This window comes from Salmo trutta, chromosome 1 (assembly GCF_901001165.1).
Source record: "Salmo trutta chromosome 1, fSalTru1.1, whole genome shotgun sequence".
NCBI classification, from domain to species: Eukaryota; Metazoa; Chordata; class Actinopteri; order Salmoniformes; family Salmonidae; genus Salmo; species Salmo trutta.
The window spans coordinates 3,173,121-3,245,209 of record NC_042957.1 but is presented as its reverse complement, the minus strand read 5'-3'; the positions used below and the strand labels follow the sequence as shown (position 1 = coordinate 3,245,209).

Genomic DNA, 72,089 nt, shown 5'->3' with positions numbered 1-72,089 from the left:
GCTCGAGACACTATTCTTGGGTAACAGGGCTCGAGACAGTATTCTTGGTTAACAGGGATCGAGACAGTATTCTTGGGTAACAGGGCTCGAGACAGTATTCTTGGTTAACAGGGCTCGAGACAGTATTCTTGGGTAACAGGGCTCGAGACAGTATTCTTGGTTAACAGGGCTCGAGACAGTATTCTTGGGTAACAGGGCTCGAGACAGTATTCTTGGTTAACAGGGCTCGAGACAGTATTCTTGGTTAACAGGGCTCGAGACAGTATTCTTGGTTAACAGGGCTCGAGACAGTATTCTTGGTTAACAGGGCTCGAGACAGTATTCTTGGTTAACAGGGCTCGAGACAGTATTCTTGGGTAACAGGGCTCGAGACAGTATTCTTGGTTAACAGGGCTCGAGACAGTATTCTTGGGTAACAGGGATCGAGACAGTATTCTTGGGTAACAGGGCTCGAGACAGTATTCTTGGGTAACAGGGCTCGAGACAGTATTCTTGGTTAACAGGGCTCGAGACAGTATTCTTGGTTAACAGGGCTCGAGACAGTATTCTTGGTTAACAGGGCTCGAGACACTATTCTTGGTTAACAGGGCTCGAGACAGTATTCTTGGTTAACAGGGCTCGAGACAGTATTCTTGGGTAACAGGGCTCGAGACAGTATTCTTGGTTAACAGGGCTCGAGACACTATTCTTGGTTAACAGGGCTCGAGACAGTATTCTTGGTTAACAGGGCTCGAGACAGTATTCTTGGTTAACAGGGCTCGAGACAGTATTCTTGGGTAACAGGGCTCGAGACAGTATTCTTGGTTAACAGGGCTCGAGACAGTATTCTTGGTTAACAGGGCTCGAGACAGTATTCTTGGTTAACAGGGCTCGAGACAGTATTCTTGGGTAACAGGGCTCGAGACAGTATTCTTGGTTAACAGGGCTCGAGACAGTATTCTTGGGTAACAGGGCTCGAGACAGTATTCTTGGTTAACAGGGCTCGAGACAGTATTCTTGGGTAACAGGGCTCGAGACACTATTCTTGGGTAACAGGGCTCGAGACAGTTTATATTTATAAATAGGTCAGTTAGACTTGGTTGGCGTCCGTCACTGCAGTACTGTCCAGCCAATCACCATTCATGAGGTCTGTGACCTTAGTTATCAATGAACCTTTCAGAACACATCCACTTCCTGGTGACCTGTACAAGAAGCTTTTCACAGAGATCAATATCACAAATCAAATTGTATTTGTTTTATTATTATTGTATTTGTCATATGCGCCGAATACAACAGTGAAATGCTTACTTACAAGCCCTTAACCAACAACTAACTGAATCATTCCTTATTTTACCTACGGACACTGCAGATGTCTTTTATATTTCAGAATATTTCAGAGTTTATATTATCCTGAAAGAATGAACGGATGTAATTCAGCCAAAAGGGAATCAAGTTTTCTTCCTGGTTGCACCGAGGTCATTTATCCTGCTTGTGAGTTGATCAGACGAGTATTTACGTAGTCCGGTGAATGTCAACAACCTAGTCTGACGTCAACCCAGTATGATGTAAATACAGCCAGAGCGGTAGATAGATAAAACCAGTCTACTTCAGTAACACAGCAGTAAACCAGGTGGCTCAGAGCAGTAGATAGATAAAACCAGTCTACTTCAGTAACACAGCAGTAAACCAGAGCAGTAGATAGATAAAACCAGTCTACTTCAATAACACAGCATTAAACCAGGTGGCTCAGAGCAGTAGATAGATAAAACCAGTCTACTTCAGTAACACAGCAGTAAACCAGGTGGCTCAGAGCGGTAGATAGATAAAACCAGTCTACTTCAATAACACAGCAGTAAACCAGAGCAGTAGATAGATAAAACCAGTCTACTTCAATAACACAGCAGTAAACCAGGTGGCTCAGAGCAGTAGATAGATAAAACCAGTCTACTGCATACAGCCTGTAGTCTCACCTCATATTCAGAACAGACCAATGGAGTAACTCTAAAGAGCATAGGATGGAGGGAACATTCTGGAAAACTCAGGACCTGGAGCCGTATGTGTCAAGTAGAGTTGAATGGCGGGAACCCGGTTACCGAGATTTACCGCCCAAAACCACTCGCTCCCCCCCCCCGTTGATAAATAACTGCGAGAAACCGGTGAATTATAATAAATTATTTAAATGAACAGCGTGGTGTGAAATGGAAAGCGATGTCTAAATCTGGATTCTCTACAGCCTCTGAATCACCCCAAGGTGGGGGACAGACGGCCCAGCCCAGGGTGGGGGACAGACGGCCCAGCCCAGGGTGGGGGACAGACGGCCCAGCCCAGGGTGGGGGACAGACGGCCCAGCCCAGGGTGGGGGACAGACGGCCCAGTCCAGGGTGGGGGGACAGACGGCCCAGCCCAAGGTGGGGGACAGACGGCCCAGCCCAGGGTGGGGGACAGACGGCCCAGCCCAAGGTGGGGGGGATATGGCCCAGCCCAGGGTGGGGGACAGGCGGCTCACCTCAGGGTGGGGGGACAGACGGCCCAGCCCAGGGTGGGGGACAGACGGCCCAGCCCAGGGTGGGGGACAGACGGCCCAGCCCAGGGTGGGGGACAGACGGCCCAGCCCAGGGTGGGGGGACAGACGGCCCAGCCCAGGGTGGGGGACAGACGGCCCAGCCCAGGGTGGGGGACAGACGGCCCAGCCCAGGGTGGGGGGACAGACGGCCCAGCCCAGGGTGGGGGACAGACGGCCCAGCCCAGGGTGGGGGACAGACGGCCCAGCCCAGGGTGGGGGACAGACGGCCCAGCCCAGGGTGGGGGACAGACGGCCCAGCCCAGGGTGGGGGACAGACGGCCCAGCCCAGGGTGGGGGGACAGACGGCCCAGCCCAGGGTGGGGGACAGACGGCCCAGCCCAGGGTGGGGGACAGACGGCCCAGCCCAGGGTGGGGGACAGACGGCCCAGCCCAGGGTGGGGGACAGACGGCCCAGCCCAGGTGGGGGACAGACGGCCCAGCCCAGGGTGGGGGACAGACGGCCCAGCCCAGGGTGGGGGACAGACGGCCCAGCCCAGGTGGGGGACAGACGGCCCAGCCCAAGGTGGGGGGGATATGGCCCAGCCCAGGGTGGGGGACAGGCGGCTCACCTCAGGGTGGGGGGACAGACGGCCCAGCCCAGGGTGGGGGACAGACGGCCCAGCCCAGGGTGGGGGACAGACAGCCCACCCCAGGGCGGGGGGACAGACGGCCCAGCCCAGGGTGGGGGGACAGACCTGGGGGACAGACGGCCCACCCCAGGGTGGGGGGACAGACTTATTTTTTGTTGTGACAGGGTAGGACTACCATTCATTGCAGCATAGCCTATCCTACAGTAATATAAAGACTAAATGCGAGGTCTAATTTACACTTCTCCAATCTGGCTTTCAGGGGTCATCTTGTTTTTTTTTTTATTATAAAGATTATGATTTTTTTAATTTATTTTAATTGCAGCTGCAGAGTTTTAAGACAACCTATCACTCGAATATAGATGCTTTAAATCAGTGCACGCACGAGCACTCTCTCGCAGTCTCTCTCCATCAACTACATTCAAATTGCATCCACAATAGAGAATCCTGTTCTAGATTGATATAGATGTCCTAGCCTACCCCTTTCAGGTAATACATTCAATGCAGTATTAGCTTTATATTTAGCTAAATAATGATGGGTTATGCATAATACGTTTCACTGATATCCTCTGTCTCTTGCGCAATACCCCCCTAACACCTGTGCTCCGCTGGCCTCTCTCCTAAAAAACCCTCCTCAGCACTTGGGAGTCCCATGCAGGAAATACTAGACGAGATAATTTGTTGTTGTTGTTGCATTTCTTAAACCAATCGACTATTCAAAGCTTTTTTTTTTTTCTCTTCTTCTGAAGGTTAAATACAGGAGCCAATAGAACTCCTGGGTAGTTTGAAAGAAGAGCAATTGATCAAATCCAGACATGTTTATATTTTAGTCATTTAACAGACGCTCTTATCCAGAGCAATTTACAGTAGTGAATGCATACATTTCATACATTTTTTTTCTCCGTACTGGTCCCCCCGTGTGAATCGAACCCACAACCCTGGCGTTGCAAACACCATGCTCTACCAACTGAGCCACAGGTCCCCCCCTGGGTCTATGTTATATGCTTTCTAATGACACTTCCGGATTTCACGGGAAATATCGGATTACCCGGGAGACAAGCGACATTCTTGGGATGGAACATTTATAAAGGTACTGGGAAAATATTCAACCCTAGTGTCAAGTGTGTTAGAGTAGAAGTGCTGATCTAGGATCAGGTACCCCCTGTCCATGTAATCTGATTCATTATAATCTAGGATCAGGTCCCCTCCTCTCCATGTAATCTGATTCATTATAATCTAGGATCAGGTCCCCCCCTCTGTCCATGTAATCTGATTCATTATAATCTAGGATCAGGTCCCCCCCCGTCCATGTAATCTGATTCATTATAATCTAAGATCAGGTCCCCCCGTCCATGTAATCTGATTCATTATAATCTAGGATCAGTTCCCCCCTGTCCATGTAATCTGATTCATTATAATCTAGGATCAGTTCCCCCCTGTCCATGTAATCTGATTCATTATAATCTAGGATCAGGTCCCCCCCGTCCATGCAATCTGATTCATTATAATCTAGGATCAGGTCCCCCCCCGTCCATGTAATCTGATTCATTATAATCTAGGATCAGGTCCCCCCCCTTCCGTCCATGTAATCTGATTCATTATAATCTAAAAGACTAAATTGATCCTAAAGTCACTCCTATGCTGAGATGCGAGATACATGGGCCAATGGCCTTGTGGTCAGGACAGAGATGTTAATTTGTGTCTACATGTTTTGTATCACTCACCGCTGTGAAAGACGTGGCTTGGAGGCTTCCTGATATCCGACAGGATCACGTTGTTGTTTCCGAACCGCTTCCTGTGAAACAGGATGTTACATTTAAACACAAGAAGATGAAGCTTGACTAAAACCACCCCCCCCCCCCCAACCCCAAAAGGATACATTTCAATGGTTGGTTGTTGATTACAGGGTTACCACAAGTGCTATGAACAATGTTCCCTCCTTTTTGGCACAGAGCCAAAAAGAGTGCAAATTTGCAAACTTGAATGTTGTTAAAATTCAGTGTAACTTCCAGCGTGCCTTTAATGTGAACACCGAGGCTGTAGCCGCTTTAAGTTACAGTTTTAATGTTTTTCAAATTTAGACCTGGTAACCCAAAATAATATATATGCTACGGACACGTCCCCACCTTTAATGTGAACACCGAGGCTGTAGCCGCTTTAAGTTACAGTTTTAACTAGGGATGCACGATACAAATCGGTGAACATATCGGAATCGGCCGATATTAGCCAAAAATGCGAACATCGGTATCGGCCCGATGTTTAGTTTAACGCCAATGTGAAAAACCGTTGTCAAAGCTATGTAACGTAGGTACATGACGTAATGACGGCACGTAAAAGTTTGCGCTACACGTGTGAACACAGCATTCCTAACCTAGCCCACAATGTCTGCTGTGTGGATCGAGCAGTCAATTGAAAGAGTAAGAAAATTTCAGCGAGACGACAACTCAAAAGGCGAAATCCATTAATGCCAAGATAATGGAATTCATTGCCCTTGACAATCAACCGTTATCTGTCGTGGTTGAAGCTGTACAAAAAAAAAGTCTGCAAACAAGCAAACACTGGCCACGAACGATGCGTTTACAATACAGCGTTGGTCAATAAAGCAGTAATTGTTCGACAGCAACTTCTGGGGTAGCTAGCTTTAGCTTGGTACCTAGCTAGCACCAATACAACCAGCCTGAAATCAATGACCAGTAGAAACTGCAGTCATTTTCAATATTCTTAGCAATGATTTAGGAATCCTTGTGAGTAAGTATTAGCTAGGTAGCCACTTGTTGTTCACCTATTGAAATTGAACTTCAGTTCATGAAAATAAATAGCTAGCCAGCTACTTAGCCCTGTTGCCCACAGCTAGCGTTATAAGCAGCCAGATAGCTTCATCTGGCTAGTGAGGCTCGACCTGACCGGGTTGTGTTGTGAAGCTAGCCACAATAAGGATTAGGCACAATTGTGGAATTTGTGGTTTGCCTTCAAAATAAAAGTACCTCTGAAAGTGATGCAGAAGGTTACAAATTGGTGGAATCATGCCATATTTAGACTTGATAAAGTTAAACAAGGTTGGAATGTGAAGCAATGAAATGCGTTATCAGTCTACTCGGTGACACCCACAGAACACAATTGTGAAGAGTTTACGCAAATATTAGCATTGTAGCTCTTATCGCGGGACTGTGACTGTGTGAAATCCCCTCCCCAGTCAGCCTATTGTGTGTGTTGACATTCATATTGCACTGTACAGCTTTACCTAATGATTGGGGATCAATGAAATGGGGTATGAGTCTACTCAATACCCAAGATATTTTTTCCCCAACGTCCTCCTCAGAGTTATCAGACTCCAAAACATCCACGCAGTGTTGTTTTTCCTCTGGAATAGTGTTCAGTACACATAGGTTGACAATAAATGTGGCTCAATTCAAAGTTGTTTCAGAGTCCCGCAATAAGAGCTACGATGCTAATGTTCTCTGGGTGTCACTGAGTAGACTGATACCCCATGTGATTGATCCACAATCCATAGGTAAGGCTGTACAGTGAAATAAGTATGGCCCCCAATGCAATTCTAAAGTATGATACACCCAGTGTGATTTCAACAGATTTTTGTTAAATTAACAAATGATGGGCCTCCCGGGTGGCGCAGTGTTCTAAGGTACTGCATCGCAGTGCTAGCTGTGCCACCAGAGATTCTGGGTTCGAGTCCAGGCTCTGTCGCAGCCGGCCGCGACCGGGAGGCCCAGTGTTAACTAGCAGGGGAAAATCTCAAGAACAGTTGAATGATGCTCAATCTCCTGATTTTCTCCTTGGGCTGATAGTGCCTCTGTGCAGCAGCCTCGGCGACTGCGCGCCCACGTGCAGCTTAGAGGGAACAATGGCACTGAAGACTTTCTGTATGCTATATAAAGCTTTTGTAAATTGTTGTTTGTTTTAAGTGGGACCTAGATTATATAGTGTTGGGGATGCTACTCTTAAAATATAGTTTACCAAGCTACCAATTACTTCACACTGGAAGAAGTTAAGCTACACTTAAGAAAAATATAGTTTTCTTTACAGAAGTTACTTTGAAAAAGTAGTTCGCTACACCCAAAGTACTTAATGAAAACGTATCATATGTACATGTGAAATATCAGACTACAAATTGCTAGAACAGATCACTCTGGAGTCAGATGTCGACAGATTTGTAATTTCAAACTCAAAAAGTGAGAATTAGGCAGCTATGATGCTGAAACAGAAAGGATATTCTAGCCTACTTATTTTAGCAAAAACAGTAGTGTGTAGTTCCAGTAGTTAGCTACACCGCTACATGGTAAAACAGTAGTGTGTAGTTCCAGTAGTTAGCTACACCGCTACATGGTTAAACAGTAGTGTGTAGTTCCAGTAGTTAGCTACACCGCTACATGGTTAAACAGTATTGTGTAGTTCCAGTAGTTAGCTACACCGCTACATGGTAAAACAGTAGAGTGTAGTTCCAGTAGTTAGCTACACCGCTACATGGTTAAACAGTAGTGTGTAGTTCCAGTAGTTAGCTACACCGCTACATGGTAAAACAGTAGTGTGTAGTTAGCTACACCGCTACATGGTTAAACAGTAGTGTGTAGTTCCAGTAGTTAGCTACACCTCTACATGGTAAAACAGTAGTGTGTAGTTCCAGTAGTTAGCTACACCGCTACATGGTAAAACAGTAGTGTGTAGTTCCAGTAGTTAGCTACACCGCTACATGGTTAAACAGTAGTGTGTAGGTCCAGTAGTTAGCTACACCGCTACATGGTAAAACAGTATAGTTCCAGTAGTTAGCTACACCGCTACATGGTAAAACAGTAGTGTGTAGTTCCAGTAGTTAGCCACACCGCTACATGGTAAAACAGTAGTGTGTAGTTCCTGTAGTTAGCTACACCGCTACATGGTAAAACAGTAGTGTGTAGTTCCAGTAGTTAGCTACACCGCTACATGGTAAAACAGTAGTGTGTAGTTCCAGTAGTTAGCTACATCGCTACATGGTTAAACAGTAGTGTGTAGTTCCAGCAGTTAGCTACACCGCTACATGGTTAAACAGTAGTGTGTAGTTCCAGCAGTTAGCTACACCGCTACATGGTTAAACAGTAGTGTGTAGTTCCAGTAGTTAGCTACACCGCTACATGGTAAAACAGTAGTGTGTAGTTCCAGTAGTTAGCTACACCGCTACATGGTAAAACAGTAGTGTGTAGTTCCAGTAGTTAGCTACATCGCTACATGGTAAAACAGTAGTGTGTAGTTCCAGTAGTTAGCTACACCTCTACATGGCAAAACAGTAATTAAATACTGAAAAAAAACTACATAAATAACAATTTAGTTTAACTACCACCAAGCTACTGCAAAATGTAGTTAAATTACTAATTGAATACATATAGTTCACTACTCCCCAGCACTGATTATGTCCTAATAATAAACATCCAAAAATGGTCCTAAATGAATGTATTCCATTCTATTTAATGTTAGGCAGCAACACTTGTAGAAAGACAAGCATTTCTTCTCTATAACAGAACACACTGCTCTTACCTCAACATTGTAGCCAGCCCAACCCCCAACTGTCCAAGGCCGCCTGAGAGTGAGAGTGAAAGAGAAGAGAAAACATACAGTGCAATATTAAGAGGTGAAAAAAAAACATTAAACAGCGCATTCGAAAAGTATTCAGACCCATTGACTTTTTCCACATTTTGTTACGGTACAGCCTTTTTCTAAAATGGATGAAATTGTTTTCCCCCCCCTCGTCAATCTACACACAATACCCCATAATGACAAAGCAATAACAGGTTTAGAAATTTTTGCAAATGTATAAAACCAAAAAAACTTATATATTACATTTACCTAAGTTTTCAGACCCTTTACTCAGTACTTTGTTGAAGCACCTTTGGCAGCGATTACATCCTCGAGTCTTCTTGGGTATGACGCTACAAGCTTGGCACACCTGTATTTGGGGAGTTTCTCCCATTCTTCTCTGCAGATCCTCTCAAGCTCTGACAGGTTGGATGGGGAGTGTTACTGCACAGCTATTTTCAAGTCTCTCTAGAGATGTTCGGGCTCTGGCTGGGCCACATAAGGACATTCAGAGACTTGTCCCGAAGCCACTTCTACATTGTTTTGGCTGTGTGCTTAGGGTCGTTGTCCTGTTGGAAGGTGAACCTTCTCCTCAGTCTGAGGTCCTGAGTGCTCTGGAGCAGGTTTTCATCAAGGATCTCTCTGTACTTTGCTCCGTTCATCTTTCCCTCGATCCTGACTAGTCTCCCAGTCCCTGCCGCTGAAAAACATCCCCACAGCATGATGCTGCCACCACCATGCTTCACCGTAGGGATGGTGCCAGGTTTCCTTCAGATGTGACGCTTGGGATTCAGGCCAAAGAGTTCAATCTTGGTTTCATCCGACCAGAGATTCTTGTTTCTCATGGTCTGAGAGTCTTTAGGTGCCTTTTGGCAAACTCCAAGTGGGCTGTCATGTGCCTTTTACTGAGGAGTGGCTTTCATCTGGTCACTCTACCATAAAGGCCTGATTGGTGAAGTGCTGCAGAGATGGTTGTCCTTCTGGAAGTTTCTCCCATCTCCACAGAGGAACTGAGTTCATGGTCACCTCCCTGACCAAAGCCCTTCTTCCCCGATTGCTGAGTTTGGCCAGGCGGCCAGCTCTAGGAAGACTCTCGCTGGTTCCAAACTTCTTTCATTTAAGAGTGATGGAGGACACTGTGTTCTTGGGGACCTTCAATGCTGCAGAAATGTTTTGGTACCTTTCCCCAGATCTGTGCCTCGACCCAATCCTGACCCGGAGCTCTATGAACAATTCCTTCGACCTCATGGCTTGGTTTTTGCTCTGACATGCACTGTCAACTGTGGGACCTTATATAGACAGGTGTGTGCCTTTCCAAATCATGTTCAATCAATTGAATTTACCAAAGGTGGACTCCAATCAAGTTGTAGAAACATCTCAAGGATGATCAATGGAAACACGGGGCACCTGAGCTCAACTTTGAGTCTCATAGCAAAGGGTCTGAATACTTACGTAAATAATTAAAAAAACATTTTTTGCAAAAAATGTGCAAAAAATGTGTGAAGCAGAGTAGCAGAGGAGAGGAGAGGGTCAGGGCTACAGTGGTTCTATCCTATTGATCCTGCTTGTAAACACTGTGATGTTCCCTTCACACAACAGACCAAGCGCTTTATAAATCCAGCTATCTGTTGCTTGGGAGCCACGTTTAGGTTCACAAAGCTTCTTTACCTTAGATAGACCATAGATAGAGGTCCTATTGTGTGGTACTGAGGTTGTGAGGTTAAGGTTCACTTCCCATAAATAGAGTTATTCCTACTGTGTCTGTTGCTTGAGAATCCTTGTTAATGTTCAGTTAGACAAAGTTAATCGTCTTCACAGAGAGAGATTGTGTTATTGAGGTTCGTCCCACAGAATTACAGCGAGCTGGAGAGTCGATAGAGAAAGGTTTGTTTCTTCAGATCATTGTGAATAGATCCCATTGTGGTAAGCTGTACCTGGGATTCCTCCCCCCAAGGTGATGATGCCTCTCTGAGCTTTTAACCTGATTGAGTCATTCATTGATTGGTCTTACCTGTGATGAGCACCTTGGGGTGGTCCGTCTCGGAGAAGGACACGGAGTGGAAGCTGGCGTCCGAGGTGACCTGGCGGGGGGAGAAGCTGATGGTCCGTACGGCCACTGTGATTGGCTGACAGCCACATCCTGGGCTCAGGAGGGCCTGCTTAGCCACCTTGCTGAATGTTCTGATAAAAGGCATCTTCACAGTCACCTAAAGGAGGAGGAAGAGGACAGTGTAAGGACCCTTCACCTGAATACTTTACAAATAGGTAGAATGATTTTGTTGTCAAGGACTCAAACTTATGGTTCTGTATACATGACCTATAATAATGTCACTACAAGGTTGGTCATGCCAGCTTGACTACGTCTAGGCCCAGGACAGGAAGCCTTGAGACTTTCTGTCGTCATTCTTTGGCGACTAAGTGTCAATTATGTAGCAGCTGTGTCTCATGGCAGAGACACAGTGTACAGTAGGCATCCCCGAGGGACTCAAGAGGTTCCAAGAAATGAGACGTGAAAAGAAAAAAAACGGGACCACTAACGAGATTGGAATGAATGACGGAGCGCCTCGCTTGCTCAGCAGTCGTGACATTGTTTCGTTTTGTCTGCGAAACACAGTCTCTCTCTCTCTCTCAAATTGTAATTTATTCCCTTTGTAGAACACTTATTATTTATCTTTACCAGAGCCTGGTCAAAAGTATTGCATTATGGGAATTGGGTGCCATTTTGGGACGAAGCGACAGCCTGACAACATAAATTACAGACCTGTCCTCAAATTACTGTAGCCTAGACTACCATTCTTGGCACGGTTTACTCCTGCGTCTCCGACGTTGCCTAGGCTAACAGTAATTTGAGTAACTTGGAGAATGGGGGGAATTATAGAATGGATCTCTTCCTAGATTTGATTATTCCTTCATTCTCTCAGTAAAAATAGTATTTGTCATTAAAGAGTTGTCATTCTACACGAATTAAACTTGCTATACATTGTAACGCGCATTCATTTAAAAAAAATTAATTAACATCGACGATTGAACTTGTGTTCCAAGCCGGTTTACTTCCGTGTGCTGTCAATGTGTAACTACACAAGTGAGACAAAGCACATTTTCAAACTAAAAAAAAAAAGAGTTAAAAAGACACCCATCCATCCATGACTAGTCCTCCTACAACGTCACGCCTATCGTGAGTAACTTTATACCACCCCACGCCCTTCGCTCTCTTACCCAATCACGGGACCAGAGGAGTTGATATGAGGGTGGATGAAAATAGTGCCAGACGAGACAGACTGTAGCTGGATGGTGACATTAGCTACAAGCTGTTACAAGGTCTGCCAGAAGCAGCAGATAGACATAAATGAAATGATTTTAGGGCACTGGGTTTAAATGTTCCTCCCTCTCAGAACTGACTTGTATGTGAACTGTGCAATATGAACAGATTTAGGCTGGCGTAGGCCTATTCTATAGGCCTGTAGTCACAAAAGTGATGCAACTACAGTACTGTAGGTACTGTAATATCACAGCAATAGGCTAGGCCTGTTCAGTAGTAGACTATACTCCAGGTCAACAGTACTGTTCAGTAGTAGACTATACTGTTCAGTAGTAAACTATACTCCAGGTCTACTGTACTGTTCAGTAGTAGACTATACTCCAGGCCTACTGTACTGTTCAGTAGTAGACTATACTGTTCAGTAGTAAACTATACTCCAGGTCTACTGTACTGTTCAGTAGTAGACTATACTCCAGGCCTACTGTACTATTCAGTAGTAAACTATACTCCAGGCCTACTGTACTGTTCAGTAGTAGACTATACTCCAGGTCTACAGTACTGTTCAGTAGTAAACTATACTCCAGGTCTACTGTACTGTTCAGTAGTAGACTATACTGTTCAGTAGTAAACTATACTCCAGATCTACTGTACTGTTCAGTAGTAAACTATACTCCAGGTCTACTGTACTGTTCAGTAGTAGACTATACTCCAGGTCTACAGTACTGTTCAGTAGTAAACTATACTCCAGGTCTACTGTACTGTTCAGTAGTAGACTATACTGTTCAGTAGTAAACTATACTCCAAGTCTACTGTACTGTTCAGTAGTAGACTATACTGTTCAGTAGTAGACTATACTCCAGGTCTACTGTACTGTTCAGTAGTAGACTATACTGTTCAGTAGTAGACTATACTCCAGGTCTACTGTACTGTTCAGTAGTAGACTATACTGTTCAGTAGTAGACTATACTCCAGGTCTACAGTACTGTTCAGTAGTAAACTATACTCCAGGTCTACTGTACTGTTCAGTAGTAAACTATACTCCAGGTCTACAGTACTGTTCAGTAGTAGACTATACTCCAGGTCTACTGTACTGTTCAGTAGTAAACTATACTCCAGGTCTACTGTACTGTTCAGTAGTAGACTATACTCCAGGCCTACTGTAGTAGACTATACTCCAGGTCTACTGTACTGTTCAGTAGTAAACTATACTCCAGGCCCACTGTACTGTTCAGTAGTAAACTATACTGTTCAGTAGTAAACTATACTCCAGGCCTACTGTACTGTTCAGTAGTAGACTATACTCCAGGTCTACAGTAGTAGACTATACTCCAGGTCTACAGTAGTAGACTATACTCGAGGTCTACTGTACTGTTCAGTAGTAGACTATACTCGAGGTCTACTGAATTGTTCAGTAGTAGACTATACTGTTCAGTAGTAGACTATACTGTTCAGTAGTAGACTATACTCCAGGTCTACTGTACTGTTCAGTAGTAGACTGTACTCCAGGCCTACTGTAGTAGACTATACTCCAAGTCTACTGTCAGATAAATATAATCACGGGCAGTTGTTCATTTATTATTAGCTTAGTAATTGTTCTAAGCTTATCCAAGTCACTTTTCAAATGTATCGAAGGCTGTTTGTTCATTTGGTATGTGTCTGCAATAAATCTTCAAACAGATAGCCATACAGTCATTGGCCTCAGAGTGATTTTTTACGACAGTTACTAAACGTATAAAACGGTTACCGATTTTATACACACTGACCGAATTCCTCTTTTTAAAAATGAGCGCACTCATCAATCACCATGTGTTGAGCCAAAACCAAGATGATACATTTACATTTTAGTCATTTAGCAGACACTCTTATCCAGAGCAACTAACAGTAGTGAATTCATACATTTGTTTTCTGTGCTGGCCCCCCGTGGGAATTGAACCCACAACCCTGGCGTTGCAAACACCATGCTCTACCAACTGAACCACAGGAAAGGCTGATGATGAGCCAACATCGTTTGACTCTCGCATCATGTCGTCCTAAACCGGTTACATGATTTCCTTGGGCTCCGTTTAAAATGTTTGTTTTAATTTGGCTAGCCCAGGCAGTGGCCTATTTAATGTGGGTGTTCATGAAATATCCAATTTTAAAAAAAAGTCAGATTCTGTCATATATATATGGATAACTGGATAATTCATTTTTTAAACAGGTTGTTGCCCTATCATGCGGCTATTTTAGTACATCTGCTACGTTATATTACTGTTTTAGTACGTCTGCTACGTTATATTACTGTTTTAGTACGTCTGCTACGTTATATTACTGTTTTAGTACGTCTGCTACGTTATATTACTGTTTTAGTACGTCTGCTACGTTATATTACTGTTTTAGTACGTCTGCTACGTTATATTACTGTTTTAGTACGTCTGCTACGTTATATTACTGTTTTAGTACGTTTGCTACGTTATATTACTGTTTTAGTACGTCTGCTACGTTATATTACTGTTTTAGTACGTCTGCTACGTTATATTACTGTTTTAGCAATCTTGTTTTGGCTCTATTCCCAGGAAGATGACCGCTTTCTCGCTCATCCTCAATCCCTATGCTGATCCTCATCATATAACAAGGTTTGTAAACGCAGCATGTCTCTATAGATTAAGGCTCAGACAAATTATTTTTTCATTTTTTTTTTTTGTTGCAGAATCACGATGATGTTCCATTTCTGTCCTCTTCCTTAATCAATCGAGCTTCCGGTCCTGTGCCCTAATGTTTCAATTGACCGTATTGCCTCTTTTATGATGTAATAATTAAATCTCCGTCTCGACACAGTTCATTTTAAATGTACACGGTGACCTGGGACCAATTAGGAGTGTACATAGTAATAGTTTATGGCATGGCAAAACCCATCCAACCTCTGGTATACCAAACAAAGGCCAGGAGCATTGCCACATAATGGATATAGAATAAAACACATGGGAATGTACCGTTCTCGTAGCAGCAGGATATTATGCCGGCAGTAGGATTGCGGATTCTTTCTTTTTGTTGCCACCCTGCGAAGACATGCTAAACTTTGCATTCTAGTAAAGTACAACTGTTTTTTCACAGCATTGCAACCACCTTTGAATTAGCTGTTATATCTCCTGTATGTTTTCCTATTTGTTTAAAATACATGTTGGTCAAAGGATAGGTGTGCCAACAGTACAACCAATCTGAGTGTATAGGCTATATAACTAGATTGGCGACAGTCTTTCAAATACATCCCGATTTGCGTCTGTATAAACAACTCAATTCTCACATTAGATCATTCTCCATTCTGCTTTAAGAAATTTAAGTAAAAATCCTGATTCACTTTACACAAAATATTAGCTTCTTTAACTCAACGAATTCCAATGAATACTGATTTACTCACCAGATAAATAGCTGGGGGGATCTTTCTAAAAGTCGGACCCTTGGTTAGTGATAGAAAAGGGGTGTTTAATAGCTGGTGTAGCTGACGACACGTTGTGCCTTCTTCATGTATTGCATCAGCCCCAGACATGAGGGTTATATATCACCAGCAGGAGCCATCTGGGTTCAACACAACCCGGCTTCCTCTCTGATTGGCTGGGCCTCGGAGGTGTGCTCCCTCTGTCGCATACACGTGGTAACCTCTCTTTTTCTTTTTTCTTTACATTTTCATTTAACCTTTATTTAACCAGGCAAGTCAGTTAACAACAAATTCTTATTTACAATGATGGCCTAGCAAAAGACAAAAGGCCTCCTGCGGGGACGGGGGCTCGGATTAAACATCAAAAAATATAATACAAATATAAGACAAAAACACACATCATGACAAAAGAGACACCACAGCATTACATAAAGAGAGACCTAAGACAACATAGCATAGCAGAAACACATGAAAACACAGCATGGCAGCAGCACAAAACATGGTACACACATTATTGGGCACAGACAACAGTACATGCGGCGGGTATATAGAGATGACCAGTTCACAGAGTATAGAGTGACAAATCTGATGGCCGAATGGTAAAGAACATCTAGCCGCTCGAGAGCACCCTTACCTGCCCATCTATAATTTAAAAAAAATATATATATATATTATTTCACCTTTATTTAACAGTGTTTTGTTGACTCTGAGAACGGAATGTATATGTTTTTAAATAACATTCTTAGAATATTTACTACTATTTTCTCGTGGTTCTTATGGAACGTTTTCCTAATGTTCTAAGAACACGATTTGGGGTGTTGTTCGTAAATTCAATCTGGAGTGCCAGAGTGCAATGAGAGAGAACATTCCCAATGTCAAACCACTTGGAGAACGTTCCTTAAACATTACCAACATTTTAACTAAACGTAACCATGTTTGTACTTTTAGGAAACATTCCGTTAAAGCAATGAAATAACAAGAAAATAAAGTTTTTCTGTCAAGTTCCTTAAAATGTGCTGAGAATATTCCAAAGCAACTATCCTGCACCGTTCCCAGAAAGTTGTGGGAAGGTTGTATACAAATACTGTGTGCCAGTGGTACAGTAGTAGGGAGGTATGCAAGAGGTCTTGGTGAGGAGGGGAGGAGGTGGGAGAAGGTTGGGGGGAAACGATGCCTTGTGGGCTTTGAGATTCACGTCCTGAAGCAACTTGATTTATCTTTTATTATACAGTTAATGACTAATCTGACGTCAGAAGTAGGCTACCTGGATCTGTTTCTGCTCTTCCTGTGGAAAATGGAGTATGCAGAATGGCATCTCGGGGAACGCACAACTCGTCAGACCTTGTCACGGATTGGGTTATTGCGGCAGACGACCACACCGGGTTCCACTCCTATCAGCTAAAAACAAGAAGAAGAAGCATCTCATAGTGGGCACGCCATCACCATCGCCTGATCCTGTTGCGTCAGGATTTGGTGTAAACATCATGAGTCCATGGACCCATCCTGCCTGCTTTCAACGGTACAGGCTGGTGGTGTAATGGTTTGGGGAATGTTTTCTTGGCACACGTCATGTCCTTTGATACTAATTGAGCAATGTTTCTATGCGCTGAAGAATTCAGGCTGTTCATTTTTAATTGTATTTTAGTAATTTAGCAATCTTATCCGGAGCGACTTACAGTTTAGTGAGCCCATACATTTTCATACTGGTCCCCTTGTGGGAATTGAACCCACAACCCTTGCATTGCAAATGCTTAACTGAGCCACACGGGCAAAAGGCGGGTAGGGGTTGAACCCGGTTCTAGATGGGTGTACCTAATATACTGGCCACTGAGTGTCGAGAGACCAAACAAAAATCTGTCGTTCAGCCCCTGAACAAGGCAGTTAACCCACTGTTCCTAGGCCGTCATTGTAAAATAAGAATTTGTTCTTAACTGACTTGCCTAGTTAAATAAAAAAAAATATTGTCCATATACATGGAAATTCATTTTGTGAAGTCTGCATACAAATACACCAAAACAATACAACATGCTGTACGGTAAACACTGGAAAGTTACTAGTTAATGTACAAGTATTCACAGTCTCTGCTGTCTACTGTCTGACTGTGTATTAGGCCTACATCTATCCTCTGTCCCGCTGTTCAGCAGCCTGATAATAATAGTTTGCTTCACTTATCAATAGTTGTCCTCCATGTCCTCCTAACTTTCAACATCCAATCCATTCCCATCCTGTTATTAGGCCTACAGAGGGAACTACATCCTGTTATTAGGCCTACAGGGTGAACTACATCCTGTTATTAGGTCTACAGAGAGAACTACATCCTGTTATTAGGTCTACAGAGAGAACTACATCCTGTTATTAGGTCTACAGAAAGAACTACATCCTGTTATTAGGCCTACGGAGAGAACTACATCCTGTTATTAGGTCTACAGAGAGAACTACATCCTGTTATTAGGCCTACAGAGTGAACTACATCCTGTTATTAGGCCTACAGAGTGAACTACATCCTGTTATTAGGCCTGCAGAGAGAACTACATCCTGTTATTAGGCCTACAGAGTGAACTACATCCTGTTATTAGGCCTGCAGAGAGAACTACATCCTGTTATTAGGCCTACAGAGAGAACTACATCCTGTTATTAGGCCTACAGAGTGAACTACATCCTGTTATTAGGCCTACAGAGAGAACTACATCCTGTTATTAGGCCTACAGAGAGAACTACATCCTGTTATTAGGCCTACAGAGAGAACTACATCCTGTTATTAGGCCTACAGAGTGAACTACATCCTGTTATTAGGCCTACAGAGAGAACTACATCCTGTTATTAGGCCTACAGAGAGAACTACATCCGGTTATTAGGTTCTACAGAGAGAACTACATCCTGTTATTAGGCCTACAGAGAGAACTACATCCTGTTATTAGGTCTACAGAGAGAACTACATCCTGTTATTAGGCCTGCAGAGAGAACTACATCCTGTTATTAGGTCTACAGAGAGAACTACATCCTGTTATTAGGCCTACAGAGAGAACTACATCCTGTTATTAGGCCTACAGAGAGAACTACATCCTGTTATTAGGCCTACAGAGTGAACTACATCCTGTTATTAGGCCTACAGAGTGAACTACATCCTGTTATTAGGCCTACAGAGAGAACTACATCCTGTTATTAGGTCTACAGAGTGAACTACATCCTGTGAACTACATCCTGAACTACATCCTGCAGAGTGAACCTTCGTTTGACTTTGAGGTGTGTTTGTATTAGAGGAGAGGCGGGCAGGGCCAAACAGGAATTGATCAGAGGGCAGGGCCAAACAGGGAGCGTCCAGAGGGGTGGACCAAACAGGGAGAGACCAGAAGGCACCTCCCTAAGGTAACTCTATTCCCTACGAAAATCAAATCAAATCTTATGTGTCTCATCACATATTTAGCAGATGTTATTGCGGGTGTAGCAAAATGTTTGTTTTCCTAGCTCCAACAGTGTGGTAGTATCTAACAATTCACAACAATACACACAAATCTAAAAGTAAAAGAATGTAATATATATTAATATTAGATCGAACAATGTCGGAGGGGCATTGACTAAAATACAGTAGAATAGAATAGGGTATAAACATGAAATTAGTAAAGCAGTATGTAAACATTATTAAAGTGACCAGTGTTCCATTATTAAAGTAACCAGTGTTCCATTATTATAGTGACCAGTGTTCCATTATTATAGTGACCAGTGTTCCATTATTATAGTGACCAGTGTTCCATTATTATAGTGACCAGTGTTCCATTATTATAGTGACCAGTGTTCCATTATTAAAGTAACCAGTGTTCCATTATTAAAGGGACCAGTGTTCCATTATTAAAGTAACCAGTGTTCCATTATTAAACTGACCAGTGTTCCATTATTAAAGTGACCAGTGTTCCATTATTATAGTGACCAGTGTTCCAGTATTAAAGTAACCAGTGTTCCATTATTAAAGTGACCAGTGTTCCATTATTAAAGTAACCAGTAACTCCATGTCTATGTATACTACCGATCAAAAGTTTGGGTCACTTAGAAATGTCCTTGTTTTTGAAAGAAAAGCAAATTTTTTGTCCATTAAAATAACATAAAATGTATCAAAAATACAGTGCTGACATTGTTAATGTTGTAAGTGACTATTGTAGCTGGAAACGGCTGATTTTTAATGGAATATCTACATTGGCGTACAGAGGCCCATTATCAGCAACCATCACTCCTGTGTTCCAATGGCACGTTGTGTTAGCTAATCCAAGTTTATCATTTTAAAATAATAATTGATTATTAGAAAACCCTTTTGCAATCATGTTAGCACAGCTGAAAACTGTTGTTCTGATTAAAGAAGCAATAAAACGGGCCTTCTTTAGACTAGTTGAGTATCTGGAGCATGAGCATTTGTGGGTTCGATTACAGGCTCAAAATGGCCAGAAACAAAGAAATTTCTCCTGAAACTCATCAGTCTTCTCTTGTTCTGAGAAATGAAGGCTATTCCATGTGAGAAATTGCCAAGAAACTGAAGATCTCGTACAACGCTGTTTACTACTCCCTTCACAGAACAGCGCAAACTGTCTCTAACCAGAATAGAAAGAGGAGTGGGAGGCCCCGGTGCACAACTGAGCAAGAGGACAAGTACATTAGAGTGTCTATTTTGAGAAACAGACGCATCACAAGTCCTCAACTGGCAGCTTCATTAAATAGTACCCGCAAAACACCAGTCTCAACGTCAACAGTGAAGAGGCGACTCTGGGATGCTGGCCTTCTAGGCAGAGTTGCAAAGAAAGACATATCTCAGACTGGCCAATAAAAATAAAATATTAAGATGGGCAAAAGAACACAGACACTGGACAAAAGAACGATGCCTGAAAGGAAAACATCCCGGAGCTGAGCTTCCCTCCCAAAAATAAAAAAATAAAAACATAACCACAACTCAATTTTTTGCCTTTTTTTTTTTAAAACATGTATTGAAAGCAGTAACTCCCCTCAATACACTTTGGACATTTCCTGACTCTCATAGGCTAATAACATTTATTCAAAATAGCTTCTTGTCACGGGTGTCGTAGGGATTGGACCAAAACCCAGCGGGAACGTGTAAACTCATCTTCTTATTTTATTAAAGAAGGAAAGCAAAAGAAACACGTATACAAAAACAACAAACGACACTAAACAGTCCTGTCAGGTGCACGAACACAAAACAGGAAATAACTACCCACAAAACCCATAGGAAAACACCCCTACTAAATAGGACCTTCAATTAGAGGCAACGAGGAACAGCTGCCTCCAATTGAAGATCAAAACAATAAACTAGACATAGAAATAGAAAAACTAGAAAATAGAACATAGAAATACAAAACATAGAACACTACCCAAAAACCCCGACAACACAAAACAAACACACCCCTGCCATGTCCTGACCAAACTACAATAACAAATAACCCCTACTGGTCAGGATGTGACACTTCTGAAGTTTCTTAATTATACGTTCGTTAATAGTTAAATGGTCGTTTTCGTTTTGGAGATGCAGAGTTTTATTTCAATAGAGATAATATGTTTTATTTGTTCGACATTTCATTCTTCAATTCTTCCGATTTTTTTGTAATGTAATAAATCATAAGTTAGTGTAATCAACATCGCACTGATTGCATAAATCCTATTAAACGTTGTGTTCACAACTAAACCTACAATACAAAGTGGTCAGTGTGTGACCATGGCTACTAGTCTTTGATCACTGTGTGTGTGTGTGTGTGTGTGTGCGTGCGTGCGTGCGTGCGTGTGTGTGTGTGTGTGTGTGTGAGAGAGAGAGAGAGAGAGAGTGTGAGAGAGTGTGTGTGTGTGTGTGTGTGTGTGTGTGTGTGTGTGAGAGAGTGTGTGTGTGTTTACTAAAATGGTATTTCGTTCAGTCAGTGTGTGTACATAGCGCAGCTACTGGCACGTGTTGCCATGGTTACTCAGACCAACGCTATAAGAGTCTCCTTATATCCAGCAATAAGAACCCCATTCATAATCTGTTTTAGGTGTGTGTGTGTGTTCATATTTGTGAATGTGTGTGTGTGTGTGTGTGTGTCTATTTGTTTTAAAACATGTGGGGTTACTAAGGTTACACAGGTTTGGTCGCTGCTGGCTGTACAGGCAGGTGACTAGGTGTAGCATAAGGAACATATAGGTAACTTGCCAAAATAATGGAAACACTTGAGTAAATGAGGAATACAACGTTTATTGGAATGTAGGTGCTTCCACACAGGTGTGGTTCCTGAGTTAATTAAGAAATTAACATCCCATCATGCTTAGGGGTCATGTATAAAAATGCTGGGCAGGCTGTTATTTTGGTTACCATGGCTATGCCCCCCCATAGGATAGATAATGTTACCATCCGCACAGTACGAGTGGTCACTGAATGGTTTGATGAGCATGTAAACCAACACGTCATGGCCGTCTCAGTCAACAGATCTCAACCCAGTTGAACACCTATTTGAGATTATTTTTGGAGATTCTGGAGACAGCGTTTTTCCACCACAAAACACCAAATGATGGAATTTCTCGGAGAAGAATGGTGTCGCATCCCTTCAGTAGAGTTCAAGACACGTGTAGAATCTATGCCAAGGTGCATTGAAGGTGTTCTGGCTCGTGATGCTCTATTAAGTCACTGTTGGTGTTTCCATTATTTTTTTGGTCAGTTACCTGTATCTATACATATAAATATAGATGTATGCAGACTGGCTGGGGGAGGGGGCGGTGGGCTTTAGAGCAACTCTTGTTTCTTTGTCTTTCTTTCTGTGTCCCTTTCTCTCTTTCCTCCCATTCCTTGTCCAGAAATGTTTTATTTTGAGGTTGTTTCTGGACAAGGACATAGTGTAGAATGATATTGATCACCGTTTACCCACTAATTTTATCGCTATATCACTGGTTACCACTCCACTGTTTCTCCTCTATGGTGTCTGTAGTAGAGGGTCCTCCGTTTCCAGTTGGGCCAGCTTTCTCCTGAGGTTGTGGACTTTAATCTGCAGTTTTTTGTTGTACTCTTTGAGAGAGACAGAGATACAGAGAGGGAGAGAGAGAGAGAGAGAGAGAGAGAGAGAGAGAGAGAGACAGACAGACAGACAGACAGACAGACAGACAGACAGACAGACAGACAGACAGACAGACAGACAGACAGACAGACAGACAGACAGACAGACAGACAGACAGACAGACAGACAGAGACAGAGACAGAGAGACAGAGAGGGACAGCGAGATAGAGAGGGACAGAGAGACAGAGAGACAGACAGACAGACAGACAGACAGACAGACAGACAGACAGACAGACAGACAGACAGACAGACAGACAGACAGACAGACAGACAGACAGACAGACAGACAGACAGAGAGACAGAGAGACAGAGGGACAGCGAGATAGAGAGGGACAGAGAGATAGAGAGACAGACAGACAGACAGACAGACAGACAGACAGACAGACAGACAGACAGACACAGAGTGAGAGACAGACAGAAAGAGAGAGAGAGTGAGACAGAGAGACAGAGAGGGACAGAGAGATAGAGAGGGACAGAGAGACAGAGAGACAGAGAGACAGAGAGGGACAGAGAGATAGAGAGGGACAGAGAGAGAGAGAGAGGGACAGAGAGACAGAGAGACAGAGAGGGACAGAGATAGAGAGAGGGACAGAGAGACAGAGAGACAGAGAGACAGAGAGGGACAGAGAGATAGAGAGGGACAGAGAGACAGCATGAGAGACAGAGTGATAGACAGACAGAGGGGTTAGTTGACACTGAAGGGTTGATCCCGTGAGCTCCCTGTGAAACATAACACCTAGAGAGTGAGAGTGAGAGAGGGAAAGGGAATATATCACTAGAGGCTCCATCCTAAAAATAGTGAAACATAAAAAAGTTATCCTTTTTAGATAAAACTATACTAACTATATTCACGTCAACAAATAACTGATTAAAACACACTGTTTTGCAATGAAGATCTTCAGTAGCCTCAACAGCACTCTGTAGGGTAGCACCGCGGTGTAGCTGGAGGACAGCTAGCTTCCATCCTCCTCTGGGTACAATAACTCATTATTTCTAGTACTGACTTTGACGTTAGCTAATATGGTGATAACGATGTAGGCTGTGTGTAGCGGTTAGCGGTTTTAATATGAAGGTTTGACTTGGAGAGGTTTTTTTGGCCAGGTCACATACAGCTGTTGTGTTCTGCATTGAAGTCCACAAGCGAAGGGAAAAGGTGAGAGGAAGAGAGCGCTTAGACGTGAGAAGGAATACAACGTGGCTGCTATGAAAGTGAACTGTGTTTCACTGATCAGAGGTGTATTCATTCTGCCAATACTTTCGAAAAACTTTTCTTAAACGGAAGCGAACAGAACGAAACAGGGATAAACATACCTGAATTTGTCCAATAGAAACGCTTGTTTGCAACTGTTGGACTAGTTATTACACCCTAGATCAGCTAGAACACATGCAAGACTTGGCAAGGTGGTATTGAATGTGTCACTGTCTGTCACCTCAAAGTTTTCTCTCCACCTGTTTGCACCTACATTATAAACTTTCATTCATAGGCCAGGGTTGTAGCAACCTCATGATGGGTATAGGGAACATTCTAGTATCATGTAGTATCCTAAACCCATCACTGTTACATTGAACTGGGTGAATATGAATGACAGTCATCCCAAAATGCTGTAATAGAAATAAGGCCATGCTCATAATAAATGAAAACGTCCTCCCTAATCTTAAACGACACCAACCGCCACTGGAATATATATCCTGGTTACTCACGGTCCTGTCTTACGGTGTGGATGGAATGTACCATACAATAAGGAGGTACTGGCCACTTCAGATGGCACATTTTTCCAATAATATTTAATCCAATAATATTTAATCTGGCACTAAGTAGCTGTCATATTCGGTAACAACAGACTCTCTTTTCATTTGTCATTGAAAATTAGGGTCCTGTCAATTTTATTCCAGAATTATACACACGGGATACGCGAGAAGTTAGGATTATTCCTTTCCTGTGAAAAGTTTATTTAATTGTCATCTAACTGTCCTGTCTTGTATGAGTCTGAACGGCAGTAAAATAACTCAGGGTTATTAAGATTAGTGGTTGCCAACAGCTGTCCATCAATGTGCATGACTAGCACGTTAGCATGCTAGCCTGTGGCCTTCTGTGGAGGTCTGGGGGCAGCATGGCTACTCAGGTGACAGTCAGTGAGGGCACCTAGAGTGCATTATTAACTCCTATAATAAGCCAGCCATGCAGGACACTTTGGAGGGGCCAGAGAAAGTCAACATGCCGAAGGTAGCTACCATCACATCTATGGAGAGAATGTGTGGGCTGGAATTCAGTGATATCTGGTAACCCATATGAGTATCGTAATTCAGTGATATCTGGTAACCCATATGAGTATCGTAATTCAGTGATATCTGGTAACCCATATGAGTATCGTAATTCAGTGATATCTGGTAACCCATATGAGTATCGTAATTCAGTGATATCTGGTAACCCATATGAGTATCGTAATTCAGTGATATCTGGTAACCCATATGAGTATCGTAATTCAGTGATATCTGGTAACCCATATGAGTAAGACAGTCATATGAATATAAGAACATAGTAACCTGGTCAAGTGGTCAAATGTGCTCGTAAGCCAGAGTATTTTTTTAGCCAGTCATAAGAGCACCGTAACATGGTCACATGGGCTTCCTAAGCCAATCATATGAGCTTCGTAACCTGGTCACATGGGCTTCCTAAGCTAATCATATGAGCTTCGTAACCTGGTCACATGGGCTTCCTAAGCCAATCATATGAGCTTCGTAACCTGGTCACATGGGCTTCCTAAGCCAATCATATGAGCTTCGTAACCTGGTCACATGGGATTCCTAAGCCAATCATATGAGCTTCGTATGTGTTTGTAACTATAGGTTGACGCTGGTACTAGTGATGGGCATTCCGTCTCTTTTCAGTGATCCGGCTCTTTTGGCTCCCAAACCTCTCTTTAAAAAAAACATGTTTTGTATTTTTTCAAGTCAAACAGTTTGCGATAGTTTGACTCTGATTGGTGTTAAAACAATTCTAAATAAATTATTAAATGAAATCATACTCCCTACCTTAACCACAATGTATTTAAAAATGCATTGGCTTGTTATGAAAAAGAATGCTATTCAACATTTGCATTTAAAGTATAACTTTTTAATGTATATAAACAAAGTGCATATAAATGTAACCATTCAAAACGAATACAATCTGAACAGCATAATAGAATATTGCTCCATATCAAAGAAAAATAAATAACAATGTGCAAAACTGCAGCATCCGACTTAAAACATTAAACTAGTCCCTCTTATCACTCTCTTCTTTATTGCCATGTTATAATCAGCACCACTGACCATATTTTGCTTTTATAAGAGATTTTCATTCAGAAATGCAAGTTGCCTCACTTTGCTGATGCGGTTTCTTCTCTCAGTAATTATTTGTCCTGTTTTTCAAGAAGACCCTCTCAGAGGGAACAGATGTGGCCACTATGCAAAGTCTCCCTGTCGTGACTTTAGTAAGCCGTGTGTAGACAGAGGCCTTGTTCTTCCACCAGCTCAGAGGATCTGCAGATCTTTGGAAGACAGGCTCTGCTTAGGAATTCCTTAATGCTGCATCCCCAGTTGCTCTCTCGTCAAACAGCATCTATTAGTTCATTGAATTACATTTTAGTCATTTAGCAGACACTCTTATCCAGAGCGACTTACAGTGAATGCATTTCATTTTTTATCCTGTGCTGGTCCCCCATGGGAATCAAACCCACAACCCTGGTGTTGCAAACACCATGCTCTACCAACTGAGCCACAGGGAAGTTAATTCTATTAATTTAAATCTTTTGATTATTAATATCTTAATATTTTAAATGTTTTTTATAAATAGATTCGTCTCTTCTGATATGCGAGCCGACTCGTTCGCGATCTAGCTGGTACACAACAAGACACATGGAGGTGTTGATTAGGTGTTGTTTGTGAACATTTCTGTAAACATATATATTTTTTATGTTATGCCTCAGAGTGAAGTAAGATTTGACAGGCTCTGGTCATAGGTAGTGCACTAAATAGAGAATAGGATGTCATTTGGGACATAGTTTAGTGTGTTCGTCCATTCATCCGATTCAGTGGTTTCAAAACGCAGAGCTGCTCTTCAGACAACCGCTGTATCGTTCCACATGAACTACACTGCCCCCTCCTGGTGAAGATATGTAACGGACACACTGTGGTGGAGTGGTGAAATACTGGGAGAAGACATGGAGGAAGAGACAAAGAGGAAAAACGAGGAACAAAAAAAGATGGTAACCAGAGAGAGGTGGAGGAAACGGAGAAGAAGAAGGAGGAGGAGAAATAGAGTGAACACTAAGAGAGAGAGAGAAAGGGCAAGAGAGGGAAGGAGAGGAGTGCAAGACAAGAGGAAAGGGAGTGCCTTTACTGGAATAGAGGTTAGGATATGTTTCAAGTTTTATTAGTTGTATCTACGGGATACGTATTGTATACGTTGTCAAACACAAATGCTTACTGGCAGGTTCCTTCTCGACAACAACAATAACAAACAATAAAAGATAAGATTACGAACACAAAGTAAATTAGCAGTAGAATACGATACATTTTTTAGCATAAGTATAATACAGGAAAGAACTATTTATAGTCCAATATTTACACCTGTTTTGGGGAAGGCGGGAGGGGATACAGGGTGGGTGTCATTTAAATCATATAAATATAATTCAGAGAATGTGTCATGGGCGTCGTAAGGATTGGACCAAGGCGCAGCGGGTAAAGTGCTCATCTTCTTAATTTATTAAAGAAAACACTTAAACAAAATAAACTGACGACGAAAACAGTCCAGTAAGGTGCACAGACTATACTGGAAACAACCACCCACAAAACACAAGAGAAAACAAACCCAACTAAATATGGCCTCCAATTAGAGACAACAACAACCAGCTGCCTCTAATTGGAGGTCATTGCCAAAAACCCAACATAGAAATAGAAAACTAGAAAAACACATAGAAATAGATAACATAGAACATAAACCAAAAACACCGAAACACACAAAACAAACACCCCCTGCCACGCCCTGACCAAACTACAATAACAAATAACCCCTTTACTGGTCAGGACGTGACAGAATGGACCTATCCATTCAGACCATTGCATTTTAAGCTGATACACTATTGAAATTTAAGTTGAATTTACATTTTTTTTTACTTCTAATTACTACCAACAAAGATGGCCGCCGGTCCTCCCACTGTTGAATGTCGACTTAAATAATCATGCCTATTCTATTCTATATACAGTGTATTTATACGATTTCAATCAGTTTCCTATGGAGGATTGACGGGTATAATTTAAAACAATAGATATTCCCATTCAAGTCAACAATTCTCTGTGTGAACCTCCAACCAACTTCGTTGTACCACAAAACATGACACCCTGTATTCAAGAGCACGTTGTGTCTCAAACGACGAAGGTCACAACACAAACACCTCAGATGATGTAAAATAGCATCTAAGCTATAACATATGCAAATATGAAGAAAAAAATGAACGTAATTGATGTTAAAGGTTTTATTTAAAAAAATAAAAACATTTGTTTCAATAAATTATAAAATAGTTTGACAACCCTGTTTGTAACCTTTTAAATACATATCAATCTTAACTGTTTATCTTTTCCAGTGATAAAGACATGGATGTTTCATAGTACGGTGGGGTACATTTACATTTACATTTAAGTCATTTAGCAGACGCTCTTATCCAGAGCGACTTACAAATTGGTGCATTCACCTTATGATATCCAGTGGAACAACCACTTTACAATAGTGCATCTAAATCTTTTTAGGGGGGGGTTAGAAGGATTACTTTATCCTATCCCAGGTATTCCTTAAAGAGGTACGGTGGGGTACGGTGATATATGGTGGGGTATGGTGGGGTATGGTGGGGTACGGTGGGGTACGGTGGGGTACGGTGATGTATGGTGGGGTATGGTGGGGTATGGTGGGGTACGGTGGGGTACGGAGGGGTATGGTGGGTATGGTGGGGTACGGTGGGGTACGGTGATGTACGGTGGGGTACGGTGATGTACGGTGGGGTACGGTGGGGTACGGTGATGTACGGTGGGGAACGGTGATGTATGGTGGGGTATGGTGGGGTACGGTGATGTATGGTGGGGTATGGTGGGGTATGGTGATGTATGGTGGGGTACGGTGGGGTACGGTGATGTACGGTGGGGTATGGTGGGGTACGGTGGGGTACGGTGATGTATGGTGGGGTACGGTGATGTACGGTGATGTACGGTGGGGTACGGTGGGGTACAGTGCTTTACGGTGGGGTATGGTGGGGTACGGTGGGGTACGGTGATGTACGGTGGGGTACGGTGATGTACGGTGGGGTACGGTGATGTACGGTGATGTATGGTGGGGTACGGTGGGGTACGGTGATGTATGGTGGGGTACGGTGGGGTACGGTGATGTACGGTGGGGTATGGTGGGGTACGGTGGGGTATGGTGATGTATGGTGGGGTACGGTGATGTATGGTGATGTACGGTGGGGTTTGGTGGGGTATGGTGGGGTACGGTGATGTACGGTGGGGTACGGTGATGTACGGTGGGGTACGGTGATGTATGGTGGGGTACGGTGATGTATGGTGGGGTACGGTGGGGTACGGTGATGTACGGTGGGGTGCGGTGATGTACGGTGGGGTGCGGTGATGTATGGAGGGGTACGGTGGGGTACGGTGATGTATGGTGGGGTACGGTGATGTACGGTGGGGTATGGTGGGGTACGGTGATGTACGGTGATGTATGGTGATGTACGGTGGGGTACGGTGATGTACGGTGGGGTATGGTGGGGTACGGTGGGGTACGGTGATGTACGGTGGGGTACGGTGATGTACGGTGGGGTACGGTGGGGTACGGTGATGTACGGTGGGGTACGGTGGGGTATGGTGATGTACGGTGGGGTACGGTGATGTATGGTGATGTACGTGGGGTATGGTGATGTACGGTGGGGTATGGTGATGTACGGTGGGGTACGGTGGGGTACGGTGGGGTACGGTGATGTATGGTGGGGTACGGTGATGTACGGTGGGGTACGGTGATGTACCGTGGGGTACGGTGATGTACGCTGGGGTATGGTGGGGTACGGTGGGGTTCGGTGTGGTACGGTGGGGTACGGTGGGGTACGGTGATGTATGGTGGGGTACGGTGGGGTATGGTGGGGTATGGTGATGTACGGTGGGGTATGGTGATGTACGGTGGGGTACGGTGGGGTACGGTGGGGTATGGTGATGTACGGTGGGTATGGGGATGTACGGTGGGTATGGTGATGTACGGTGGGTATGGTGATGTATGGTGGGGTATGGTGGGGTACGATGGGGTACGGTGATGTACGGTGGGGTACGGTGATGTACGGTGGGGTATGGTGGGGTACGGTGGGTATGGTGGAGTACGGTGGGGTATGGTGATGTATGGTGATGTACGGTGGGGTATGGTGGGGTACGGTGGGTATGGTGGAGTATGGTGGGGTACGGTGGGTATGGTGGAGTATGGTGGGGTATGGTGGGGTATGGTGATGTATGGTGGGGTATGCAAAATGGGTCAACTTTGAGCACCTTTACCTATTGAATGTTTTAGTATTCGGGTCCAAAAAGTAACTTTCTGAGCACTTCTACAATGGGCAAACATATATGGAAAGTTTACTTGAAATTCTCCAGGCAGGGCAAGTCCCCCCCGACCACCTGCATAGAGAGCCAGAGTCCAGAGTGGACAGAGCTTAGTTGAGGGACATAGAGAGTCCAGAGGGGATTTGAACCGGTGACCTTGAGGCTATTGGCCCAACGCTCTTAACCTCTTAACCTGCCCGCTCAGTGGGATCAACATAGTGTAACCTACATTGGGTCAATGATAAATATGGCTCAGTTGTAACGATCTGGTGATGTTGAAGCCCTCCTCCATGCCAGGGATGTCCAGCTGAATCACCCTCAGGTCTTTACACTTCAGTATGATGGTCCCCAGGGACCCCAGAGAGCTGCATGGAGGAGGAGAGGGTTAAAACACTTATTTTCTAATCTGTTTCTCCTTTCCCTCATGTCTTCCTCTGAAGAAGCCTTACACAGGTGAAATGTCAAGAGCTCTTTTTAATGTACCTATCTTTAGGCCTTTTCAAATTACTATTGTTTTTAACTAGGGGAAACATGGTTGGATGGTTGGATTAAAAAAATATAAAAAAACCCACTGAGATTGAAGTAGAAAATGATGTAGTAATTAGAAGAGACAGCAATCGCCAAGGCGATGGGAGTTTGTATTTATGTAAGATCAGATATTGGGTTCAATTGTAGATCAGATTTAAACCATGACGAGATTGAAGCTTTGTGGTTGGACATTTTATTACCAAAACCTCAACCTATTAATGGTCCCATGTGGCTCAGTTGGTAGAGCATGGTGTTTCCAACGCCAGGGTTGTGGGTTCGATTTCCATGGGGGACCAGAACGGCGAGAATTTTTTTTTAATGAAATGTATGCATTCACTACTGTAAGTCACTCTGGATAAGAGCGTCTGCTAAAATGTAAAAATCTCTATTACAGTTGGAATGTGTTATAGACCACCAGTTATTAATTATTGGAGGAGACTTGTTTCAACTGTACAGACTTTGATAAATCAGAGGTTATTGTTGCTGGTGATATTAAATATAGATATTGTCACGTCCTGGCCAGTATATAAGGTTAATTGTTTGTAGTTTGGTCAGGGCGTGACAGAGGGTATTTGTTTTATGTGGTTCAGGGTGGTGTGTTTGGTTTAAGGGTGTTTGTTTTAGTAATTCCGGGTGTTGGTTTATGTTTAGGTATTTCTATGTGGAGTCTAGTATGTCTGTTTCTATGTCTGGTGAATTGGTGTTGGGACTCTCAGTTGAAGGCAGGTGTTTTCTATCTGCCTTTGATTGAGAGTCTCATAAATGAGGGTGTGTTTGTGTTTTGTGGGTGATTGTTCTGTGTAAAGCCCTATGCTTTGCCAGACTGTTATTTGTTCGTCTTCGTATTTTGTTATTTTGTATGTTCATTCTTATAGTAAATAAAAGTCAAGATGAGCATTCACGTACCTGCTGCATATTGGTCTACCTTTTCTGATGACGATTTCTTTATATCGTCAGAGGACGAAGACAACCGTGACAGATATGCTCTAAAAGGACCATGCTACTTTTAATAAAGCTCTTAAAAAAAATGTTGTAATCCATTTGCTTTATACTAGCTGATTAATTAGCCCACCAGGGTCGGTCCTTCTACCCAAACCATCATTGACCGTTGTGTTGGTGTCGGATAGATCAAATCAAATGTATTTATATAGCCCTTCTTACATCAGCTGATATCTCAAAGTGCTGTACAGAAACCCAGCCTAAAACCCCAAACAGCAAGGAATGCAGGTGTAGAAGCACGGTGGCTAGGAAAAACTCCCTAGAAAGGCCAAAACCTAGGAAGAAACCTAGAGAGGAACCAGGCTCTGGGGGGTGGCCAGTCCTCTACTGGCTGTGCTGGGTAGAGAGGAACCAGGCTATGAGGGGGGGGGGGCAGTCCACTTCTGGCTGTGCCGGGTAGAGAGGAACCAGGCTATGAGGGGTGGATAGTCCTCTTCTGGCTGTGCCGGGTGGATATTATAACAGAACATGGCCAAGATGTTCAAATGTTCATAAATGACCAGCATTTATCAAGGATATCAAACAGTGGTTTTGTAAACTATGTGCTCAGTGATCATTCCATCATTTTCTGTAGTACTGTACGAAAGTTCAGAAAACAGTTTTTAATTGTCATAACTTAATAAAAAGAAAATAGGGCTATGAAGAATTATAGTGCATATATTTTTGTTAATTGTTTGAACAAATTGGACTGGTCTGCTGTATTGAAATGCAATGAGGTGGAGAATGCCTGGGGGCCATTTTAAATCATTGCCTGGGGGCCATTTTAAATCATTGTTTTTACATGCTGTAGATAAGCAGGCTCCAGTAAAAAAAAAGGTTAGAATTAAGCAAAGAACTGAACCATGTAGAAATGATAACATTTTAATGGCAAATAAGCGTAAAAAATGAACGCTTTCTGGAGTTTAGGAAATCCAAGGCAGATGATATATTTATAGACTTATAAAAAAAATAAGAAATTAGGTCAACAGGATGATATAGAAGGCTAATAAATAATATTTTAATGACAAAATAGTTGAAAATAGGAACAATCCGAGTAAATTATGGAAGTATCTGAAGCTGTTAGTTGACAGTAACAGATTAAAGACCAAATCTCTCGATCTCAGCTTGGACATTGGAGGAAAGGTTACATCAGACAAGACCATGGTTACAGACAGTCTGTATAGCTATTTTTACAACTATAGCTAATACATTAGTTAGCAAGTTACCTTGTCAATACAAGTTGCTATGGGGGGAGAGTCAAATCCAGCAGTTTTACTCACAGCAGGCGATTCAAGTAGATTATTTGTCATTTGAAAAGGTGTCTGAGTCCACTGTGCTAGAGAGGCTGAAAGAATTTGACCGTTCCATAGCAACTGGCCTTGACAACATTCCAGCCAGATTTCTAAAGGATGCTGCGGGAGCTGTGGTGTAACTCACATTGTGAATCTGTCTATTGAACTGGGGTGTGAACTAAAACTCGCTAGGGTCATTCCGTTATCCAAAAAACAAAAAAAAAGGGAATAAGTTCGATCATGGAAACTATCGTCCCGTCTCAATCCTGTGTTGCTTTCTCGAAGGTCATGGGAGAGATTATGTTCAAGCACATTTACACATATATATATATTTCCCTTACATTACTTATTATTATTACACTTATCTCCCTCACCAGCTTTAAGCACCAGCTGTCAGAGCGGCTCACAGATCACTGCACCTGTACATAGCCCATCTATAATTTAGCCCAAACAACTACCTCTTCCCCTACTGTATTTATTTATTTTGCTCCTTTGCACCCCAATTATTTCTATTTCTACTTTGCACTTTCTTCTACTACAAATCTACCATTCCAGTGTTTTACTTGCTATATTGTATTTACTTTGCCACCATGGCCTATTTATTGCCTTTACCTCCCTTATCTCACCTCATTTGCTCACATTGTATATAGACGTATTTTTCTATTGTATTATTGACTGTATGTTTGTTTTACTCCATGTGTAACTCTGTGTTGTTGTATGTGTCGAACTGCTTTGCTTTATCTTGGTCAGGTCGCAGTTGCAAATGAGAACTTGTTCTCAACTTGCCTACCTGGTTAAATAAAGGTGAAATAAAAAATAAAAAATGAAAAATTTCACCATCCTGTAGGGGTTTTGTGGAAAATGGCAATCGCTTGAGTATCAGTGATTTACTATCGTATAATTTTACTGAGCTAAAATTAACATTTTCATTTAATTCTGATTGCTTTTTGCCTTGTCGTTCTAAACGCTAAATTACATTAGACATATACAAACGTTAATTAGCTCATTTTATTTCATGTCTATACAGCCATTGGTTGCAAATAGTATACATATTGTAAAACAAATCAAGTAATTTCCCTCTCAAATTCATATTTTTTGTGAGGTGAGAATATGTCAACAGTGATTTGCTAGCTGTGATCCTCATCGCCACGGTTCCCACCGCTTACTAGACAACGCATTGAAACTCATCGCCACGCCAACAGTCCGGTGAGTAAACGGTGAGTGAAGCCAAACTAAAAAAACGTGTTGTGTTGTAATTCATTCATTTGATATGAAATAATAGGGCTGCTGCTGTGTTTTTGTCGTTTTTTTTCTAAATTGGGCCTTTTATTAGTTAATTTATATATTATTTTATTCACAGTCCAGTTTCAGTGGAAGAGAACATTGATGTTGATGTCAGGCCCATGTTTGATATTGTAGTTTGGTCAGGGCGTGGCAGGGGGTGTTTGTTTAGAGTGTTTCGGGGTTTGTTGGGCTATGTTCGTTGTTAGTCTATTTCTATGTTAGTTCTAGTATGTCTATTTCTATGTGGTGTTTATTGGGTTGACCTTCAATTGGAAGCAGCTGCTCCTCGTTGCTTCTAATTGAAGGTCCCAATTAAGAGGGGTGTTTTTTTCTATGGGATTTGTGGGTAGTTGTTTCCTGTTTAGTGTTTGTTGTCCAGTTTCAGTGGAAGAGAGGGTTCAAGTTGATGACAGGCCCAGTCCAGTTTCAGTGGAAGAGAATATCATTGAGGTTGATGACAGGCCCAGTTCAGTTTCAGTGGAAGAGAGAGTCAGGGAAAGGCCAGGATGCCAGACCAACTTTTGCTTATTTCAAGAGACCCAAGTCAGATGACCTAAAAACATTTTTTTTGTTTCCACCCTATGCAGAAAAAAATAAATAATCTGTGTTACAGAGGGTTTTCTGTTTTAAAGACGGCACCAATTGGAAATTGCTGTCATACAATGAAGAAAGCCATGCGTTATACTGTTCAATGTGGATGGCATTTGCGAAGCCGACTGACCGCAATATTTTTTATGAATGGAATGACGGATTGGAAACATGTTCACCAAAGGATAGAAGAGCATGGGAAGAGCAACACGCACAGAAATAGTGCTGAGACAAAACGTTTCAATGTCCTCCAAAGCAGACAGTCAAAGTCTGTTCAGTGGCAGTCAGGTGTCTGCCCACAGAGAGCAGGTACACAGGAGAAGGCAGGTGTCTGCCCACAGAGAGCAGGTACACAGGAGAAGGCAGGTGTCTGCCCACAGAGAGCAGGTACACAGGAGAAGGAAGGTGTCTGCCCACAGAGAGCAGGTACACAGGAGAAGGCAGGTGTCTTCCCACAGAGAGCAGGTACGCAGGAGAAGGCAGGTGTCTGCCCACAGAGAGCAGGTACGCAGGAGAAGGCAGGTGTCTGCCCACAGAGAGCAGGTACGCAGGAGAAGGCAGGTGTCTGCCCACAGAGAGCAGGTACGCAGGAGAAGGCAGGTGTCTGCCCACAGAGAGCAGGTACACAGGAGAAGGCAGGTGTCTGCCCACAGAGAGCAGGTACGCAGGAGAAGGCAGGTGTCTGCACACAGAGAGCAGGTACGCAGGAGAAGGCAGGTGTCTGCCCACAGAGAGCAGGTACGCAGGAGAAGGCAGGTGTCTGCCCACAGAGAGCAGGTACGCAGGAGAAGGCAGGTGTCTGCCCACAGAGAGCAGGTACACAGGAGAAGGCAGGTGTCTGCCCACAGAGAGCAGGTACACAGGAGAAGGCAGGTGTCTGCCCACAGAGAGCAGGTACGCAGGAGAAGGCAGGTGTCTGCCCACAGAGAGCAGGTACACAGGAGAAGGCAGGTGTCTGCCCACAGAGAGCAGGTACACAGGAGAAGGCAGGTGTCTGCCCACAGAGAGCAGGTACACAGGAGAAGGCAGGTGCTGGAACGTGTCGTAGACGTGATGAAAGTCATTGGCAAGATGGGGGCTCAGTTACAGGGGGATGCAGTCTGAGTCTGCGTCTACATTAGAGGACACCAGTATCAATCACGGTCATTTCTTAGAGATGATAATGCTGCTGGGAAAATAGGACGTCTGCTTGAAAGAACATCTCACCGAATGCATTGAGAAAAGCAAGAACCTACATCAGTCCTGGGGCAAGAGGCCGAGGTTCTCTAATCACACTCCTCTCAGAAACTACTGTCAACACCGTCATTCACACAATTTAGAGCATTATCCAAGAGATCACGTCAAGTGGTTATCCAAGAGATCACGTCAAGTGGTTATCCAAGAGATCACGTCAAGTGGTTATCCAAGAGATCACGTCAAGTGGTTATCCAAGAGATCACGTCAAGTGGTTATCCAAGAGATCACGTCAAGTGAAATTGAGCAAGCTGGAATGTTCTCTGTCCAGATCGACACAACTCAGGACATAACTTCTCAAGACCAGTGCTCTTGTCATTGTGAGATATGTGACAGACGTCGTACGTGAGAGGCTCGTGGCTGTTGTGAAGTGCGAGTCGTCCACTGAACAGTACTTTGTCCAGTTGTTGACAGATGTCGTGGATAAACTAAAATTTGACATGAGCAAGTGCATTGGCAATGCTACGGATGGAGCATCCAACATGCAGGGCAAATATAAAGGGCTTCTCTACTCTGTTATCATCAAAGTCCCCACAATCAAGTACATGTATGGTGCTATTCACATGTACTTAATCTGGTTTTGTCTGACAACAACTGAAATTGTCTTAGCGAGTGGGTCACTGTTTGCTCTCCTTAACGATATTGCTGTGTTACTCCGTGAATCCTACCAAAGGATGGATGTGTGGGAGAAGAAGAGCCAGGACACCGATCTCCAATTGGAGGAACACGCTGGTGGGCTTAAGGATAGTGGTTTGAAGAAGGTCTTTGGATCCTTTGGAAAACCAGACCAGGGTCTCTATGTTGAAGTACTCACACTATCAGCCATACAAGGACAGGCCAACATGAAGACAACTGTTGAAGTACTCCTCACACCATCAGCCATACAAGGACAGGCCAACATGAAGACAACTGTTGAAGTACTCCTCACACCATCAGCCATACAAGGACAGGCCAACATGAAGACAACTGTTGAAGTACTCACACTATCAGCCATACAAGGACAGGCCAACATGAAGACAACTGTTGAAGTACTCCTCACACCATCAGCCATACAAGGACAGGCCAACATAAAGACAACTGTTGAAGTACTCACACTATCAGCCATACAAGGACAGGCCAACATGAAGACAACTGTTGAAGTACTCACACTATCAGCCATACAAGGACAGGCCAACATGAAGACAGCTGTTGAAGTACTCCTCACACCATCAGCCATACAAGGACAGGCCAACATGAAGACAGCTGTTGAAGTACTCACTCTATCAGCCATACAAGGACAGGCCAACATGAAGACAGCTGTTGAAGTACTCCTCACACCATCAGCCATATGTAACCGATGTGAAATGGCTAGTTAGTTAGCGGTGGTGCGCGCTAATAGCGTTTCAATCAGTGACGTCACTTGCTCTGAGACCTGAAGTGGTTGTTCCCCTTGCGTTGCAAGGGCCGCGGCTTTTGTGGCGCGATGGGTAACGATGCTTCGTGGGGGGTCAGTTGTTGATGTGTGCAGAGGGTCCCTGGTTCGAGCCCAGGGTTGGGGCGAGGAGAGGGACGGAAGCTATACTGTTGCATTGATGCTGTTGACCCGGATCATTGGTTGCTGCGGAAAAGGAGGAGGTCAAAAGGGGGGTGAGTGTAACCGATGTGAAATGACTAGTTAGTTAGCGGTGGTGCGCGCTAATAGCGTTTCAATCAGTGACGTCACTCGCTCTGAGACCCGAAGTGGTTGTTTACATGGTGTCCGCCTCGCTGGACACCATGTAAACCTTCAGCTACTCCCAGATCCAGTGGTTACTTTGGTATCCATGGCAACTGGAATATCGCTGGTGAATGTATCTTGCTGCTATTGTCTCCTCTCCCCTTCCAGTGGGACCCGGCGTCTTCGTTACTGGAGGGGAGCAAGCAATCACACGTTCACCCTCATACACAGACCCTCTTTTCCTGGGGAAAACTTGATGAAGGGTCCTTCTGTTAATTAACAAGCGAGTGCTTGGTGCTTACACAAAATGGCCATTCTGTATCGCCGAATACTTAAAACAGACCTCCTATCAAGTTTCAGTTATAACCCAGATGCAGACAGTGTCGAAGAAACAAACGTTTATTACTAGAACAGGGGGGCAGGCAAACGACAGGTCAAAGGCAGGCAGGGCTCAGTAATCCAGAGAAGGTGCAAAGGGTCTACAACGGCAGGCTCAGGCTCAGGGGCAGGCAGAAGGGTCAAAACTGGGAAGGACTAGGAAACAGGAGCAAGAAACAGACAGGAGCAGGGGAACAAACGCTGATAGATTTCACAAAACAAAACAAACTGGCAACAGACAAAATGGAGAACACAGGTATAAATACACAGGGGATAATGGGGAAGATGGGTGACACCTGGAGGGGGGGTGGAGACAAGCACACTGATTGGTGAAACAGATCAGGGTGTGACATCGCCACCACTCTCAGTACACTGCTCCTCTCCAGAAGCCGACCCCACATGACAATAATTACTATAAGAAGTGTGATTGGTCAATAGACATTAACCAATCGGTAGCTGTGATAGGAGCTTTCGAATTCGTTGAGAATCCCCTCATTCGATCATCCAAATCAAAATACAATTTTATTTGTCACATGCGCCGAATATAACTGGTGTAGATTTTACCATGAAAACGCTTACAGTGGGGGAAAAAAGTGTTTGATCCCCTGCTGATTTTGTACGTTTGCCCACTTACAAAGAAAGGATCAGTCTATAATTTTAATGGTAGGTTTATTTGAACAGTGAGAGACAGAAAAACAACAAAAATATCCAGAAAAACGCATGTCAGAAATGTTATAAATTGATTTGCATTTTAATGAGGGAAATAAGTATTTGACCCCCTCTCAATCAGAAAGATTTCTGGCTCCCAGGTGTCTTTTATACAGGTAACGAGCTGAGACTAGGAGCACACTCTTAAAGGGAGTGCTCCTAACCGCAGCTTGTTACCTGTAAAAAAGACACCTGTCCACAGAAGCAATCAATCAATCAGATTCCAAACTCTCCACCATGGCCAAGACCAAAGAGCTCTCCAAGGATGTCAGTGACAAGATTGTAGACCTACACAAAGATGGAATGGGCTACAAGACCATCGCCAAGCAGCTTGGTGAGAAGGTGACAACATTTGGTGCGATTATTCGCAAATGGAAGAAACACAAAAGAACTGTCAATATCCCTCGGCCTGGGGCTCCATGCAAGGTCTCACCTCGAGGAGTTGCAATGATCATGAGAACGGTGAGGAATCAGCCCAGAACTACACGGGAGGATCTTGTCAATGATCTCAAGGCAGCTGGGACCATAGTCACCAAGAAAACAATTGGTAACACACTACGCCGTGAAGGACTGAAATCCTGCAGCGCACGCAAGGTCCCCCTGCTCAAGAATACATATACATGCCCGTCTGAAGTTTGCCAATGAACATCTGAATGACTCAGAGGACAACTGGTGAAAGTGTTGTGGTCAGATCAGATCAAAATGGAGCTCTTTGACATCAACTCAACTCGCCGTGTTTGGAGGAGGAGGAATGCTGCCTATGACCCCAAGAACACCATCTCCACTGTCAAACATTGAGGTGGAAACATTATGATTTGGGGGTGTTTTTCTGCTAAGGGGACAGGACAACTTCACCGCATCACAGGGACGATGGACGGGGCCATGTACCGTCAAAACTTGGGTGAGAACCTCCTTCCCTCAGCCAGGGCATTAAAAATGGGTCGTGGATGGGCATTCCAGCATGACAATGACCCAAAACACACGGCCAAGGCAACAAAGGATTGGCTCAAGAAGAAGCACATTAAGGTCCTGGAGTGGCCTAGCCAGTCTCCAGACCTTCATCCCATAGAAAATCTGTGGAGGGAGCTGAAGGTTCGAGTTGCCAAACGTCAGTCTCGAAACCATAATGACTTGGAGAAGATCTGCAAAGAGGAGTAGGACAAAATCCCTCCTGAGATGTGTGCAAACCTGGTGGCCAACTACAAGAAACGTCTGACCTCTGTGATTGCCAACAAGGGTTTTGCCACCAAGTACTAAGTCATGTTTTGCAGAGGGGTCAAATACTTATTTCCCTCATTAAAATGCAAATCATTTTATAACATTTTTGACATGCGTTTTTCTGGATATTTTTGTTGTTATTCTGTCTCTCACTGTTCAAATAAACCTACCATTAAAATTATAGACTGATCATTTCTTTGTAAGTGGGAAAACGTACAAAATCAGCAGGGGATCAAATACTTTTTCCCCCCACTGTACTTATGAGCCCTTAAATAGTCAGTGGCGACGAAGTCTTGTTGTATGTTCTCCTTGAAGTTAATATACAGTTGTTTCTGTATGGACAGCCTATGGGGAGGGTTTGTAAGTATCAAATCAAATCAAATCAAATCAAATTTATTTATATAGCCCTTCGTATATCAGCTGAAATCTCAAAGTGCTGTACAGAAACCCAGCCTAAAACCCCAAACAGCAAGCAATGCATGTGAAAGAGGCACGGTGGCTAGGAAAAACTCCCTAGGAAAAACTCCCTAGAAAGGCCAAAAACCTAGGAAGAAACCTAGAGAGGAACCAGGCTATGAGGGGTGGCCAGTCCTCTTCTGGCTGTGCCGGGTGGATATTATAACAGAACATGGTCAAGATGTTAAAATGTTCATAAATGACCAGCATGGTCAAACAATAATAATCATTGTAGTTGTCGAGGGTGCAACAAGCACGTCCGGTGAACAGGTCAGGGTTCCGTAGCCGCAGGCAGAACAGTTGAAACTGGAGCAGCAGCATGGCCAGGTGGACTGGGGACAGCAAGGAGTCATCATGCCAGGTAGTCCCGAGGCATGGTCCTAGGGCTCAGGTCCTCCGAGAGAAAGAAAGAGAGAAAGAGAGAATTAGAGAGAGCATATTTAAATTCACACAGGACACCGGATAAGACAAGGAAATACTCCAGATGAAACAGACTGACCCTAGCCCCCCGGCACATAAACTACTGCAGCATAAATACTGGAGGCTGAGACAGGAGGGATCAGAAGACACTGTGGCCCCATCCGATGATACCCCCGGACAGGGCCAAACAGCCAGGATATAACCCCACCCACTTTGCCAAAGCACAGCCCCCACACCACTAGAGGGATGTCTACAACCACCAACTTACCGTCCGAAGACAAGGCCGAGTATAGCCCACAAAATCTCCGCCATGGCACAACCCAAGGGGGGGGCGCCAACCCAGACAGGAAGACCACGTCAGTGACTCAACCCACTCAAGTGACGCACCCCTCCCATGGACGGCATGGAAGAACACCAGTAAGTCAGTGACTCAGCCCCTGTAATAGGGTTAGAGGCAGAGAATCCCAGTGGAAAGAGGGGAACCGGCAAGGCAGAGACAGCAAGGGCGGTTCGTTGCTCCAGCCTTTCCGTTCACCTTCACACTCCTGGGCCAGACTATACTTAATCATAGGACCTACTGAAGAGATAAGTCTTCAGTAAAGACTTAAAGGTTGAGACTGAGTCTGCGTCTCTCACATGGGTAGGCAGACTATTCCATAGAAATGGAGCTCTATAGGAGAAAGCCCTACCTCCAGCCGTTTGCTTAGAAATTCTAGGGACAATCAGGAGGCCTGCGTCTTGTGACCGTAGCGTACGTATAGGTATGTACGACAGGACCAAATCGGAAAGATAGGTAGGAGCAAGCCCATGTAATGCTTTGTAGGTTAGCAATAAAACCTTGAAATCAGCCCTTGCCTTAACAGGAAGCCAGTGTAGGGAGGCTAGCACTGGGGTAATATGATCAAATTTTTTGGTTCTAGTCAGGATTCTAGCAGCCGTATTTAGCACTAACTGAAGTTTGTTTAGTGCTTTATCCGGGTAGCCGGAAAGTAGAGCATTGCAGTAGTCGAGCCTAGAAGTAACAAAAGCATGGATAAATTTTTCTGCGTCATTTTTGGACAGAAAGTTTCTGATTTTTGCAATGTTACGTAGATGGAAAAAAGCTGTCCTTGAAGCAGTCTTGATATGTTCTTCAAAAGAGAGATCAGGGTCCAGAGTAACACCGAGGTCCTTCACAGTTTTATTTGAGACGACTGTACAACCATCCAGATTAATTGTCAGATTGAACAGAAGATCTCTTTGTTTCTTGGGACCTAGAACAAGCATCTCTGTTTTGTTCGAGTTTAAAAGTAGAAAGTTTGCAGCCATAAATATATGGGTTTATGGTTCAATGAGAGATATACATGGAAAGATCATGTCAGAAATGTTGTGAATCTTGTGCGCTCGGTCTCTGTTTATGTATGGGGTTGCTGACAGACAATCGTTGGTGGATATTTATAGAGCTCTGATCAGGACGACGATTGATTTACGATGTATAGTTTATGGAACAGCGGCAAAGACTTGTCTTCAGAGGCTGGACAGAATCCAGTATATAGCTTTAAGGATATGTATTGGTGCATTTAAATCAACATCTGTATGTGTTTTACTGGTGGAGGCAGGTGAGATGCCTTTGGATATACAGCGTAAAATAATTATCATTAGCTTATTGGGTTGCAAGGCTGTGAGGTTGAGCATCCCACTGCTACTGTTCTAGATGATTGTTGGGAATATACCAGTAAACAAGGCAGTGGTTTTGGTTGGTGTCATGGTTGTCGTAGGGTAGAGTGGACCAAAACACAGCAGGAATATGTGCACTCACCTTCTTTTTATTGAGGACAAAGAAGGTAAACCAAAACAAACACAAAAACACAACAACTAATAACAGGCCGGTAAGGCACAACACTATACACAGCACAATCTCCCACAAAAAACCCATGAAAACAAACTCCTACTTATAGGACCTTCAATCAGAAGCAACGATAACCAGCTGCTTCCAATTGAAGGTCCAACCCCAATAAACTTAAACATAGAAATAGACTAGACTAGACAGAACATAGAACTACACTAACATAAAACAGTGCCCAAAAAACACCGGAATACATAAACAAAACACCCAACTACTAATACAACCAGAACCACATAAAACAAATACCCCCTGCAACGTCCTGACCAAACTACAATAACAAATAACCCCTTTACTGGTCAGGACGTGACAGAATGGACAGTTGTAAAGCGTGCTGATGAGAGTGGTTTGAGAGAGTTGGAGGTTGGCCCTTTCTATGGTGATAGGGGATGTTCCTCCATGGTTACTCCCAGATCCTGTTGTTGATCTAACCTTGGTAGAGAAAAGGAAAGATTGGTCAGAAAGTCAGTGATATATGGAAACTGGTTGACAATTACATTGGTATAAGTTTTTAATGTTTTTTTTTTTTACCGCTTTTCAGAGATGGATCCAAAGGAACCAGATATTGGGGCACACAGGAGCAGATGTTTACGTTTCTGAATTTGATGTGCAGAAGACTAACAGATGAACTGTCAGTGTACTCAGTTGAACTGTTGGCGATAATAGTTGCCCTCCAGTGGGTGGAGGACGTACAACCTGTTAGAATTATAGTATGCTTAGATTCTCTGATTCTCTGTTCTCTGTATTGAATAGTTTATCATCTGGTAAATCTAATAGGAGTGACCTACTATTGGAGGAATTTACATTATTATGGAGAATTGAGAGACCTGGGTGTCGTAGTGAGATTTTGCTGGGTCCCATGCACATACAGGTGTGGAAGGGATTAAAATTGAAGACCAGTTAGCCAAAAGAGCTTTGAAACTTGATATAATTGATATTAATGTTCCACTAGGTAGAGGTGAGGCCAAATGTAAGATCAGAGATATTTTGATAGACGTGTGGCAGAAGAGATAGGGACTCTGAGCACATTTATATGCCCTCCAAAGAAAGGTCGGTGGACCAAGAGTCAAAGGTCAGATTATGAAGGTAGAAGGTAGTGTTTGTTCGATTACGCTTGGGTACATTGTACATTGAACTCGTTATTACATGTGGTTGGCAGCATGTGAATAGTTTGTGTCTGGAGTGTATGGTCGCTCAAACGGTGGACAATGTTTTGTTATATTGTTGTAAGTATGTTGAAGAAGTGTAGGGTCATTGGACGGGGTTGGACGGGGGAGGGTTGGAAGGGATTTTGGGGATGGGGGAGGGTATATTAGAAGGTTTTAAAAAAAAATAATTGTTAGGTAGGAGGATTTATAAATGTTGTAAACCATGATTGAACATACAAACCAGTACAGTAGGTGGCAGTATGCACCTTTACCGTTGGTTTCCTGGACCGCCATTATTATCATAGAAGAAGAAGAAGAAGAAGAAGGCAGGCGTGACAACAACAATTTTGGAGATATGGCAAAGTGAAACTACTGTCTAGGTATCTAACGTTAGTTATCCGGCTAACGGCGTAGGCTGATATTAGATCATTTTAGCTCGTCCAATCATCTGTCTTTCATTCCTGACAGAAGGCTACAAGAAGTAACGGAATAAAGTAGCGACCAAAATAAATTATCTGAAAATCGTAACATTTTATGAGGAAAGGTTAGCAGACTTAGAATTTTGTTTAATAATATGAAAAAAAGGAATACAAAATAATATTATAACATTGACATTATTGTTAACAGCGTTTAAAAGTTATGATTACTAGATAGTTATCATGGTAACAACAGTAATACAAAACAATTTATAATACTACTATTAATAATAATAATAATAGTAATATAAATATTCATAATTTTATTATAATTATAATAATCAACTTTATATATATATATATTATATTAATCCCATTGTTAAATAGTCCATTCGTATTGCACGATTTTCAGTATGTTTTTTCATTTTGGACATACTGCACTATAGTACACAATTTCCCATACATTGCGTCACAGTAAAAGAAAAAGGAGGGTCTATTCTACTCAGGAATACCTCTAGTTACCAAATCCACAGTGTACAACCCAAGGAACATCGCTGCTCATTTGGCGGCCCTTATAGAGCGGCCCATCGATTTAAATCCAATCGTTTTTTTTTCTCTTCATATTGGGACATACATATTGCGCTGTACAAAATGATCTGTATGTTGTGTCACAGTTCAAGGGGGGGATCCATTGCATCTCGGGAGCAGTTCTCTGGGTGTCAACTGGGTTGATTTGAAAACGACAAGTTGTCATTTTGTATGGTGCAATAAACGCTAGGAGTACACACACAAAACATATTGTTTACCATTTAGGCTTGAAAAAAATGAAGAAATTACATATCTTATAAAAAATACTTTTAATTATTCTTTGTATGATAATTAGTATCAAATATATCGATAATTGTGCACATTTTCCCTGTAATTATTCATTTTTCAAAGTATACAGGAGGGACTTTCATTCTGAAGGATTCCAAAAATCCGTGATCTAGAAATATGTAGATAGATTTGCATGATTCACACCGGTCTAGCTACCTGTGTAACCGATGTGAAATGGCTAGCTAGTTAGCGGCGGTGCGCGCTAATAGCGTTTCAATCAGTGACGTCACTCGCTCTGCGACATGAAGTGGTTGTTCCCCTTGCTGTTGATGTGTGCAGAGGGTCCCTGGTTCGGTCCCTGGTTCGAGCCCAGGTTGGGGCGAAGAGAGGGACGGAAGCTATACTGTTACACCTGAATGTGCGCTACATCAGAAAGTGTATCCAAATTCACAATTGTTATCTTTGCAAAACAGATGCATTATTTAAACATTACATCAAAAAATTCATTCGCAAGATGGATTTCAATTTGTCGCTAGCGTATTATAACTGAAGCTTCCGTTTAATGTTTGACATATTTTACTTGTAGAGCGAGAATGAAGTGCGATTACAAAAACAAGTGCCCAGTGGATGTAAATCTGAAGATTAAAGGTTCCTGAACAAATTGTGTGAAATATCTGTAGCAATTGCAAATCAAAGAAAAAACGATTTATAATTCACGACGACCCAATAGATGATACATGTATTTATCTAATCTAACTGTTGTAATAAAATATTTACTAATTTGTTTTTGACAATTCATAATCCAGTTGGCGATTTCTCCATCCCCTGAAACGGAAGCGTGCCAAAGCAGCCACCAGGTGGTACCAATGAAACGTTGTCATGGTAGTGGATGCAGCACCTACCTGTTTTATAAACCCTCCTTAAAAACGGCTGTATATTTATAATGTGTATTATTATTTGTCTCTTGTTGTTTTGTTTTATGAATTGCCAGTGCCTGTCAATGTAGGCAATCATATGTGAAATACACAAATTCAGTTTTTAATTATATAAATATAAATATATATTTATTGAAACAGAAATAGCTTATAATAATCAGATATGGTTTTCCATAACAGCACAGAGGGTAGCCTATAATGAGGCTTGATGTCACTACTTCACTTTAGATACAGTAGCCAGGCATTATACCACTATACCAATATTTCAAGTAAAGCCCATATGTGACTGATCACCTCTTTCTGGGCGTTTGTCACATCACTGTATCTCCTGTCTAACATCTATATCTCTGGATGCCTTCCAAATGGCACCTTATTCCCTATATAGTGCACTACTTCTAACCAGAGCCATGTGGGCCCAGTACACTGTATAGGGAATAGGGTGCCATAGGGCTCTGGTCAGAAGTAGTGCACTATATAGGGAATAGGGTGCTATAGGGCTCTGGTCTAAAGTAGTGCACTATATATATTAGGGAATAGGGTGCTATAGGGCTCTGGTCTATAGTAGTGCACTATATAGGGAATAGGGTGCTATAGGGCTCTGGTCAGAAGTAGTGCACTATATAGGGAATAGGGTGCTATAGGGCTCTGGTCTATAGTAGTGCACTATATAGGGAATAGGGCTCCATAGGGCTCTGGTCAGAAGTAGTGCACTATATAGATAGGGGATAGGGTGCCATTTCAGATGCGAATTCTGACATAATTTCCAACATTTAAAAACAAACTGTGTGATAATAATAAGTCTTAGTGAGAACAACTTTAGTAATATCTCTTTAATAAACAGGGAAAAACTATCATTACTGTTTTATATCATACACCACACACATCAGTACATATACATGTTTGATCTGTCAAAAGGTGAATACAGTATACAATATCATCTGGTATATTTCTTTTCACTTTCAAAGACTATATTTATTTTCTCTTCTGGGATGATGAAACAGTCTGATCTACAGTAAGGCTTTTGACATGACATTTCTCAGCATAATATTTTATATATATATATTTTTAAATCTAAAACCCAGAACACACACCAATTGGACTTTTAGCACCATGTGTTTCAGAATATTCATATTATTCCCACAATAATAAGAGCTTAGTGGACATCCGTTTTTTATTTTTCAAAAGAACGGGGATTATAGGAAACAATTTACTACCTTTTTTTTTTTTTTTAAACATATTTAACAAATAAATCATTCTGTATCATCTCAACATGAGTTGTTTCATTTTATTTTTCATAATAATTCTGCTAGGATTGTAGCAAAGGGTTTTTATAACTGACATTGTTCCAACCTTTTTGAATACCCCTAGACAAATGATATAGGCGTATCCTAATAAAATTGTGAACATATATTAAAGAGCGACTGCCCCGAAAAAACTACTTCTCATTTTAAAAAACGGCCCTATATGGCGTTAATATGAGTCAAAATCATTTATTCTAGTGTGATTTCAGTCATAAAGTCTCGTCCAAAAACAGAAATGTGCGATACGTTCGAACACAATGGTATGCCACTGAATGATGGCTACTATAAACGTTTTCTGTGGGTTAGGTTTATTTGAATCCTGCCCACATACCCACAGTATGGCAGCACCCAAGTAATCCTCAATTTGGAGGACAGCTGCATTGGACCCGATCATAATGCCCATGGCCAATTCAGTTTGACATTCGATATCGCTATGGAGCTAGTTAGAGACCATCAGTAAATTACACAATGTACATGGGACAATTTTTTATTTTTTTAAGTCAATAGCTCCAAATTTCGATGACTTAAAAAGCTCCAATCAGCTCTACAGTTTTGTAATTCATATACAAATATTGAAAGCATTTGATGAGAAAACTAAAATATTGTTCCATTTTACATTGTGTTTATTGACGGTTCCCTAACTATCCCCAGAGAACCTATCCAAAGTCAAACCAATTTTGCCACTGTCGCACACCAGCCTGCTGAAGCTAAATTGCGAAATAATTTGGCTAACTCTTCCTATTTGCGAACACACATAAGAGACACACACCTCAAAACCAACTCACGTTTGAATTCAGTCGTGCCCGTTAGCACTTCTTAATCAACCAAAGCTAAAAGAGGACAAATCAGGAAGTGCAGTCGCCCTTTAACAATCTAGCACAATCTAAAAAAAAAAAAAAAAAAAAAATTGAATCAATATTTAACTAACCAATATTCCCCAATAGCATCGATAATAAATGTCATAAAATCAGCAGCAATTTATACCTTAATTGATAACCTTAGTCGCCTTGATTGGAATATTAAAATCCATCTTTTTAAACAAAATATTACAACCAATTCTACAGTAACAACAGAAATAGATACGTACAGGATTAGGACACAGAGATGACAGGAGTAATACAACACAGTAATCACCTTCTATACTTTTCCACACATTCCTTTGATCAGAAGAGCTTTATGCCTCTGGCCTGGGTGCTTGCCCCCCCAAAAAAATTATGCATTTTGTTTCTTGTTTGTTTAATTGTTTTAACCTCTCAAAGCAAAAATAAATCATCCTAGTGCAGATTGGATCATTTACAATTGAAATGAAAGCTTAAAAAAAAACATTATGATAATAAAACATTACATTAACTTAAGACAGCTGTTTGTTGTAGTTGTTTTGTGCAGATTGATTGAGAAATCCTAAAATGGTGGCACCTTGTTTAGAGAGAGAGAGAGAGAGAGAGAGTTGTGTTTCACTGTAAACTGTGAGGGGTTGAGGTGCCTGCTTGTTCTTCCCGAGCATTGAGTGTTTTTGGAGACAGGCAGGTCCCTCAGATGGCGGAGGGACTGACGGAGGACAAGGCCATGCTCTGAGAGAGAGAGAGACCTGTGGGCAGGAGGGAGGCAGAGAGACTCAGCAGTCTCTGTGGTGGTAGCACCTCTAGATCAGCGTTCAGCACCAGGTTTATTCATTTATTAACAAACTAAAATGCACTTTTTTATTTTTTTTATCTGAGCATTTTGGCTCTAATTGAGAACTGATGACGGCCATGATACAAATACACAGAACTAAACCGAATGGAAACAAATATATCAATGGCCTGCTACACATCAATGCATTCAGAGATTTCAGAAAGAAAGAGAGAGGGGACATTGTACAGAAAGAGAAAGAGAAGAGAGAGAGAGAGCGTTAACATGCTTATATGTTTTCAAGGGGGCACCTCACGATGAGCTCTAGGCATGCTGGGAAAATGGCGTGAGAACCAGGGAATGAGGTGTTCACAGAGTCTGCGTTTACGCTTCTCCACAGAGCTGTTTTTGGAATCTATTATGACGTCATCGTCCAATCCGATGATGGAGATATGTGGAACTATTCAACCCCGCCATGAAACACTTCGTCAACATTTGCCGTTGCTCTAAAACCTGGTCTTTTTTTTCCCCCCTTCCACTTTTTGTGCAGGTATTTTTCCATTTGGCTAGACGTTTTGTTCACAAGACTAACTACAGGCAGGAAAAAGGTTAGCGTGTTGGCACTACAAATCATTCATCTGGCAAGACATTAGAATAATCAGAAGGCATAGACAAAAGTACATAACAATCATAGACCACATTATCCATCTCTATAGACCACATTATCCATCTCTATAGACCACATTATCATCTCTATAGACCACATTATCCATCTCTATTGACCACATTATCCATCTCTATAGACCACATTATCCATCTCTATAGACCACATTATCCAGCTCTATAGACCACATTATCCATCTCTATAGACCACATTATCCATCTCTATAGACCACATTATCCATCTCTATAGGTCACATTATCCATCTCTATAGGTCACATTATCCATCTCTATAGACCACATTATCCATCTCTATAGACCACATTATCCATCTCTATAGACCACATTATCCATCTCTATAGACCACATTATCCAGCTCTATTGTAGCTGTGTCCAGCTGTCATCTGTCCAGCTGTCTCCAACACACCTAGTTTGTGTCCCAATGGCACCCTATTCTCTACATAGTGCACTACTTTTGAAGAGGGCCCATAGGGCTCTGGTCTAAAGTAGTGCACTATGTAGGGAATATGGAGCCCTTTTGGATGCTCCCCTACAACCCCATAATGGTATTGAGGACATTCACTACAGTATCTATTCTCTTCTGATTCCCAAACCAACCAACCAGCGATCCAGTTCGCTTCAAACAAAGAAGAAGGGTGAACCTCCCCACACAACTCAGGTATGACCCAGGAACGACCCAGGCTCAGGAACAACCCAGGCTCAGGTACAACCCAGGCTCAGGTACGACCCAGGCTCAGGTACGACCCAGGCTCAGGTACAACCCAGGTACAACCCAGGCTCAGGAACAACCCAGGAATAACCCAGGCTCAGGTACAACCCAGGAACAACCCAGGCTCAGGTACGACCCAGGCTCAGGAACAACTCTGGAACAACCCAGGAACAACCCAGGCTCAGGTACAACCCAGGCTCAGGTACAACCCAGGAACAACCCAGGCTCAGGTACAACCCAGGCCCAGGAACAACCCAGGAACAACCCAGGTACAACCCAGGCTCAGGTACAACCCAGGCTCAGGTACAACCCAGGAACAACCCAGGCTCAGGAACAACCCAGGAACAACCCAGGAACAACCCAGGCCCAGGAACAACCCAGGCTCAGGTACAACCCAGGAACAACCCAGGCCCAGGAACAACCCAGGCTCAGGTACAACCCAGGAACAACCCAGGCCCAGGAACAACCCAGGAACAACCCAGGCCCAGGAACAACCCAGGCTCAGGTACAACCCAGGAACAACCCAGGCCCAGGAACAACCCAGGAACAACCCAGGCTCAGGAACAACCCAGGCTCAGGAACAACCCAGGCTCAGGAACAACCCAGGAACAACCCAGGCTCAGGTACGACCCAGGAACAACCCAGGTACGACCCAGGCTCAGGTACGACCCAGGAACAACCCAAGCTCAGGAACAACCCGGGCTCAGGTACGACCCAGGCTCAGGTATAACCCAGGAACAACCCAGGCTCAGGTACGACCCAGGAACAACCCAGGCTCAGGTACGACCCAGGCTCAGGTACGACCCAGGTACGACCCAGGCTCAGGTACGACCCAGGCTCAGGTACAGCTGATGTTCACATATTACCTTGCTTTTATTTCCCCTGTTGTCTGTCCTCCTCAGAACGAAAGATTGAGTTTCACAGACAAAGTACCCAACTTCTGGTTCTGGTATGGAATCAGCTTCATCGTCACAGTAACTACAACTGTTATTATTATTATGATGATTTTATACCAGTTTCACTCTTTATGTTGTTATTGGCCCTATGTCAAATAGGTTGTTTGGTGTGTAGTCGTCTCGGACCTGCGTCCCAAAAGGCACCCTATTCCCTATATACGGTGCACTACTTTTGACCAGGGCCTATATAGTGTACTAGTGTCTGGGCCCTTGTAGTGCACTACATAGGGAACAGGGTGCCATTTGGGACACACTCTTGGTTATTGTACTGGGCACAAGATACAGAAAGACAATATCTGGTGTAGTAGTTGTTGTTAGTGAAGCTGGCTGCCGTGGTTGGACAGGAGCACCTGGAGGAACAACACCTGTTTTCCTCTTGTAACCCCTGGGGGGGACGGGGACTGGGGGGACGACGTATTGGGGAGTCTTAAATGTTTCCTCAGCTAGTCTCTACCTGGGTGAAAGTTAGTGACCATGTACTGTGTATTCATGATCAATGTAATATAATAATATAATAATATATCATATAATATAATAATATATAATATAATAATATAATAATATAAAATAATAATATATAATATAATAATATATAATATAATAATATATCATATAATATAATAATATGTAATATAATAATATAATAATATAAAATAACAATATATAATATAATAATATATAATATCATAATATATCATATAATATAATAATATATAATATAATAATATATAATATAATATATAATATAATAATATATAATATAATAATATATAATATAATATATAATATAATAATATATAATATAAAATAATAATATATAATATAATAATATATAACAATACATAATATTATATAATAATATATAATATAATAATATAATATATAATATAATAATATAATATAATAATATATAATATAATAATATAATATAATAATATAATATAATAATATATAATATATAATAATATATAATATAAAATAATAATATATAATATAATAATAATATATAATAATAATATATGCCATTTAGCATCAAGTGTCCAAAGCGTCAAGTGTACATACATTTTATATGTACTGGGTGGCACCAGTGGGAATTGAACACACAACCCTTGGCATTACAAGTGTCATGCTCGCGAGCCACAAGACTACGTTTGGCCTCTGAGCTAAAGCCTATTCTGAAATGTGTCTTTAGAAGAGTTGTATGAGTTAAATAATGATTCAACTATACTGGTTTAATGTGATGATATAAGCACCATAGAATGAAGGGTAACATAGCCATGCCATCTAGCGTTGAGTAGCAACAGGCTATGATGGCATACAGAGGGAATCACAGTGTATTTACTTTCACCTGATTTTGATGTACATGCCCTACAGTATATATCGTTAATATAGACCTGAAGACACAATGTCACATATCCCTAAAGTATACATCCTTAACCTACACGCCTTTATACCTATATTAGATATATCTAAAGGGAGAGTGTCTATGTTTTTTGTTGTTGTTACAGGGTAAGAAGGATGCACCATGGAATCAATGTCTACCAGGCAGCCAACTCACACAAAAACACAACTCACACAAAACACACAGCCTCACACATGTGAGAGAAAAATGTAATAAAACAGTTGGCGCTATCCCAGAAGACAACAGCTTACCAGAATGCATTGCAGTATGAGGAAGGATGGAGACCCGTGAGGACATGCCGTGTTTGCGTCCCAAATGGCACCCTATTCCCTACGTAGTTCACTACCCCTTTTAGCCCTGGTCAAAACTAGTGCACTACCCCTATAGGCCCTGGTCAAAACTAGTGCACTACCCCTATAGGCCCTGGTCAAAACTAGTGCACTACCCCTATAGGCCCTGGTCAAAACTAGTGCACTACCCCTATAGGCCCTGGTCAAAACTAGTGCACTACCCCTATAGGCCCTGGTCAAAACTAGTGCACTACCCCTATAGGCCCTGGTCAAAACTAGTGCACTACCCCTATAGGCCCTGGTCAAAACTAGTGCACTAAATAGCCCATGACTGCGTCGAGAGACCCCTGAGTCAGCTGGTTCAGTGGTCATGATCCTATTGGTCCTGAGGAACCAATCCCTGGTTTGGTTTGTTTGTTGATTTATTGATGTTTTTGTTTACTGTGGTGTAAAAGCTTGACTCTTCAATCTATTATATTCAGACAACATAAAAGCAAAAAGATCACTGACTTTCAGAAAACATAGAAGAAGAAGTTGCATACCGACAGGAAGGAGAATTATACTGAGATTACCGACAGGAAGCAGTATTATACTGAGATTACCGAGTCTGACATTTCACTGGAGCTGACCCAGTCACTAGTCTTAGCCCTACATACCAAGATGGTGAATGGTTGTAGTCTTATAGCCCTACACACCAAGATGGTGAATGGTTGTAGTCTTATAGCCCTACACACCAAGATGGTGAATGGTTGTAGTCTTATAGCCCTACATACCAAGATGGTGAATGGTTGTAGTCTTATAGCCCTACACACCAAGATGGTGAATGGTTGTAGTCCGATAGCCCTACACACCAAGATGGTGAATGGTTGTAGTCTTATAGCCCTACATACCAAGATGGTGAATGGTTGTAGTCTTATAGCCCTACACACCAAGATGGTGAATGGTTGTAGTCTTATAGCCCTACATACCAAGATGGTGAATGGTTGTAGTCTTATAGCCCTACACACCAAGATGGTGAATGGTTGTAGTCTTATAGCCCTACATACCAAGATGGTGAATGGTTGTAGTCTTATAGCCCTACACACCAAGATGGTGAATGGTTGTAGTCCGATAGCCCTACACACCAAGATGGTGAATGGTTGTAGTCTTATAGCCCTACATACCAAGATGGTGAATGGTTGTAGTCTTATAGCCCCACACACCAAGATGGTGAATGGTTGTAGTCTTATAGCCCTACACACCAAGATGGTGAATGGTTGTAGTCTTATAGCCCTACACACCAAGATGGTGAATGGTTGTAGTCTTATAGCCCTACACACCAAGATGGTGAATGGTTGTAGTCTTATAGCCCTACACACCAAGATGGTGAATGGTTGTAGTCTTATAGCCCTACACACCAAGATGGTGAATGGTTGTAGTCTTATAGCCCTACACACAGATATGTCAGCACCTTGTAATGGCAGTGCACCTCATTGCATGTCCTCACTTCAGTATCTCCAGTCATTCAGCCCTGCCCCCTCTGGTTAGTAACCAGGAAGTGAAGGTTGGCACGGCAACCCCTCTGTTCAGCCGTCCAGGAACAGAAAGTGAACGTCGTCATGGGAACGGCACCATAGGAGGGGTGAAAGGGCAGAGCAGCAACCAGGGGTGGAACCAAACCATTGGCAAGACAACAGGGCTGTGTGATCGGGGCTGGGGGAGAAACACACACACACACACACACACACACACACACACACACACACACACACACACACACACACACACACACACACACACACACACACACACACACACACACACACACACACACACACACACACCCTCCCTGTCACACACTGTCCTCGTGTTCTTTTCCACCCCTGGCAAGACCCTCTCACCCCGTCAGTCTCCTTCTCTCTCTCCCCCCTGCCTGACCTCTAACCTCAGCAGGTCACAGAGGGGTCAGAGAGAGCCCAGGTAGGTATCCCCCCCCCCATGTCTAAGTCAGTACAGTACTAATGCTTACTTAATAACACTATTATCATGCCACACTGACACACAATGTCAAAACACACGTTATACCCAGACAACTAGTCAAGTAAAGGAACTAACTGGCAAATTAAATGCATTCATTCACCTTTTCCCATTTGTTTGTGCAGTAGCCCTCTCTGGAAATTAGTGTTGAGCTCCTATAGACCATAGACTCAGGAGTAGCCAGCTCCTATAGACTCAGGAGTAGCTAGCTCCTATAGACTCAGGAGTAGCCAGCTCCTATAGACTCAGGAGTAGCCAGCTCCTATAGACTCAGGAGTAGCCAGCTCCTATAGACTCAGGAGTAGCTAGCTCCTATAGACTCAGGAGTAGCCAGCTCCTATAGACTCAGGAGTAGCTAGCTCCTATAGACTCAGGAGTAGCCAGCTCCTATAGACTCAGGAGTAGCCAGCTCCTATAGACTCAGGAGTAGCCAGCTCCTATAGACTCAGGAGTAGCTAGCTCCTATAGACTCAGGAGTAGCCAGCTCCTATAGACTCAGGAGTAGCCAGCTCCTATAGACTCAGGAGTAGTTAGCTCCTATAGACTCAGGAGTAGCTAGCTCCTATAGACTCAGGAGTAGCCAGCTCCTATAGACTCAGGAGTAGCTAGCTCCTATAGACTCAGGAGTAGCTAGCTCCTATAGACTCAGGAGTAGCTAGCTCCTATAGACTCAGGAGTAGCTAGCCCCTATAGACTCAGGAGTAGCTAGCTCCTATAGACTCAGGAGTAGCTAACCCCTATAGACTCAGGAGTAGCTAGCCCCTGTAGACTCAGGAGTAGCTAGCCCCTGTAGACTCAGGAGTAGCTAGCTCCTATAGACTCAGGAGTAGCTAGCCCCAGTAGACTCAGGAGTAGCTAGCTCCTAGACTCAGGAGTAGCTAGCTCCTATAGACTCAGGAGTAGCTAGCCCCAGTAGACTCAGGAGTAGCTAGCTCCTATATACTCAGGAGTAGCTAGCCCCTATAGACTCAGGAGTAGCTAGCTCCTATAGACTCAGGAGTAGCTAGCCCCTATAGACTCAGGAGTAGCTAGCTCCTATAGACTCAGGAGTAGCTAGCTCCTATAGACTCAGGAGGGAACATGGCACACCTGTATTGTATTGTATTGACTAGTCCTAGAGGTCAAGGAGCTAGGAGCTAGGAGCTAGGAGCTAGAAGCTAGGAGCTAGGAGCTAGGGGAGACTTTGGCTTTGTTTTGAACTGCTCTACCAGTAGCCAGCACAGTTGACCTGTACTCCCTCTGCAGTAATTCTCATTCACAGCACACTGCAAAGACGAGTATACCGTTTAACACTCACTGCAACGTGTTGAGTAAAAAATAAATCACAAATAAAATATGGTGCATTCAGGCAAAGTATCATCATCAGCAGCGTTTTAACGAGTACAAAAAGAAAAGGACAACAACAACAAGAGTGGAAGTATAACAATACGATAGAAATATGAACACAAGCTTGGCAACGTTTCTGTTTTGGAAAACCCTACGACAAGTATTTGTACCCGATGAGCTTATTGTTCAACCTAATACCTCCGTGGTAAAACAAACTTTAAAAGAAAGAGTCGGAAAAAGGCGAGGGAGAGAGAATGAAAGAGTGTGGAGGAGAAAGAGAGAGGATGCGGTAGAGTACAGAACACTGATAGTGTCTCTCTAGCAGCGGGGAATGCTGGAGGAATAGTGAAACAGCGGGGAATGCTGGAGGAATAGTGAAACAGCGGGGGAATGCTGGAGGAATAGTGAAGCAGCAGGGGAATGCTGGAGGAATAGTGAAACAGCAGAGAATGCTGGAGGAATAGTGAAGCAGCAGGGGAATGCTGGAGGAATAGTGAAACAGCGGGGAATGCTGGAGGAATAGTGAAACAGCGGGGGATGCTGGAGGAATAGTGAAACAGCGGGGAATGCTGGAGGAATAGTGAAACAGCAGGGAATGCTGGAGGAACAATGAAACAGCAGGGAATGCTGGAGGAATAGTGAAACAGCAGGGAATGCTGGAGGAATAGTGAAACAGCGGGGAATGCTGTAGGAACAGTGAAACAGCAGGGAATGCTGGAGGAATAGTGAAACAGCAGGGAATGCTGGAGGAATAGTGAAACAGCAGGGAGTGCTGGAGGAATAGTGAAACAGCGGGGGATGCTGGAGGAATAGTGAAACAGCGGGGAATGCTGGAGGAATAGTGAAACAGCGGGGGAATGCTGGAGGAATAGTGAAACAGCAGGGAATGCTGGAGGAATAGTGAAACAGCAGGGAATGCTGGAGGAATAGTGAAACAGCAGGGAATGCTGGAGGAATAGTGAAACAGCGGGGGAATGCTGGAGGAATAGTGAAACAGCAGGGAATGCTGGAGGAATAGTGAAACAGCAGGGAATGCTGGAGGAATAGTGAAACAGCGGGGGAATGCTGGAGGAATAGTGAAACAGCAGGGAATGCTGGAGGAATAGTGAAACAGCAGGGAATGCTGGAGGAATAGTGAAACAGCAGGGAATGCTGGAGGAATAGTGAAACAGCAGGGAATGCTGGAGGAACAATGAAACAGCAGGGAATGCTGGAGGAATAGTGAAACAGCAGGGAATGCTGGAGGAATAGTGAAACAGCGGGGGAATGCTGGAGGAATAGTGAAACAGCAGGGAATGCTGGAGGAATAGTGAAACAGCAGGGAATGCTGGAGGAATAGTGAAACAGCGGGGGAATGCTGGAGGAATAGTGAAACAGCAGGGAATGCTGGAGGAATAGTGAAACAGCAGGGAATGCTGGAGGAATAGTGAAACAGCAGGGAATGCTGGAGGAATAGTGAAACAGCAGGGAATGCTGGAGGAACAATGAAACAGCAGGGAATGCTGGAGGAATAGTGAAACAGCAGGGAATGCTGGAGGAATAGTGAAACAGCGGGGAATGCTGTAGGAACAGTGAAACAGCAGGGAATGCTGGAGGAATAGTGAAACAGCAGGGAATGCTGGAGGAATAGTGAAACAGCAGGGAGTGCTGGAGGAATAGTGAAACAGCGGGGGATGCTGGAGGAATAGTGAAACAGCGGGGAATGCTGGAGGAATAGTGAAACAGCGGGGGAATGCTGGAGGAATAGTGAAACAGCAGGGAATGCTGGAGGAATAGTGAAACAGCAGGGAATGCTGGAGGAATAGTGAAACAGCAGGGAATGCTGGAGGAATAGTGAAACAGCGGGGAATGCTGTAGGAACAGTGAAACAGCAGGGAATGCTGGAGGAATAGTGAAACAGCAGGGAGTGCTGGAGGAATAGTGAAACAGCAGGGAATGCTGGAGGAATAGTGAAACAGCGGGGAATGCTGGAGGAATAGTGAAACAGCAGGGAATGCTGGAGGAACAGTGAAACAGCGGGGAATGCTGGAGGAACAGTGAAACAGCAGGGAATGCTGGAGGAACAATGAAACAGCAGGGAATGCTGGAGGAATAGTGAAACAGTGGGGAATGCTGGAGGAATAGTGAAGCAGTGGGGAATGCTGGAGGAACAATGAAACAGCAGGGAATGCTGGAGGAATAGTGAAACAGCAGGGAATGCTGGAGGAATAGTGAAACAGCAGGGAGTGCTGGAGGAATAGTGAAACAGCGGGGGATGCTGGAGGAATAGTGAAACAGCGGGGAATGCTGGAGGAATAGTGAAACAGCGGGGGAATGCTGGAGGAATAGTGAAACAGCAGGGAATGCTGGAGGAATAGTGAAACAGCAGGGAATGCTGGAGGAATAGTGAAACAGCAGGGAATGCTGGAGGAATAGTGAAACAGCGGGGAATGCTGTAGGAACAGTGAAACAGCAGGGAATGCTGGAGGAATAGTGAAACAGCAGGGAGTGCTGGAGGAATAGTGAAACAGCAGGGAATGCTGGAGGAATAGTGAAACAGCGGGGAATGCTGGAGGAATAGTGAAACAGTGGGGAATGCTGGAGGAATAGTGAAACAGCGGGGAATGCTGGAGTAATAGTGAAACAGCGGGGAATGCTGGAGGAACAGTGAAACAGCGGGGAATGCTGGAGTAATAGTGAAACAGCGGGGAATGCTGGAGGAATAGTGAAACAGCGGGGAATGCTGGAGGAATAGTGAAACAGCGGGGAATGCTGGAGGAATAGTGAAACAGCAGGGAATGCTGGAGGAACAGTGAAACAGCGGGGAATGCTGGAGGAACAGTGAAACAGCAGGGAATGCTGGAGGAACAATGAAACAGCAGGGAATGCTGGAGGAATAGTGAAACAGTGGGGAATGCTGGAGGAATAGTGAAGCAGTGGGGAATGCTGGAGGAACAATGAAACAGCAGGGAATGCTGTAGGAATAGTGAAACAGCGGGGAATGCTGGAGGAATAGTGAAACAGCGGGGAATGCTGGAGAAAAATTGAAACAGCGGGGAATGCTGGAGGAATAGTGAAACAGCGGGGAATGCTGGAGGAATAGTGAAACAGCAGGGAATGCTGGAGGAACAGTGAAACAGCGGGGAATGCTGGAGGAATAGTGAAACAGCGGGGAATGCTGGAGGAATAGTGAAACAGCGGGGAATGCTGGAGGAACAATGAAACAGCAGGGAATGCTGGAGGAATAGTGAAACAGCGGGGAATGCTGGAGGAACAGTGAAACAGCGGGGAATGCTGGAGGAACAATGAAACACTGTTTTTGCACCACACCTCTGTTCTGTTCATCATCACATCAACAGTGTGCTTGCTGTTTGATTGTTGCTTTTCGACAGTCTCCCCTCGTGACGTCCAAACTTATTTCAAAGTATTTTTCATATTTGACTTATTCGTATTCAGAATTTAGTTCTTTGTTTAAAAAAAAAAAAAAAAAACGAAGCAAAGTTCTTTGGAATGTCGTTACTCGGTTTTCTGGAAAGAAAGACACATTTCGCCCGGCAACCGTTGTGCTGTAAGTGCAGAAACACCTGCTAAACATTGTGCTGTCTTCTGTGCTAGAGAAATTCATAGCTATGATTTGTGTCCAAACTAAATGCTTGTCTCATCTGGATTCAACTGAATTCACTGCCAGACACGCACGTACCATAGACTAAGGTTTCCCAACTCCGGGTCCTCCAGTACCCCCCCCCCCAAAAAGGACACATTTGTGTTGTAACCCCCCTCCCCCTTCCCCAAAAAATAAAATAAAAATAAAACATAATTCAACTTGTCAAGAGCTTGAAGATTAGTTGACAAGTAGAATCAGTTGTGCTTGTCCGGGGCCACAACCAAAATATGTACTGTTGCTGGTACCAGAGGACTGGAGCTGAGAAACGCTGTCGTTGCTGGGCAACATCTAGCACGCTGTGACTGGCTACTACCAGCAGAGGTCCCTGTTTGTTACTCTATCGGTCGAACTTATGCCTATAAGCTCTGATTCAAGGTCAGTTTAGCCTGTTTCACCCCTCAAACAATTGAAGTCAGGATTGGCGAAGAGAGAGCTGGTCCTAAACCTGTGCTTATAGGGATAACCGCAGCAGACACATTTTCCAAGGCTGAGGAGACGATGGTCTACATTCATAGTAGCACGTTGTGCAGACATTTTTAAAATGTCTAATTGTACCTATGTGTTCCTTTTGTAATCTGATACCTGTGTGCTTCTCAACTGTAAGGACTTGATGCTTCTTTATTCGTTCTGATCGTCTGTCATCTACGTTCATCCATTTTTTTAGAGTTCAACTGTGTAAAGATACGGCAGTTAGTTTGGGTGTCGTGGTGCAAAGAACTGCCACAGCTTCAACCCTCCTCCATCATTCCCATCAGGCATTGCACCGGGTCACATGACAGGAACAACATGTCACCCCCTCCCAAAACACACAAGTAATATTATCATCATCATCATCATCACCAACACAGTATATGAAAACACTTGGTAGTTATAGAGTCATACATGACAGACACACAGACAGATAATGGGTTAACCAAGGACTTAAGAAATCACATGGATCTTTTCTCTGCATGTTTTGTTTTTCCCAAAATAAAGTATCATTGTATTGTATTGTATTGTAATCTTGACAGTTTCTTGGTAGAGTTCACAACACACACACACACACACACGCGCACACGCACACACACACACACAGGGTTCCTGCATGGGACTGGATGAGGGAAGGTAAAGAAAAAAGAGAAAGAGCACCAAATGAGGAGAATATCCAATGAAAGAAAGAACAGAATGAGAGAGAGAGAGAGAGAGAGAGAGAGTAGGAAGGAAGGAGAGTTTTCCTTCAGAGAGAGGACTCGTACTGCAGTAACTCATAGAGGAGCGGCCCATCCCTATACCTGATGCCCACCGCGTTGGGGCTGATGTACTGCAGTACGTTTATGGTCCTGCGCAGTCGCCGGTCCACAAAGTGTGCATCCCAGGCCGGGTAGCGCTTTCTGGGCATGTCTATCTTGATGAGGGGCCCCTCTGGCCGGATGGGTCTCCCGGCCGCGTCCACCGGCTCTGTGGACCTCACCTGGAACACAGGCAGACAGGTATCCGTAGCCGCTTCATACTCTCCTTCATAGTCCCCTGCCAGGGCCCGTGTCGGGGTGGCCTGGGAGCCTCGGGGACCCGGGGTGGGGGCCATGGGTTCGGCCTCAGGGGGCAGGGGGAGTCCCCACAGCAGTTCAGCGCAGCAGGAGGAGGCCAGGACCCGGAGCCCTGGGCCCATGGGGTGCAGCACCCCGTAATACAGCACCATGCAGGCCACGCCCGAGGCGAAGCACAGGAAGACGCTGCAGAGGGCGGAGCCGGCGTAGGCGTCGGTGGTGGCGGGGTCGCGGTAGGCGTACCAGAGAGCGGTGAGCACGGCGTTCTCCAGTAGCACCACGGTGTAGTAGGTGACCATACGGTAGCGCGTCCGACCCTCTCGCACGTTGAACCAGCAGAACACATAGACCACGCCCACAACCATGTTAAACAGGACTTCCTCCCACTTGGACATGCAGAAGTCAGTCCCACCGTGGATTACCCAGAAGGCCATGGCGCACCAGTGCAGCACCACAAAGATGCCGAAGTAGAGATGGAACACAGAGGCGAACAGGGCGAAGGAGAGGACCCGGGAAGAGATGGTGAAGAGACGCCAGAACAGGTGTACCAGGGCCCCACGGTAGCTCATACTCTTCTTGTCGTCACGGGAGTCACGCAGGAGCTTGTGATAAGAGGCCAGCACCCAGGACAGAGACAGCAGAGAGGCAAGCACAGACATACCTGGGTAAGAGAAGAGGATGAGAGAGAGAGAGAGAGAGAGAGAGAGAGAGAGAGAGAGAGAGAGAGAGAGAGAAAGAGACAGAGACAGAGACAGAGAGAAAGAGAGAGAGAGAGAGAGAGAGAGAGAGAGAGAGAGAGAGAGAGAGAGAGAGAGAGAGAGAGAGAGAGAGAGAGAGCGAGAGAGCGAGAGCGAGAGAGCGAGAGAGAGAGAGGCAGAGCAGAAAAAAGTAATGAACAGAGAGAACAATTAAGAGAGAGAGAGAGAGAGAGAGAGGGGAAGGAATAGAGAGAAGACAAGGTGATAATTTCTGTCTGAGAGAAATGAAGAATCACTGTCTGCAGGATTGATGATAAACTGGTGATAAATACTTTATGTAGAAAAATACTGATTTATTCCTAGCCTGACTCAAAGAATAATCAAATTAAACACATAATGTCATTTTGGTAAAATATTCCAATTAACTAATTAATGAAATATTGAATTAGCATAACGTAAATTTGAATATGTATATTCATTGCAGTGAATGAGCGAATCGAATTGTTACGCTCTAAAAATTAGTGTGATATTCAGATTATTCAGATTTACATTTACGTCATTTAGCAGACGCTCTTATCCAGAGCGACTTACAGTAGTGAATGCAGACATTTCATTAAATTTCATACATTTTTTTTTTTTTTCTGTCAAACTACTTGTACGGTTTCTATATTAGAAACATATTAGAAACATATTTTCTTGTTTACTGCTACACCAGTCCATGTTGATCGAGACATCAGCATTGACATCAGCATAGCAGTCGATGCTCTGCTATCACCTGCAATGTGAGAATTGGTCTGGCATTACAGCTCCATCGACTGAGCTACACAATAAATACGCCGCTGCGATCTAGTAGGCTTCAACATTCAGAAAACTCAACGTTTGTTATTTGTTGTAATATTCACATATTATTTTTCACACACGAAACAGTTGGAATCAAAATGGCACTTAATAGAGTTTTGCGTCGAAATCGGAGAATGGGAAATTCAAGAGTATCCTTTATACCTACAATCAGAAAGAATGAATGTTCAAGGTTTGCTAACAAATATCAATAAGGAATTGGCTTTGTTGTACTGGTTTTCTTACAAATAAACAGAAACATTGGAAGAAATCAAAGATGTAAAACCAAAACTGGAGCGGTCCCAATACAGAGTCCTGGGGAACCCCTCTGCCCGGGTTCGTCTGTATACAGTGCCTTCGGAAAGTATTCAGACCTCTTGACTTTTTCAACATTTTGTTACGTTATAGCCTTATTCTAAAATGTATTAAATAAATAAAAATCTTCAGCAATCTACACACAATAGTCCATAATTACAAATCGAATTTTAAAACAGAAATACCTTCTTTAAGTAAGTATTTAGACCCTTTTCTACGAGACTTAAAATTCATCTCAGGTGCATCCTGTTTCCATTGATCATCCTTGAGATGTTTCTACAACTTGATTGGAGTCTACCTGTGGTAAATTCAATTGATTGGACATGATTTGGAAAGGCACACACCTGTCTATATAAGTTCCCACAGTGCATGTCAGAGCAAAAACAAAGACATGAGGTAAAATGAATTGTCCGTAGAGCTCAGAGACAGGATTGTGTCGAGGCACAGATCTGGGGAAGGTTACCAAAACATTTCTGCAGCATTGAAGGTCCCCAAGAACACAGTGGCCTCCATCATTCTTAATGGAAGAAGTTTGGAACCACCAAGACTCTTCCTAGAGCTGGCCGCCCAGCCAAACTGAGCAATCGGGGGAGAAGGGTCTTGGTCAGGGAGGTGACCAAGAACCCAATGGCCACTCTGACAGAGCTTGAGAGTTCCTCTGTGGAGATGAGAGAACCTTCCAGAAGAACAACCATCTCTGCAGCACTCCACCAAATCAGGCCTTTATAGTAGAGTGACCAGACGGAAGCCACTCCTCAACAAAAGGCACATGACAGCCCGCTTGGAGTTTGCCGAAAGGCACCTAAAGACTCTCAGACCATGAGAAATAAGATTCTCTGTTCTGAAGAAACCAAGATTCAACTCTTTGGCCTGAATTCCAAGCGTCACGTCTGGAGGAAACCTGGCACCATCCCTACGGTGAAGCATGGTGGTGGCAGCATCATGCTGTGGTGATGTTTTTCAGCAGCAGGGACTGGGAGACTAGTCAGGATCAAGGGAAAGATGAACGGAGCAAAGTACAGAGAGATCCGTGATGAAAACCTCCTCCAGAGCACTCAGGACCTCAGACTGGGGCAAAGGTTCACCTTCCAACAGGACAACAACCCACAGCCAAGACAACACAGGAGTGACACGTCTCTGAATGTCCTTGAGTGGGCCAACCAAAGCCCGGACTTGAACCAGATCGAACATCTCTGGAGAGATCTGAAAATAGCTGTGCAGCAATGCTCCCCATCCAACCTGACAGAGCTTGAGAGGATCTCCAGAGAAGAATGGGAGAAACTCCCCAAACACAGGTGTGCCAAGCTTTAAGCTTCAGACTCAAGGCTGTAATTGCTGCAAAGGTGCTTCAACGAAGCACTCAGTAAAGGGTCTGAATACTTATGTAAATATGATATTTCATTTTTTTTATTTTTTATAAATTAGCCAAAATGACAACAAAACTGTTTTTGCTTTGCCATTATGAGCTATTGTATGTAGATTGATGAGGAAAAGAAACAATTTAATCAATTTAAGAATAAGGCTGTGACCTAACAAAATGTTGAAAACTTTCCGAAGGCACTGTATAATATAATAATATATAATACAGTGCCCTCCTGAATTGTAAATATGTAAATATGAACAAGAAAGGCGGTGAAAAAATGTCACGGTTGTTTTTCACCTTGATCTTACACTCAAAATATCATATGAATCTAAATTTTAATTGATAATAGTAATAATAATAATAATGATATAATAATAATAATATAATAATAATAATAATAATAATACAATAATAATACAATAATAATAATAATAATACAATAATAATAATAATAATAATACAATAATAATAATACAATAATAATAATACAATAATAATAATACAATAATAATAATAATAATAATACAATAATAACGTAACAATAATAATAATAATATAATAATAATAATACAACAATAATATAACAATAATAATATAACAATAATAATAATACAATAATAATAATACAATAATAATAATACAATAATAATAATACAACAATACTATAACAATAATAATAATACAATAATAATAATACAATAATAATAATAATACAATAATAATACAATAATAATACAATAATAATAATACAATAATAATAATACAATAATAATAATAATACAACAATAATATAACAATAATAATATAACAATAATAATAATACAATAATAATAATACAATAATAATAATAATATAACAATACTATAACAATAATAATAATACAATAATAATAATACAATAATAACGTAACAATAATAATAATAATACAACAATACTATAATAATAATACAATAATAATAATAATACAACAATACTATAACAATAATAATAATACAATAATAATATAACAATAATAATAATACAATAATAACGTAACAATAATAATAATAATACAATAATAATAATAATACAATAATAATACAATAATAATATAACAATAATAATATAACAATAATAATAATACAATAATAATATAACAATAATAATAATACAACAATAATATAACAATAATAATAATACAATAATAATAAAATAATAATAATACAATAATAATACAATAATAGTAATAATATAATAATAATAATACAATAATAATACAATAATAGTAATAATACAATAATAATATAATAACAATTATAATAATACAATAACAATATAATAATATTAATATAAAAATAATAATATTTTTACATTTATTTTTCCTTTATTTAACTAGGCAAGTCAGTTAAGAACAAATATAAAAAGAATAATACTATAATAATAATAATAATAATAATAATAATAATAATAATGATATTTAACCCAACACAAAGCCCTGTGGAACCCCTATTCTTCTTACATTGCAAGGTCTCGGCCCGGTTCCTCTGGATCATGATACAGAGCTGCAGGACCAACTGAGGAGCTGACTCCAGGAAGGTCTCCAGCAGACGCAGCATGTTGACGTCAGCATACTCATACATCATTGCCCAGTAGAACCGCCTCTGGTTCTCCTTCTGACGACGACTCTGGATGCCCAGGTACATGGTACGGATGTACCTGACAGAGGAGTTGTGGAGAGACAGAAGAAAGAAAGAAAAGGAAGGAAGGAAGGAAAGAAGAGGGGAGATTAGGTTTTCAAACTGGGGTCTGCGGTCACATAGGGGTCCGCGAAGGTATGCAGGGGTTCCACATTTTTTTTATTAACATTTTGGGGGAAAATATTTTGTGGAATTTTTTTATGAGAAAAATATTTAGTGTATGAATATTGCTAGCTGAAACAGAATACCATTGTGGATACCATTTTTATGTCCAGTATGAAGGAACTTAAAGCTAGTTTCACGAGCCAATGCTAACTAGCATCAGCACAAATACTGGAAGTCAACAGGAACAGTTAGCATGCTATCTGTTCCTGTTCATCCGACTCTGGGGAAGTAAAGGGCTTCATTGCCAATATCTCAAACTATCTATTGAGTATGGTGGAAATTACAGTTAGTGGATCTACTAAGTCCTAATTTCGGGATTGAAAAACATTTTCAGTGTCAATTTACACAACCAAAACCAACTTAAACAACATTTAAAATGCATCCACAGTCTGAACTGTAAATAGAAGCATCCACAGTCTGAACTGTAAATAAAAGCATCCACAGTCTGAACTGTAAATAAAAGCATCCACAGTCTGAACTGTAAATAAAAGCATCCACATTCTGAACTGTAAATAGAAGCATCCACAGTCTGAACTGTAAATAAAAGCATCCACAGTCTGAACTGTAAATAAAAGCATCCACAGTCTGAACTCTATAGGAAGATGTGAGAACAGGTTTTTTTTTTCTCCAAAATGTTCAATCCATGGTTGAGTTATTCTAGTCTACTGCAGTTTCTCAATCCTGGTCCCCAGTGGGTTTTTCCCCCCCCCTAGCACTCACCCACTTGACTCAACTAATCAACTCCTCATTAAGTCTTTAATTTGAATCAGTTGTGTGAGAAACACTTGTCTGTACACTAGCACTTCTACACTTCACTATCTACATGTAGTAATGTAGCGCTGTAGCGCTGTAGCTTTAGTCCTGCATTAAAACGTCACTAGTTATCAGTCTTCCAGAGCTATAGATAACTATAGTCCTGCATTAAAACGTCACTAGTCAATCAGTCTTCCAGAGCTATAGATAACTATAGTCCTGCATTAAAACGTCACTAGTTATCAGTCTTCCAGAGCTATAGATAACTATTTTCCTGCATTAAAACTTCACTAGTCAATCAGTCTTCCATGGCTATAGATAACTAGATAACTATAGTCCTACATTAAAACGTCACTAGTTAACAGTCTTCCAGAGCTATAGATAACTATAGTCCTACATTAAAACGTCACTAGTTATCAGTCTTCCATGGCTATAGATAACTATAGTCCTGCATTAAAACGTCACTAGTAAATCAGTCATCCAGAGCTATAGATAACTATAGTCCTGCATTAAAACATCACTAGTTATCAGTCTTCCAGAGCTATAGATAACTATAGTCCTGCATTAAAACGTCACTAGTTATCAGTCTTCCATGGCTATAGATAACTATAGTCCTGCATTAAAACGTCACTAGTAAATCAGTCATCCAGAGCTATAGATAACTATAGTCCTGCATTAAAACGTCACTAGTTATCAGTCTTCCAGAGCTATAGACAAAATCAAATCCGTTTTTTTATTTGTCACATGCGCCAAATACAACAAGTGTAGACTTTTACCGTGAAATGCTTACTTACGAGACCTTTCACAACAATGCAGAGTTAAAAAGTAAGAAAATGAAGAAATATGAAAAATGTAAAATAGTAACAGTAGAAAAGCAATAATGAGGCTATATACAGGTTGTATACAAGGAGTACAGGTAAGTGTACTGGGGTACGAGGTAGTTGGTGTGAGTGATTGAGGTGGTTTACATTGAGGTGATTGATTAGAGTACTATGTACATGTAGGTAGGGGGTGAAAAGCAGAATGTCCGGGTAGCTGTTTAATTAACTGTTCAAGAGTCTTACGGCTTTGGAGAAGAAGCTGTTCAGGAGCCTTTTGGTCATAGACTTGGCGCTCCGGTAACGCTTGCCGTGCGGTAGCAGAGAGAACAGACTGTGACTTGGGTGGCTGGAGTCTTTGCCAATTTTAAGGGCCTTCCTCTGATACCGCCTGGTATAGAGGTCCTGGATGACAGGGTGCTTGGCTCCAGTAATGTACTGGGTCGTACGCACTACCCTCTGTAGCGCCTTGTGGTCGGGTGCCCGAGCAGTTGCCGTACCAAGCGGTGATGCAGCCAATCAATATGCTCTCGATGGTGCAGCTGTATAACTTTTTGAGGATCTGAGGACCCCATGCCAAATCTTTTCAGCCTCCTAAGGGGGAAGAGGTGTTGTTGTGCCGTCTTCACGACTGTGTTGGTGTGTTTGGACCATGATAGGTCCTTAGTGATGTGGACACTGAGGAACTTGAAGCTCTCAACGGTCTCCACAACAGCCCCACCGATGTGAAAGAAGGTTTGCTCAGCCCTCCGTTTCCTGTAGTCCACGATCAGCTCCTTTTTGTCCTTTTTGTCTAAATTGAACTTGAATTTCTTGATTTGAAACTGTGTCTGATGTGTTGAAGATTAATGACAGTGATCAAACAAACATCTCACTTTCCCTTTTGCTGCATGTGAGTGCACACACACACACACACACACACACACACACACACACACACACACACACACACACACACACACACACACACACCAAGACAATACACAGCATGTACAAAACATTAGGAGCACCTGCTCTTTCCATGACAGACTGACCAGGTGAATCCAGATGAAAGATATGATCCCTTATTGATGTCACCAGTAATCACTGTAGATGAAAGGGGAGGAGACAGGTTAAAGAAGGATTTTTAAGCCTTGAGACAACTGAGACATGGATTGTGTGTGTGTGTCATTCAGAGGGGGAACGGGCAAGACAAAATATTTAAGTGCCTTTGAACGTGGTATGGTAGTAGGTGCCAGGCGCAACGGTTTGTGTCAAGAACTGCAACGCTACTGGGTTTATCACGCGTAACAGGATAACAGGGTAACAGTGTAACAGTGACAGAGCGTAACAGGGTAACAGGGTAACAGGTTAACAATGTAACAGGGTAACAGGGTAACAGCGTAACAGGATAACAGGGTAACAGTGTAACAGTGACAGAGCGTAACAGGGTAACAGGGTAACAGGGTAACAGGGTAACAGGGTAACAGGGTAACAGCGTAACAGGGTAACAGTGACAGAGCGTAACAGGGTAACAGGGTAACAGGGTAACAGGGTAACAGGGTAACAGGGTAACAGCGTAACAGGGTAATAGGGTAGCAGGGTAACAGCGTAACAGGGTAACAGGGTAACAGCGTAACAGCGTAACAGGGTAACAGGGTAACAGCGTAACAGCGTAACAGGGTAACAGCGTAACAGGGTAACAGGGTAACAGGTTAACAATGTAACAGGGTAACAGGGTAACAATGTAACAGGGTAACAGCGTAACAGGATAACAGGGTAACAGGGTAACAATGTAACAGGGTAACAGGGAACAGTGTAACAGTGTAACAGGGTAACAGGGTAACAGCGTAACAGTGTAACAGTGTAACAGCATAACAGGGTAACAGGGTAACAGGGTAACAACGTAACAGGGTAACAGGGAACAGCGTAACAGTGTAACAGCGTAACAGGGTAACAGGGTAACAGGGTAACAGGGTAACAGCGTAACAGGGTAACAGGGTAACAGGGTAACAGGGTAACAGGGTAACAGCGTAACAGTGTAACAGTGTAACAGCATAACAGGGTAACAGGGTAACAGGGTAACAACGTAACAGGGTAACAGGGAACAGCGTAACAGTGTAACAGCGTAACAGGGTAACAGGGTAACAGCGTAACAGCGTAACAGGGTAACAGGGTAACAGGGTAACAGCGTAACAGGGTAACAGGGTAACAGGGTAACAGGGTAACAGGGTAATAGGGTAACAGGGTAACAGGGTAACAGGGTAACAGTGTAACAGGGTAACAGGGTAACAGGGTAACAGGGTAACAGGGTAACAGCATAACAGGGTAACAGGGTAACAGGGTAACAGTGTAACAGGGTAACAGGGTAACAGGGTAACAGTGTAACAGTGTAACAATATAATAATGTCATATGTTACTTATTCCTTCACCAGTCTCAAGCCTTCGGTTTAGTTCGACATTCACTGTAGGCCCAGTCTCAAATGGAGTGATTTCAGTGCCAACAGAAATTGTATTTGAATTCCATCATTTAGAATTTGTATTTGGATATTGAATATTTATTTTATCTTTTTAATTTGTAATGCCCAAACTGAATAATTTTATTTCATGATTGGAAACTGAATTGAATGAATATCGCATTCAGTTAAAAAATAACATTTCAATTGAATTGAATATTCAAATTGAATATTTACATATTCAGTTTCAATATAGTAGATATTACATTAATTGTCGGTGTATCAAGTTTACAGACGTTTATCAAAGTTTCATATATTCAACTCTCAGATGCATTCAGATTCAGTTTTCAAATTAAATTCTCGAAATTCAGATTCAAAAACCAGATACAACATCCTGGTACTTTGCCAGCCAAGAAAGAGAGAGGTAGAACAGATAGAATCAAACTCTCTCTGTGGTAAACAGTAGCTTTTGGCGGTTTATGAAGCCAATGTATCATTAATTTATTTTCTTCCTATGAATTTGGCTCTAGCGTTTAATATGCAGTTAACCTCTCATGAACCTTCTCTTTGGAAGCTTTGGACCTGTTCTATATTTCAACAGTTGAAATACTACTCTGACTGGGTATGCAAAAATAGAACGTCTTATTGTATGTACAATGTCAAAAATGGAGTATGATTTAAATGCCAGGATGTCATACTCATGGTTAGTAGTATAGCTCCATTCGGTAGTGTCTTTAGTCTCCCCTCCACCTAGTAGTGGAGAGAGCTGCATGTCTGGCCAACTAGCTGGCTGGCTGTCCTAGCAACAATCTCTGTCTGCCTAACTGAGCTGGCACAGTGTCTAAATGCATCTACCCTTGATGTGAAGCCATTCAAGCGAGGACAATAGCGTGGCAAGGACAGAAATAGCTTTCTCTCTAACTCCCCCTCTCCCTCTCTCCCCCCCTCTCTCTCTGTCTCTGTCTCTGTCTCTCTCTCTCAAAACAAACAGTGAAGTGAGGACGTAGTTGTACTTCTAAATTCAGAGTGCTATCACAGAGTGTCTTAGTCATTGAGAATCACGCTGGTTTGCTTTCCAGACATCACCACAGTTGTAATGGGATGGGATGGGATAGGGAGGGGAGAGGAGAGGAGAGGAGAGGAGAGGAGAGGAGGGGAGGAGAGGAGAGGAGGGGAGGGGAGTGGAGGGGAGAGGAGAGGAGAGGAGAGGAGAGGAGAGGAGAGGAGGGGAGGGGAGGGGAGGGGAGGGGAGAGGAGAGGAGAGGGGAGAGGAGAGATGTTGTTTGTGTCTAAATTAAGAGTTGGTTATTCACAGTTCAGTGGTAGGCATAAGGAGTCATGTTAGGTTTCCGATGCTCATGGCTGTTGTTTTGTCTGGCTGGCGTGAGGCCAGTAGAATACTGCTTACTATTTATATTTAAATATTACATTTATTCTAAATAACTCACTTCCAAAATTGGACCATTGGGGGTTATCCCAGAAAGCATTACTATTAATGTAGCCAGCTAACTTTGATGTCAGCTCATTACCAGTCAAACCAACCTGGAC

At 42.8% G+C, this 72,089-nt stretch overlaps 3 protein-coding genes across 5 annotated transcripts in view; all 3 read right to left on the bottom strand.

Annotated features, from left to right (window-relative positions):
- The window catches only part of LOC115149104 (L-threonine 3-dehydrogenase, mitochondrial), a 22,047-nt gene extending 6,556 nt beyond the window's left edge, over nt 1–15,491 (bottom strand). The window contains exons 1-5 of one of the 3 annotated variants that reach the window (XM_029691839.1): nt 15,348–15,461; nt 14,923–15,001; nt 10,703–10,898; nt 8,653–8,695; nt 4,854–4,924 (exon numbers count right to left, since the gene is read on the bottom strand). In XM_029691839.1, coding sequence (XP_029547699.1) covers nt 4,854–4,924; nt 8,653–8,695; nt 10,703–10,886 — 298 coding nt within the window. In that variant the 5' untranslated portion in view covers nt 10,887–10,898; nt 14,923–15,001; nt 15,348–15,461. Of the gene's footprint in view, nt 1–4,853; nt 4,925–8,652; nt 8,696–10,702; nt 10,899–14,922; nt 15,002–15,347 lie in introns of all 3 variants that reach the window. The other 2 variants (XM_029691752.1, XM_029691666.1) reach the window with 2 other exon arrangements.
- A 13,210-nt stretch (nt 15,492–28,701) lies between these two features.
- LOC115147325 (extensin-1-like) lies at nt 28,702–34,029 on the bottom strand. Its single transcript, XM_029689515.1, has 4 exons — nt 34,001–34,029; nt 30,307–30,408; nt 30,036–30,048; nt 28,702–29,505 (listed from the first exon to the last, which is right to left on the bottom strand). The coding sequence occupies exons 1-4, from the start codon at nt 34,027–34,029 to the stop codon at nt 28,702–28,704; spliced, it is 948 nt and encodes a 315-aa protein (XP_029545375.1).
- A 27,087-nt stretch (nt 34,030–61,116) lies between these two features.
- LOC115147315 (XK-related protein 6-like) overlaps nt 61,117–72,089 on the bottom strand; it is a 13,631-nt gene continuing 2,658 nt past the window's right edge. The window contains exons 2-3 of the mRNA XM_029689504.1: nt 66,193–66,479; nt 61,117–62,142 (exon numbers count right to left, since the gene is read on the bottom strand). Of these exons, the coding sequence (XP_029545364.1) occupies nt 61,172–62,142; nt 66,193–66,479 (1,258 nt within the window). The 3' untranslated portion in view covers nt 61,117–61,171. The remainder of the gene's footprint in view (nt 62,143–66,192; nt 66,480–72,089) is intronic.

Coding starts and splice junctions, on each gene's coding strand:
- LOC115147325 (XM_029689515.1), bottom strand. CDS start 34,029: ATGAGTTTCAATGCGTTGTCTAGTAAGCG. Junction 30,409..34,000: donor AATGCGTTGTCTAGTAAGCG/GTGGGAACCGTG, acceptor TCCTCCATGCAG/CTCTCTGGGGTCCCTGGGGA.